Below are 72,089 nucleotides of genomic sequence, written 5' to 3'. Positions count from 1 at the left end.
GTGCAAGATTTAACTCCTTCTCATTTTTATTAGTTTCCAACCAGAAACTTCCTCCTGATATAAATCTCCTGGATATATTTCATTTTGTATCAGATTTGGGCACCCTACGCTAGCTCACAGATCAGCAGGAGGATAAAGTGGAGCATATTATGGGATGTGGGTTTCAAAAACCATCATGGCCAGTGCAATTTTCACAAATTCTCCTCCATTTGTACAAGGGCAATTGTTATTGATATTAATGATGTTACAGGCATTGTGCTTTAATCCAGTTAACCACAAACTGCTTGTGATACTCTTAGAAGTGTTGTACCCCAGGATGTATCTGATTTTGGCTAGATAGTAAAAATGCATTCTGGAATCATTTTTCCCCCTCTCCCCTAAGCAGGGCTGTTTAATTGGCTTTGAGTCCCGATTTTGACACATCTCAAAAACGGAGCCCAGCTTCGTCCTCACTTTTGTTGAAAGCTGGGTCATTTACTCATTATGGGGCGGTTTTTGGAAGAATTCATTTCCCAGAAGGATGTCCAACTATGCAGAGAACTCCTCTGCAGAATGCCTTGGATTGCTTGCAAAATGCCGCGGGAGGTGGCGGGTATTTATTTATTTATTTATTCATTTATTTATTTATTTGAACTTTTTGTGGATTTCGTGACAACTGCGAGCACATAGATCAGAATTTGTCAATCTGTTCTGCTTCACGAATATTTTGATTTCTTCATCCCATGAAGGCCAACGTTAATAGTAATAAAATATAATTAATGTCATAATGTCAAGAACTGTAGAAGTAGTAGAGCAGAACCGTAGAGTGTGTCATGATGCTAAAGAACACCAAAGAAGATGTTAATGGTGTTAAAGATGATTGTACCATACAGTTTTAGGACGGCGTCTTTTCTGCCTTCACTTCTGACCCCTTAATGAATTTTTAAAGACGTCCAATATGACAAGAGATCACATCAAGTTGTGAATAAAGTGTTGTTTTCCCTGTCAAAGCAGCTTCTAAATACATACTTTTATCATGACTACAATTGAGTATAGCTGGCCAGTATTCCCTCCTTAATTACAATTTATTATCATTGGCATGCTCCACTTGAGCTCACAATAATGTGCATATGCTTACTAGTTTTTATGAGACTGTAATGAATACAGATTCCTAATTTTAATGTCTTCAGCTGGGGAGATGAGTCTCTTTCACGTGGAGTTGGGTTTGTCTTTTTCTCTTCTCCCAGAGTAAATACGGAAAATGATTTTAATTTGTGAAAATGAAAAGGCGAGCGAGATTGAATTTGAGGTTATACAATTTACTACCTCGAGTGGAGCGAGCCACGCACTTTCTGAAAGTGATATTTTGGCGGGGGGGTAATTGCATCAAAAAAGAAAGCTTGCCAGCAATAACAGCATTACTATTTTAATAGAATTCTCAACTCTGTGTCAATTGGAAAGAAAACTAAGTTGTGACTGAGTTGGGCATGGGAGAGCAGGCAGAAGATAAAACAACGTCTGGCTTTTTTTTTTGTGCGGTGTCCCCAAGGAAGCAGAGGCAGCTGAGAGGTTGCGGTGGAGACAGGTTGCAACAGAAACGGTGCGGGGGGGTGGGTGGGGGGGAGTCAGAGACGTTTAAAGCGGCGGTCTCTTTCTCTTTGTGTGAAAGCCCCGCGGTGTGCAGAATCTGGAAGGTCCCTATCCAGGGAACTGGGAGTAAACAGGGCTTTGTGATTAAAAGAGGAAAATCCTGTGCTCTCTGCAACAAAGGGAACGGCAGCCACAAGGCCTGGGGAGAGCTCAGCTGCGGATTAGCACGGAGCTGAAAAATGAGACAGTCTGTGTGACAAAGCCAGATACAGATGAGCACGCTTCGCTGTGTATATATACCCCTGTCCCACATTAGAGAGAGATGATTTATGTTCCTTTTTTATCAGTTATTGACAGTAAGCTCCTGCCCCCGCCATGGTTGTTTTGAACTTAAAACCGATGAAAGGGGGGGAAGGTGATGCACAACGGTGGCAACGACAGAGAAGTGTCGTGCTCAGGAATTTCGTACCAAGCCATACGTGCGCATGCTTGTCAAGTGCCAGGCTTGTGACATACAGTGAGACGAACAAACCCTGTGGGTGACACGTTGCATGAAAGCGGAGCAGGTGACCTCCAAACAGCGGCTGACGGGACTGGTCACCATCACTTTGTATATTTGTTCTGTTGTGACAGCGCGTCTCTCAGAGCGTTTCTCCACCGCCACATCACCCACCCCTCACCCACTTGCATCTCACCATGACTCACCCCCACCCTCCTCATGCCCTCTCAAGAGGAAAGCGGAAAGGGGAAAGGCATATTAAGATGCTGGCTGCACCCCCCTTACCACGGTAGCCATCACAACGGGATGCTCCTCAGTGGGTAGGAATGGGGTGAGGAGTGTTGGGGGGTGAGGTGCAATCTTGGAGCCCGGTGGAGCACGGCGTGTGAGCACTGAGAGCCAAGCAGACACCAGGCCAGGGCGAGTTTTCCTCAGGGGAACATGTGAAAGAATCGTGCCCCCCCCCCCCACCCCTTATCACTCAAAGGAGCGATAACATCCCAAAACACTGCAATGTCCCGTGTCTTCTTTCTTCCATTAAAACACAAGAGGGGAGGGCATGGGGAGAGGCAGCCGCTGCCTGTGCTCTGGGTTCGCACGTCTTGCTAGGGGTGATGGAAAAACCTCATTCATGGTGGCGTTTTGATCCCTGATCTCTGTGCCACTGAGCCTCTCTGCTTGAATGTGGGCTCCGCACGCAGCCGTCGACCTTTATCTGCCTCGCATCTAAGTGCCCGCATTGTGAGGCAAGGCAAGCAAGTAGCGCACAGCAGCTTAATGGAGCTTCCCTTCAGCTTCGGCTGATGGCTGGTGCCCTCTGCGCTGCCAGGTCAACCACAGACCGAGATCACATCCAAAAAGGTTAGCTGTATAAACAAGCCTAATTGCACCGGACACCTCCACCTCCGCTGAGCTGCCAGGCTGCTCCCTCACCACCCCCCCTCCCGGCTGACGGGCCTCTGTTGCACTTTGATGTGAAAGCTCTTTCACTCCCAGCCTCCATCAGCAGGAGCCAAAGGGATCCACGGTCATAAAAGATGGGATTCATGTTGTGGCGAGGCATAGAAAACATAAAGGCTCCTGTTGGCTGACTTCTGATCAGCCATCGCTGTAGGGGGTACACCTTGACTTGTTTCCTGGGGCACTTGCTATCGATTGCTGATGTGCATACCACAAGGCCTGTTGGGTTCTTCTCTTGGCTGGCACTGACATTTCAGAGAATGTGAAAGTCCAGAATATAGTGTCAGGTTAAAATGGCAACCTGACTGAACGTCCTGTTCTGAAGATACCTATTGGTTAAGGAACATTCGGTCCAGATAAGAGAGTGCAGGAATGAGGTTCAGGGGCTTTGATCGCAGCAAGAGCTCAAAAGTGTGTGTTGAATTTAGAAAAGTGCCCTTTAGCCAAGCAGTCCATCTTTTTTTATAAAATTCAGACAGTCACTTGCCTCCTCACTGTCTGTGTATCAGTCAGCCAATCAATCAATCAATCAATCAATCATTCCAATCCCTTCAGAACTGGATTATTAACTGGAGTTCTGTGCAAAAGGCAATCACAAAGACATTATAACAAAAAAATGAGTAATTACAAGTTCTGGGTACAGTATTAGCAGAAACTGGGGCATGGTTACATTTTGGTATTTATGCTGATGGTGAAAATGGAGTGGAACATAATGATTAATGGATGCCCTTGAGGGCTGAATCAGGATCAGAGGATGTAGAGAGGTTCAGACCCACCCTGTCCCAGACCTATAGCTGCAGGGTGAGCGTGCTTGTGTATATGTGTATTGCCTTGTGAAGAAGCTGGCTGATACTTACTCACAAAACAGATTTTTTAACACAGGAATGGAGATTAAGAAAATACATACTTTACTAAAATTAAATGGTTTAAAACAGGAGCGGAACATTGTAAAAGGGACAGGAACCCATCACAATCTGCCTCTCTTATTTTCTAGTGGGTGTGGCTAACCAAATAGCCAATTAGCTAGTACATTACCTTCTATTTCCACACATTCTCATGCTTTTAAACAGGGATTAAACTGATGACAGAAAAGCTTCTCTACTGTAATGTGTTGTAAATGAACATAGTGAAAACACAGGGCACTAAAACAACAAATACACATTCATACAATACAAAAGAGGAAGGAAAAATGTATCAGTGGCAAGGATTGCATCTTCCTATGCATATTTGGTCGAATCTTAAAGGAGGCTGCACTACTGGCTAATGTGATGTTTTGGAACTCCTCCATGTCTATGTGTGTGCACATATTGCCTCCAAGCAACTTCATTCTATCGTTGAATGCCAAGAATAATGAGTTTGTAGGAAAACTCATCTGCAAATTATAATGTATGCAAATTTATGGTTCCAATGAGCTATTTGGAAGGGGGGCCATATGAAAACAGTCATTCTAAAGAAGTATGCCAACCTATAAAATAGTTTGAGGAAGCTGTGCAATTCCTGAGAAGATGTAAATGATCTTAATGAAAAGTAGCAATAATTCAGCTTCTGCTCTATTGTCTCCTTAAAGGGCGCCTAGGGCAGTTTTCAAAAAAGTGTAAAAAAAAATATTATACTTGTAATTGTACCCTACGGAAAGTGTTTAGGTGGACAATCTGAACAAGTGCCTGATTTTTTTCAGCGCTTAGTACATCCAAACGAACACATGCCCCTGGATTCATTTCCTCCCAAGACCACTCTTGTGCGAACATATTGTATGATTGGCAGCAAAACCCATATCCTTCTTGCAGGTTGATTTTGAAATGGACATGGGCATCGAATGCATTTTCACCTCATATGGCAATCTTCATAAATAGAGGATGCCCATCCAGTCTGTTTACAGGGCTTTGGAGCTCTGCAAGTCTGGCTCTTGTCCACCTTTGTAGTATTAAAAATCTGTAATAGTCTCAACATCATATGATTATAAGGCCGTAGACTGTGTTGGGCCATGGTTGTGTTGAGATTTGAGGATAATGTAAGCAAACACATCTGGAAATCTTATTTGTGTGTTTCTGTGATTTTCAGATAATGTCCTGGGAATTGTGCTGGGCAGTGTGTTTGCATCCATGGCATTGATCACCATGATAGCAACAATTGCAATTCACAACAGGAAACGGAAAAGGTATGTGGTCTCATCCACGCACATTAATGCAATCTTTCAATCTTCAATTCAGTTGGCTTTTTTGATTTTGGATAGAAGCTTGGGTAGGGCTTTAATATTTATGAAATACTGTTAGTATTTGTCAAGTGATGTTATATGTGACCTCCTTTCTTTAGGCTAGTTCCACAGTGCAAAGTCCATTTGTAGACATTTGTTACTGGTAACCTTTGCAAAACTGTAAGGCTGAATTTCAGTCTGAATTTTCAACACCAGACCAGACTTGGGGAAATGGGCCATTTCTTAGTGAGCACACACATACAGTCCACTGAACCCTTGGAAAAAACATGTCAGTAAGGATTCTCACCTGCTCTTTTCTTTAACCATCAATGACTCTGTGAAGCACAGAAAATATGAAATTTATGGTCTTGATCAAAGGAGTTATCTCTGAAGATCTGAATATGCTCATGCCCTGTAGATACGTACACATAATAATCCTGGGTCGGAAGGAAAAGCTGCTGGGTCCAGTAACAAACTGCCTGTTGTTTTATGGGCTCTCCACACTTCAAATGAGTTTCTTCATAATTCTCACGTGTAAGGGTAATAACGATGTCACTCACACTACCCCTCACTGGTCTTTGGGGCATTTCGCCAGCATTGAAGTGCACTCTAGAATTTCAGCCGTGAGGGGAAGTGAACACACCTGCCCCCCTTTAAAAGTGTTCCCTCATCTCTCATCTCCCCAGGAAAAGCAGCAGGAGAAAAACAGTGTCAAAGGTCTGCACCTGTAGAGAATGAACATGCGCTATAGGGCGACCCTTTCTTCGACCACACACAGACACATACACACACACACACGCAGGCATGTGCAGTTGCCATTACCCACGCTCACAAATGCATTTATATGCATGCACATACACACATGCACACTCGCTATCACCCACATGCACACACACAAATTGACACGCACAGGTAAACGTGCACACACACTCACCATCTCCCACAATAGCAGATATACATGCAAATACACAAAAGCTCAAAGGCAAACATGCTTATATACATGTGCACGTATGCATATATGTACATGCACATACTCGTATCAACAAATAGAACGCATACCCTCTCCAGGAGGCCCTGTCCACATTCAGGGCTTTACCTCCTGTCCTGTCTCTCTGTGCTGACTGATTCTGGAGCGGGCCTCCCTGCCCCAGACGGCAGGGTGTTTTCCAGCTATTGGGTGTCCCTGCAGGCCTGGGCAGGCTGCCGCGCCGCCTCACTGCAGGGGAGCGAAGCCATTAAGCTAGTGTGCAGCGTTATTATGTCTCCCCTGTGGACCGCATGACAGATCAAAGGCGAGGGAGAGAGAGTCCCACCTGGACCCTGATGGGATGGGGGGGGGGGGGTGACTAACGGCTCCCCATGTCCGCAGGAGAGGCAGAGGTCACGGGGGGTGGGGGCGACTTGTCTGTCTGCTGCACCCACCCTGTCACTGACTCACTGCCACCGCCATCCCTTCCCCCAGAGCAGGGTCCTGTTTTTAGACACTACTTTACTGTAGGTCAGTGTTTCAGGCCTCAGTCTTATAGACACTCTGAACAGGTGTATGCTGGCAAGCAGTAGTGCTAGAAAAATGAGGTAATTATGGTGAGCTATGATGTTGCGCATTTTTGAAAATATTTATCTTGCACCTTAAGTTCAGTAATTAATTTGTGTTTCATATCTTTCTTTTAGGAAGGCAGCACAGATCGAACTCAAAGGTAATCTTTGAACAGAGTTGACCCAACAGCCAACAGATTACCCAACTGTTTGATGTAGCCTTGTAGGCAATGTTACTGTGAGGACAAACGGTGAAATTTGATCATGTGTACCTAACTTCCTTTTGTGGAGTTAACCTTGAAATGACCCACAAAAAGTGCGGATCTTTGATTTCAAAAATCATGTAGACACAATAGGTATTATCAAGTCTCCAATATGAAGTCTGTATACAATGTAGTAACAATTACATAGTCCACTGACATCTAGATTTGCAAACTCATAATGGCTTGTATGCATCAATAAAGGAATGTTAATTTAGGCTTCCTTTATGCCTCGAGGCATTTAAGATAAAGAGGTAGGATTAATGTTATTGAATGATTTATTGTCATTTTTTGGATGAAGCTGCATAATGTGTCTTTTGCATAGAATTACTATGTAGACATCAGTTTTTGAAGCTGTATATCCTGAGTTCCTCTGCTAAGATCCGTCGCAGTCGCCACTTGTTTGGAGAGAGCCTTTTGCACTATAAAGGCACTTGCACAATGACCTAATATCACCCCCCAAACTGCCATGAACACCAGTATCAGGTCTGTGTGCTTTGTACATTTACATTTACATTTATTCATTTAGCAGACGCTTTTATCCAAAGCGACTTACATAGGTTACAGTTCTTTACAATGTTATCCATTTATACAGCTGGATATTTACTGAGATTTACTTTGTAGATCTGCCTGTAGCCTTTTCTCCTTATTCAATATCTGCATCAGTCAGTGTCAGCCAAAGTCAGGGGAGGAATTTTGATAGCCCACTGCCATGCTCACTAGGAAGGCTGCTACTTGGTCCTATAGTCAAAATGCAGTGTGGACACAATACTGCACTTTTTTATCTGTCTGTAAAGAGCAACATAGTTTGACACACGTGCAAAGTGGACAGTTTTAAATCTCCTGGAAGTTTAAAGAAGCAAGGTTTTCAAATGTTCATAGTTCATACCATTTAACTTTGGGTTGACAGGACAGTTTTTTTTCCCCACAATAAAGACTGAACAGCAAATGCACTGATAAGAAAATTCAAAGTGGTAAACTCTTAAAAGCTGAAAAGCAGAGTACACAGTCAAGATGGCTTCTTTATCTGTACTAGGATGAAATATTTGTGCTAGACAGAGGTTTCCTTTCAGTGCCTCAGAGATGTAAATCATTACTTCACACTGACAGTAATACAACTGTTTTTGTTAAGGTTTATCAAGTGTTTCTACAAATTTGGATTCTGCTGTATGCCACAGTTGCTATGTAGTACTCAGGCAATGGGCATCTGAGCCACATTTATTAACAGAAAACAGCAGGATGAAAATGTTTGTGGGCATAAAAACTTTTTCCCTTAGAGTTTTTGACATTTACAATGCTTATGACAAGATTATTTCCATTTCCAATGCACCATTAAACAGGGTAGAACATATGATATATGTATAGACATTTGTAGACTTGCTATGTTTTGGTGTTTTAATAATTTGGTTGCCATGGTATTTCAAGTGGCTCCAAGTTAGGTTGTTTACAACATTGTAATGCCCAGTGACATTAATAGTGAATGGACTGGCAAAGGGAGCTTTGAATTTCAAACTTTCAAATACAGCATTTCTTGCTGAGAAAAGGGTTACCTCCTTTCTGTTTACAGGTTCTATTACAGAATGGATCAGTGTTGATCTGTTGGGGGATATCGGTCGTGCAAGTACCTTATGGAGAACTTTCTGCATTCAGATCGTTCGCAGTGTTTTATGATTTAAGAAAAAAAAAATAAAGCTGATGTCGATAGCTAAATTTTCCAACATGGATGACAGAACAGAATGTTACTTCACGAATTACTTCATGAATTTAAGTGCATTTCATGCATCTACAAGTATTACAGGTTAAATTGACTGAAGATTAAATATCATAAAATAATTTGTCATAACACTCCAGCCAGCCAATTACCTTTGAATCTGTTTCATTCACTAGAAGCTTATGCCATGTAACGCAAATCTGATGCCAGGTAAAGCTCTACCACAGCGGTTTTTGTTTTAATTATATCCTTAGTTTACATGTTAAAGATAAATGAGTTGGATTATCTGCACTGATATGCATTATGTTTGTGAATTCAGATGCTGAATTTTAATGGCTTGTTGAGACAGTTGCTAAACAATTTATGTTGTATATTGCACTGAAGAAATACAATTGCTTTGCTGTATTATGAAATGAAGTATTCTGCTTTTTTGCACAGTCCCATGGAAGCTGGGAACCAATAAATGAAAGACAGGGAATAAAAAAGTTGACATGATAAAGTTGTTTTTCCACTCTGTCTTTTTCCATAACACTGTCATTATTTTTCTCTGGTGAATGCTAAACAGTGAGGGGAAAAGAATGACATGAACAAGAGTCATCCTCCCATGCTAGCTCCAAGTGGCCGCGCTCTGTGACTTGTGTGTGAGACATTCAGTTTGCACACAGATACACAAATACACACATGCAGATCTGACCCCGAAACCCACCGCAGGTGTGCGCCACTGCGGGCGGAAACGTATCTGGGAAGCGAAAAGCAAATCAGCGTGCGGACAATGTCAGCAGGGCTGTGGGTCGGCTCCAGCGATGCTCGGCTCCGGTTACCCACAGCCTGCGGTTTGTGCCTTTGAACTGGAGTAACTTTTCCTTTCGGAAACAAACTCCGGGGAGGTTGAGGGGGAGCAGGGGAATGGAGGAGCTCCGCTGATCTCTCAGAGCGATAGGTGGTTGCTGGTGGGAGGCCTCGGCGTGCGGTAATTGAAATAATCTGGTGTAAGTGAACCTTTGAAGTTACGCAATAGGGCAAGGGCACGGTCCATTCCTCCCAGCTGTGCAACACCGGATCTATTAGCATATCCTGGAGGAACGCATGTCTAATGCAGGAGGGCCCGCATTGCAGGGGATGCAGACATTAGCTGTGTCCTTTGTATACATCATGGTAACATCTGTAGATGCTGGGACATATCAAAAGAACACAGATTTCAGTTTCAGTGAATGAAAATGTAGAGGCATATATAAGAAATGCAGGTCTGCCTGGAGTAAGATGAGCCACAAAAAACACTTTCCTCCATATTTATTCATAACCCTAACTAAACAGGGTTGTGCATTAGTGTAACCTTGTGTTTTCTGGCATAAAATTAATTATTTGTGAACTGTTTGACCATCCTGTGCAATGCTGCTAAGATTCAACTATAAAATATTAAACTGTTTTGAAGCAGAAAAATAATCCAGTACATTTTTTATTAAATTCAGTTTTTGTTTAATCAGTGCTATGAAAAATATGTAGGCCACTATATATTTATATAGACACTTCTTTCAGACTTGTGCCAAGGGAAGCTTTGCATGTTTTTTTTTTTTTTGCTCAACATGACTCATGGGTTTTTTGGGGTAAAATATGCCCCGTCCACTGTACCTGTTCACCACACTAAATTTCTGTTGGTAAGTTATGCAACTTTTTATACAATGAAACAAAGTTGTAACAAATACATCTCAGATGTATTTTATTTTAAAAGACATTTTTTTCAGGAGATGAATGGCATTCGGACAACTTTCACTTAAGAACTTGAAAATGGAGCTCACATTGGCTTGGATTGTAAATGCTTACTTAACAAGTCACTTGTCCTGATTATAGGGAGGTGGTGATCTTTTCTAGCTGGACCATTTGTTGACATTGGTTTTAGGTTGTTCTTACCACATTTCTTTTAGGGAAGGAGCTCTCTTCCTTTGTTTTAAATGTAAGGGTTTGTTAGTCTTACCAACAGTGAAGGCTGTTCTTAGTATCTTCTCACATCACAGTGCCATCAGTTTTACCCAAGAAGGCAATGCAATATTTACCTTTGCACTGCCTGGTGAGTTTAATCAGCACTCAACTATGTAAAAGAAAGGATGTATGGTCTTTGCCATTAGATTTAAAAATTGACAGTAATGCTGCTGGAGAGATGCACCATTCCCTCTCTGAATTTGTCATATTGCTGGTTGTGACATCACAGGTGTAAAATGCAGTCATGTCAGTTGGGGGTGTTTGGACTGAAGGCAGTTTAGGGGATTCAGCTGACAGGACAGTGTATGGCAGCGGATCAGGTTGCCCTCTGCCCAGTGGCCTGCCTTCAGTCTCCACATAATTCAAACTGTTTTACACAATAGCATAGACTCATGCTCATATTGTAGCAAACAGCCTCAGGTTAAATGCAGCCCCATCTTTGGCTACAGCATTTCCCTTCCCTATAGGAGGCATTACAATGTGGGCTAAAAACACTTTCACTGGCTAACTTCACTTCTTTTGCAGCACACATGCAATATACACATTGCTGCCAACTCCATCATAAGGCCGGTGCAGCATGCAGCCCCTTATGTTGATAGCTCCACATGGTTAATATTGTGCTTGGTTGCTTGGCAACAGTGGATGGCTCAACTTACCCACAGGCCCATCTAAACTGTTTATTCCCTAAGATCACAGAATCATATAGCTGTGTTGGCACGATAAAACAATATGTTGCCAAAGCAATGTACATTTCCAAGAAAGTTAAATTTCATAGCATGCTGCAAACCAATGAACAAACAAAATGGTATAACTAACACTACAACATCACTGCCCTTAAATCTCTCATGATATGCAAAATTTAAAAGCTTCCATGTGTCAGCTGCTGCTTACAAGAAATGTAATCTACCGTAGAGTTGGACCTCTTAGAAGAGTCAGATACAGATTAATTGCTCAAGGATGAAGGGGACGTTTTGATCTCGCTGTGGGTGCTTGTCCTAAGCTGCAGTGTTTACATGTGCTTATCTTATAGCCCCTGTAATTAGTGGAATTCAACTCAAACACTGATTAATGCTCACTGTTTTGTGGCAACTTGTTTTTTTTTTTCCTAAAGGGAATTTCCAATCAAAATCATCTTTTTATCTCTTCATATACAGGGATTTCAAAGGTCCCATGAAGTGGCTTTGCTTAAATGTTTGTTTTATTAGTATTAAGTCAGAGGCAGCTGTGCAGGTGTACAATTTTTTTATGTCACCTTTGTTTTATGAACTTTATACATGCTTCCATTTGATCATTGTCTACACATTCACTGTGACCTTACATGTCCTTCAGTCTATGCATTAGGGCAGCTGCTTAAAAACTGAGTTACGACAGACAAAATTAAATTTGACATTGGCACTAGGCTCGACCATATGTCAAGAATTGGTTTACATAATTCTGCTAGTTCCTTGAATGCAAATCAGTGCTTTCCCTGAATTTGTCACCTGGACACCATGCTTGAAGTGGGAATCTCATTTTTCACAGGGGTCTATGTTTTTGTAACAGAGACTGCCTTGCGCAGAGAGTGACTGAAAAGCAGACCCTCCCTCCGATTTATTATGCCACAGTGGAGGCGAAGCGTGTGGCAAAACGTAGAGCATTGTGCCCGTTCCACAATGGCAGATGTTCACTTTGCCTCTGCTCCACGGCGCTTGAACCATTAAAACTCATATCAATCAGGCCGTTCTGTGGAGAGGGCTCCCAGTTCCACAGAGAGTCGTCCCAGGGCTGCCAATGAGAAAAACAATGCACACATAACATTTATCGAACACATGGCAAATGTTCCTGTAAACACGCAGGCATATACATTAAAATTCCACTCACAATAATGCAGCGAAAATATCAGTATGTGGGGTCCAAAAAAAAATGTGGAAAATGTGGAAAAAGCAAATGGATGATTAAATGATACCATCTTTTCCTCCATCCAGTTGGAAAGAGAAACAGTGTTTTCAAGCAGATAACCTTTAAACAACCTCTTTTTTTCCACAGATAAAATTTTATGAAGAAGGGTCAGCCTTTGCAGCACTCAGACCGAGAAACATTTCATGAATAAACATGCATATCTCCTTTGGATGGGTTTGCAAAGATCAAATTTGGTTCCCTCTGAGTTGTTTGCTTTTCTTTGGGAATCTTTGGGGAGGATGCTTGCCTTCGGGATATGCACAAGTTTTGCCCGTTGACCTGTATGGCTGGTTTTGGTTTAATATGCAAGTGCCTTTAGCTGCACTTGAAGTCAGCAGGCAGCCATGGCTCCCTAATTCAATTAAGCCGTATCAGGTTCCCTTATCCCTGATCTGGGGTGATAGCTTTGTAAGGCTGTTGTGTTGTGCTGTTTGCACCACCCTGCCAAGGAAAACATTCACTTTTGTTTTGCATAGCTTTCAAATGTTTCATCTGACTTTCTCAAACAGGTTGGTCTTTGAACATTGCATGCTCCAGCTAAGAGCTATCAAGCCCATTTTGGCGTGATATGCTCACATTGGGGTTGTTATTATCACCTTTAGTGCATTTAACTGCTCTTAAAGGGTGGCCGAGGTCATACAGAATTACAGGATTTGCATAAAACTAACATAATCCAAAAAGGTGTCCCGAATAAATGCACACAGGAGACTTGTGTACTACACATTTTTTTAAATAAATGTAGTTTTTGTCATTCATACAGAAAACTACTTTTATATTTAGACAAATATTCTGAGTTAATCCTGGGTGCCTAGCTCTTGCACAAATACAAAAGTTGATTTTAATGAGTCAAACAATAGTTTGTTGCTGGGATTGGTTGTAAAGCAGGGCTTACTAGAGGGAGGCAAACCCCCCTCCCTCAAAATCCACCCTAGAATCCTTCAAATCTGAAAGGACTTTGTTCCTGCTATCACAGATAATGCACCTGGGCTTTGAACTTGCTGCAGCAATTTTCTGTAATGGCCTGGCAGTAATAATGCTGCCAAAATCAGTCTGAAAAACTTCAAAGTTACATTTGACTGGGTACATAGTTTTTTTTTTTTTCTTGCTGTGTTTTATGATTTGTAACCTAAAGTGTGAAAGTTCTCTTTAAATTATGATATCATTTCCTTTAAGGACACCCGGAGACCTTCTCTGAGGTAACACACCCATGAAAGTTGGTGTGGTGCTTGCTCACTACATTAAACCAAACATTTTCTCATTTTCAAGCCTTTACCAAATTGTTACAGGGACGTTCCAGCAAACGTTAACAAGAGAAATTCTTTGTAGGAAATACATGAAGGAACTTTGAAGTGAATAAGGGATGCTTCATGTTGGGTTTACAGTATCACATTTATTTAGCAGGGAACTTCTCTCATCCTCCAATGCAGTGGCATACTGCACAGGAACAACAAACGTGGTTTACTTGAAAGAGGGAGTGGGGCATTAAGTCCCCCGTCCCTGTTTCATCTGAGCAAAGGACTGAAAATCCATGGTGTTGTCATAAAACAAGCTAGAGTCTAAACTTTACTTATTATATCTTGTGCTGAGAACTAATTACACTAGTTCCATTTCACTCAATTTCTTTACAATGCTAACAGCAGTAAAATATCCGAACAATCGACTTCAGCTTGTAGTACATTACGTACCTGCATAACACATTGCATTGTAAGTATTAAATAAATGATAAAGAAAATATATTGTTCAAAAAAGATATTGTTGTTTACCTGGTGGAAGAGATTTGCAGAGTTTCATACAGTACATTAACTTCTTCGACATGTAAGGAAGCTACATGGATGCTGATCATGGTCGAATTCAGCTTCTGCATTTTGCACATACATTGCACAGCATTCAAACTTCAAAATAACACAGAGGGGCTGAAGAAAAAGGTTTATAAAGGCTAACACTGGCTTGACAGTCCAATAGATTCTATGCAGGTTAACAAGATGTGTCTTCATCTTCACATCTTTGCTGTCTTTGCAATCTTTGTTTGAACTGTGCATGTGAACATGCCCTTAGTCTGCTGTGTTGGAGCTATGGGTGTTTTGGTGAGACAGACTTGGTGTCTTTTTAAGGACTAGCAGGACTTGCAGGTATTCTGCCACACATAAGACATGTCTTACAGCCAGTGCAGCCATTACAGTAGAAGGACACAATCTACATAACAACCATAGGGACAAATCATCCAAATGTCTTGCGAATACCGAACAGCTTGTACCGCCACAATGTGATTGTATGAACCCCAAAGCATCTTACAGTGACAATGTTTGATGTTTGGGGTATCAGTTTCTAAAGTGTCCAAGCGTACAAAGCTTCTGATCTGCAGGATGTTTGTGCACTTGTGCAGTAATGGCACAACTGTTACTTCCTAGGTATACTATTCTTTTAAACGAGAGAGCAGCATGACATCAGTAAACACATTGTCAAGTATTCACATATAGTGCAGTGTTTTTAGCAACTTTAAGAATTTTAATTTTACACACGCAATGACTCCCATCATTTGAGCTTTGCTATTGGAACAACAATTATGTCCTGATTACAGAGGCTGCTCAGAGAATTCCTGAGGTACCTTGCCCTGAGCATAGTATTACAGTGATATAATCAGAGATCCCTGCTGATCCTGGAATATCTTGTTCTTTTTCAGAACAAGCTGTTGTTATACTCAGTCAGATTAGGAGAAAAGTATAAGCTCACTGAGGGCACATGCACCTCAGACTATACTTAAATCACTCTCAGTTTAGGCTGGGCAATTAATAGTCCAACAATTGTAATTCTAAGATTATATTGTAATAATAAGTATATTCATTAAGTGCCATGAGTTTTTCAAACCATGTTTCCCATGATTGACAGTGCCCTCAACAGCTCCCCTAAATTAAGCACAATCATGGTCACCATAATGAGGAGCTCATTTTAATCTGTGGCAATTCAGCAACAGCAGTGTGTTTAGACTATGATGGTGCAGGGAACTTAATTTTAGTATTTAGCTGTGGTCAGCTTTGACAGATTTGAAACTGACTGTTGTAAGTCGGGGGTTAATGGTTCTGCCACTATCTTTTGCAATTCATTACCTGGCCCGTGATTCATTCTGCAGCTAATGATAGGTGAATGTATCCATAATTAATATCCACGGTCACATTTTACCTAGTGGAATGGGTAGATATGGCGAGGCCAATCTGCTATGGATCACTTAGTTGTCACAGCTGATTCTGAGAGATCCAGCTAGAGGGGGTGTCCTCATTCAGCCTATGCTTCCTCCACACTGTTACACTTTCAATGAAGAACCTGCACTGTATTTTGCCTTGTATTTCATTGTCCTTTTCAGAAGCAGAACAAAACTGCAAAATGCATAATTATGGCTTGATGTGGTCATTGGTGTCTGTGATTTGGTAAGTTATTCTTTTTATTTTTACTCAGTTCTCAGCTAAAAGCATTCCTGACATTTTTCTCAGTCTGGACTGGATTCATTAAATTGATTTAATTGTTTGTTTTCTGTTCCCAGTGCCAAACATAAGTGATGCATTAGTGGGTCTCAGTAACAAGACAGGTGGAGAGTTTATTTTGTGTTGGACCACATAAAACAAGACAATTAGGCCTCAGATTTATATATGTACACCAGTGTTCTATTCAATACCATGCTTGTTGTTCCTTAGCAACATGTGAAGAATCCTTTTTGTTTTGACCACCTAGTCTTTCCTGTTTTTGGTCCAGGGCCTTGGATAATCCTGCTTGGACGACTGCGGATCCCTGTCGGCTGATCTTCCTGCCTGTGGCACTAGACCACTTCAGATCATTCACAGTTCCAACTGCAACAAGACCCTGATGGTAGTGGGCAGTCAAGGATATAGCTCCTTCTGTCAGTCCTTACATCTTTGTACAAGCTCTCCTCTTAGCAACCTCTGGGCATCTGGCCTTTTTTCCACATTTCCGCATTTGCTACCTATTTACCATCTGTTTATTTTGTTAAGCAAGTCAGCAATATTATGATTATTATGATTGTCCTATGTGGCTATGTACAAATTCCAAGATCAGGCTGAAGTTGCTGAATGTTATGTAACAAAAAATGTAGCTCTGCATTACATTTGATGCAAAGTGCATTGTAGTGAGATGCTTCCCTACTGTCAAATGAAAAACTGCTCCCTCGCTCCCAAATCAGCTTGTTTCTGCTGATCTGTGATCAGTACTTGGTGTTCTGCATTAAGTATTCGTTTACTGATAACTAATCCAGCATCTGTACAGGGCAAGGGAGCAGTTTGGGACACGGGTCATGTTGAGAAGTGTTGACATGCTTTGCATGGTGTTTCAGATTAGTTCTAAATGAGTTGAAAACCTGAGCACTGTTCCCCATGGAAACACTAGCTGCCTCTGTGACCATTTTTGCTTATTAATATGAGCTGTGCTGCTGAAATGCAATGTGGGTTGCCTTTCATCTGCAAATATGTCACTGCTGTAAACAATGGCTGTACATGGACACGATATGCATCCTTTTCAATGTGTTTCTCATCAGGCGGCAAATGGGGTTGTGCTCTTCGTATGGCATAGTGCGGTTGGCGTTTGAGACTTTGCATTCTCTGCGAATGAAAGGAAACTCATCAGAGGATGTTTGTGGTGTTGTCTAAAAGGATCCCAAGGAGGCCTAGGAACCCAGGCTGTCCTCACCAAACCCCTGCCGCTGAAAACCACTGCTTGTTTGTGCTTTTGGATAACAACATCCCATCAGGGATGGTGCAAGAGAACCAAAGCTGATGGTTTTCAATGGGGAAGCAAAGTACACAGATGTTACAAATCGGAAAGGCTTCCCTTTAAAAAGTATTCACCTTAAAGCAGTATTTCAGGCAGGATAGGACTGTCTGGACCTCTGCTCTGCCCTGCACAAGTCCCCTGATATGGTCCTGATCAAGATAGCTGATCATGCCATCTGGGCGTTTCTCAGTTGTGGCTGTTTGTGCCAAAAAAGAGAATCAGTGCAAAACTGGCCCCATTGGGCACCCACGCTGTCGTCTAATTGTGTCTCTTTCATGCCAGCACAGATTTCTCACCACTGGAATCCAATAGGGTGGTCACACAGGTCAATGATAAATCAGCGTGGGCTCATCACATTGCCAGCTTTCACAAGCTAGCTCCTGTAGATGAAGCAACCAACCATTGACCTTGTGCAGTTAAATGACCCCAACCCCAAAACCAATCCCATGTGTGAAAGCAAAATGCAATTTCATTCCTGCCCAGGAACAGAGGTCTAAAGAAAGTGTGGTGAATCGCCTCCCGAGGCAACTTGAAGCTGTTGTGCCAGAATGTCAGTGAGGCAAAACAGGTGTGTTTACCAGTTTAATTTTGTCTAATTAGAGCATAACACCTAAATTGTATAACTGGCTCTTGAAGGCTATCCACATAAATGGATGGGGAAAAGAGATTAAAAACAAATAAACTACTCAGTTCAAAAGGTTGCTTTGCTCCTGTTGCACAGAGGGTTTTATAATTACAATTGTAATTTGAATGTTTTTACCTCACTGTTCAAATTGTAATTGGTTTAGTGAAACTAAAGGCACAATATCAGGTCCTGGAAGCAAACCATAATGTTATTAAAGTTGTCTGGTGGTATTTGCCGCGGTCGTCAACAGGAACATGGCAGAGCTCCCTTCGTTTCAGGACTCTGCTTGAGAGGATAAGAATGGGAGAAATGCCTGCTCATTCACTCCATTCGCCTTTGCGAGCATCAAAGAGAAATGTGTAAATGAGTTGCCTTTGGCTGCCTGGTCTGTCATTATAGAAACCAGTTCCTCTAAACATGTTAGCTTTGCCAGGGCCACCTAGGCGCCATGAGTTTGCATAGTTTCAAAGGTCTGACAGAGTCATTCACTGTGTGTCTTGCAAGAGCTTGTGCTGCTGTTGGCCCCCAAAACCCGAGTGGGTTGTATTTGCTTAAATACCAGTTTTTATGACATGTTTAAAAAGTCTGTCTGCTGTGGTGTTGAACATGTAAGTGGAAGTTTCTTAGTATAAAGCAACAAAAAATGTTTACTCTACAGCACACAATCTCTAAAGCAAGGTCTTTCCAAAACTGAATTGTACAAAGATTCTCAGCAATATGAACAGTAGCAATATTTGCTAATTCATTTTATTATCTGTCAGGAGTGATTATCATGCCAAGTCACATAGAAGATTATTTCAGATGCAATGGTTGTTAGGGGGTTTTAGAGGAAGATCAGGATGGTCTGATATACCTCTGGTAAAGTAAAGTTTGGTAGAGGGAGCAGTCAGGAAATCAGATTTGTCAGATATTGCCCACTTGATCTAACCAATCGTATCACACCTCTCACCCACTCAAAAAGCAGAATGACATGAAAAAAACATTTGGTTAAAATCTGGCATGGGCATACTAGCATATTGACTGATAAAAATGATAAAGAATACTAATAATTATTATTATCATAATAGATATCAATTAACATCTACCTGTATGCAATCTAAGATTGCGGTAGCTCAACATTGGCTCCATTTTGTGGTCACATTTGTTGGTCGATCAGAGAATTCAGTCAGCCTGACCAGTGGAACAAGTGGTCAAACTTCCCGACTGCATGTGCTAAACTGGATATGAATATTCCTCTTCTGGCTCATTGACTAAAGCGCTGTAATGTAATCTGTCAATACTAGACATTTTGGAACAAGGAGAGTAATGTTACGCTTTGGTTTGGTGGCCTGACAATAGGTGCTGGAAAGCATAGGAAAGAATGTTGTGGTGTTGACCTTCTGCTCCAGTGCCCTTAGGGTTCAGGTCAGCTTATGGCCAATCAGGATTGACATTGGGGCTTACACTCTACTGAAGGTGTTAGTACACTCTATAGCATTATACAACCTAAAAAAAACCCAATGGAACCTGTTTATGCCAAAACATAGCATGCCATTGCCCTGTATACACATGCCTGTCCCATGCACGTTTGAATAGGGCCCATGTCTTTGGGAATGGGATGGGTAAGAGGCAGAATGGCCTCTTAAATGAATAGAGAATGTTTTCAGGCCAAAATGATATATCTATGGACTCTACTGTCAAGCCCAGCACCATTAGCAGTTTTTGAGGGATAGTGGGTAAGGTAGTTTCATGAGACAATGAACCAAGGGAAAGTGCTTATTTGGACATTAAACACCTCTGCTTTGTATCTGCTTTGTAGAAACCATTAACTGGGTGCGCATTTGGTACATCAGGTTATACAGTCTCCCTGTTGTGAAGCACATTCTACAATGTAATGTTATTGTTTTTATCAGACACTTCAAATTAATGTTAATCTCCAATTAGATATAGATGGTTAAAGGATGGTTGTAAGGTAATCTGCTGATATGTATTCAGAGAACACTTCCTGGTGCTTTGAAAGACAGTGGTTTGTATTTGCAGTGGCTCTTTGCCTCGTCTTAAAAGAAAAGGAAGCCGGTTGACAATAAAGTAGCATTCCTAGGGGTGTCAACGCTTGCTAATTAGAGACCACAGAAGCAGAGGGAGATGGATGACTCATATGGCTGGGAAGGGGTGATTTAGAGAGTACAGGTGGGCTGCTGGAAGTTAACTTTTATTTTAGTCAAATTGAGGAGAGCTGTACAGGGCTGTGATTGAAGTTTGGAGGGGAAAATATTAGTGAGGTCAAGAGTCACTCGCCAGACATGACTTCAAATGAACTCTGCAGGGCAGGCATGGCAATCTGCCTCACATTGTACGGGGATACCGAGGAGGCAGATTTATGGCGATGTATGGTCTGAATGTACAGACAGCAGCAGATGGTGAGGTCACAACCATGTTGACTCACTTCAATCCCTCGGGCATGTTTGTTACGTGGATGCAAAATGCCTCTCAAACTCAGACCAACATCACTCTTTTCAGCATTGTTCTAAGTCTTGTGCAATGTGATTGCTTGCCCGATTACTAGTAAATTCTGCTGAATCAAAAAATATGTTGCAATAGGTCGCTTAATGCAGGAGTATTGAGTAAGATGGTGACTTACCCCACAGCAATTTAGCACTCAGTCATGAAGTTAGGGGAGGCTAAATTAACCATGGGACTTCATCTCATCCCTCCTGAAATATTAATGAAAGATCTGCATTGCACAACAAAATTCAGGCTTAAGGCTCTGGCCTTCTCCAAATTTGATTATTATAATTTACAATTGTATTTGTTATTGTGATTATTAAATACAGAATGATAAGTCAGTCATAAAGGAGTATGTTGAAACATGGGTGGACAAGCTTGAAGGCACTAGGTGGGCCAACAAAGTTAGATCTGTTACATTTTTGCTATAAAGGAAAATGTAAATGAAAACACACTTTTTTAATACAATAAAATATTAACATCCATTCCATTTACATAAATTAATCCAATGGGAGCTGGAGTTTCATCCCAGTCATCTTAAACTGAATTTCAGATCTTCAAACCAGCTAAAATGGAACTTTGACTAAGGGTGGGAATTTCTGATCTTCAGTCAACAAAAACAATGACTCACTATAATGTCTATGTTTGTTTCTTTGTACATGTATGCATTATGTATTCCTCAAACATAATTTTTAAGCACACACTTCAGAGTGGACAGTTTTTCCTTGGAGAAGCACATGAAACAAAAAAAACCCCTTCCCTTGGTTTGTGATCATCGGCTGGTTAGACTCTTGTTTTTCTAAGTTAGCCAATGATTGCTGTGTGGTTTTTTTGTGTTGATTTCCATAGTACTAGAGATTGTGTGGGTGAGAGTGCTTCTCTCAGCACAGAGACAGAGCAGATGGCCAGTCAAAAAATGAAATAAACAGGGGAAGCAGTGACACACCAGTGGGACACTACTACATGCACAGGGTTTCAGATACCAGACAGAGGGGTCACCTGGTTAAGGAGCATGCTGTTATAAAAGGCCGATTAACACATAGCCAGGCAAGGGTTGGTAGATCAGTACACACAAACTGAACCCAAGCATTTTGCATCTTTATAGAACACACTGAATGTGAAAACTTCATCTTTTACTTCCTAAAAGCAGTTACCAATCTATTGCATTGACTCTAATCTTCTTGGGCACTGAACATTTTGGACAAATGCATTTATAAACCTAGGAACATATACAAATTGAATGCATATATTTACGTTTTATTTAAGAGAACAGGAGGATCAAAGACAAAGAAGAGGGGTATAATAACGGCAGTATACCACAAAGAATGCTCCTCATGGACATGCTCAGACAAGTATGATACATGATGATAGTCACAACATAGTCGGCAGCAGGCTTGGTTTGTTGTAGATATTTTATTTTCTTCACTTCAATAACAAAAGTGAAGAAATATTGTAAGTATCAAAATACTTTGCGTACTGTTCATATACCTCTACATTAAATTTGATAAATTGATAAGATGTGGGTTATTTGTTAAAACTAAGAGCAAAGGTTTAATTAATTCTTAGAAAGTGTAAATCTCTAGATAGAAATGTGTGCAAGTTCGTTAAAACTGAAGTACACATTCCACTTGCAGTCTGCACACGTCAAAAGCAATCTATCACTTCACCAATCACACAGCAATCCGCAAAGGTCTGATCTGTTTGATTGCAATGTATGCTGACCAGAGCACACCAAGCACATTTAAATAAGAACAAATCAAATGTCATCAGGAACTATGACTATGACACAAGCTGCGGAAAATAGAAGTACGTTTTACCTCTCCTCATTCAGAGCAATGCTTTTTGGATCAGAGTAAGAAATCACTCCAAAGGTAATAAGCAAGGCTTCGTGAGACTCCTCCCAGCAAGCACATCCCAAGGCTGTGTCATGCCGTCTTTCAAAAGGCCATCTCTGTCTGTGTCCATTACTGTCAGTGAATGTTCTTAAGTCCCCTTTAGGTTTTGGCAGGATCTTCGCAATCACCGTGGTGGTTGATAAGAGAAAGGGACTGATATTATTAGACAAAATGCTTTAAGGGTGTAACATTTTTAGAGTGATGGTAAAGGTAATTGATTTCTTGTCTTCTTTTGTTAGAATGTCCCTTTTGGCGCCGGCCTCAATAAATTTTTTTTTGACATACTGCTTCCACAAGAGGACGCCATTCGGCACAAATGGAAATAATGGATGCGAACTAAAACTTCACATTATTCCATCACAAATCCGAGCCATTATAGCTCGACAATGCGTCAAAATATTACGACAAGGAAATCGTATTTTCCCTCTGATAAGTGAATACAAGTATAATTTTTATGACTGTGCGACAGTCGTATGAATGTGCGACATATGGGTCATTCTAAATAACGGATACTAACTTAAACAATTATACCATAGTACATTGTTGAGGTAAATTATGAGGAGGTAAATTATGAAAATCTATTGTTCCAGATCAATTACATCATTAATTGTGAACTAAATCAGAGGGATAGTTTATTCAACAACAAACTTGCACCTTCATCGGTAGCAGGTTGAAAAATCTGAATTACTCCCAGTATTGTTAACGGAACAAACCACTTAAATCTGAACACGGCGATGTGCACATTCCTCTTCCATTTGATAACCTCGTTTATTTTTTCCTCGGGCTCTCCGAAACAATTATGTATCTCAGCGGAAAGCAACAGTGGGAGGTTCAATCGCGACCTAAATGCCAAGCAATTCGCCTGTTATATGAAATCCAGTTTACTAATGCATTAATGACACTACAAAACAAGACGTAATGTGCCAAAACTGACCATATAAAAGTTAATTCATCACTGAATACTAACAGAGAGGAATAAGGCGCAAAGTAAATGCAGAGCAATAATGACATGCTCCCCGCCAGTTCTGTACTTCTCAGAAGATACATGAAGTAACAATGCAAGGTATAAAGATACTAGTTTATCGGTCAGTTATGTATATACAAAACCTTGTTTTTTGACACCGATTATATGCATAGCATCAAAAGAGGGTTTCTGGTGGCTCAGCCGAACCGATTCATTGTTACACACTCACGACAGGTCTATCTCTGCCACTATCTGACTGCAAACTACTCGCTCCAAGCTCAATTTTGCAGGTTGAAGCTATTGCCCCGATTTCCTGTCACATGATTCGAAATAGGATCCCTGCTTTCTACTATCTCTTGTGTCTGTGTGGTGCAGATCTGTCTTGAAGTTCAGACGCTCTTAGGGTTGTCTGTAACCGGGACCACCAGATAGCGACTTGACGTTTCAGTTCGGTTAGCAGTGTCCAAAACAAGTCACCTGTGAGCAATCTCTCTGGCTGCTCAGAAGAAGACCGTCCTACAGCCCTTCTTTCTTAAGTTGTGCGATGGATTCTTTGACAATCGCTACGCTGCTTGTAGCTGGGGTTCTCTCCGCAGTAAGCTCAACACAGTACGAGACGGGTAAGTTATTAAAATACTTTGACGCGGGTTTTGTTTGTCTTTTGTTTTAGTTTTAAAGCGGCGATGAATAATTTTACTGGTTTTTGCAGGATGTTTTTGGTGCAGACACCCTGAAAAATAGTACTGAGTTAAAGACATCGTTGGGCTACGCGTGTAGTATTGTCCCTTTTAAAATGTGCATGTTTTTCGTTAAGATACAACAAAATTGCAACAGAGTGATGGAATGTAGCTCAGAATATGAAAGGAATAGGCATGCAGTTGATGTTTCTGTTTGCCCGGTAATGTCAATTCTTATCTGATGAATACAGTAACCTCGAACGGGGAGCATAGTCCAAGTACTTATTTCCTTTAATGTGGAAAGAACTTCATGATATCGTTGTGTAATAGGCTATTTGCGTAGCTGTTTGATAATTAACAAGTAGTCAGTGTACTAATAAAATAGGCAGCTGGACCTCGAAATGAAGAGGCTACCTGTCAACTCACCTGACGGTGTTGTCCACAGTGTGGATTATTACGTAATAATTAAACCAATGAATGTATATTATACCACACTGTAATCTCAAATGCATTTTTAAATTAAGTTAATAAGTTTGCTGTGTTTCTTTCACCGCCCCATCGTGTTTACTGTGAACAAGCTCACGGCATATTTACCATGAGACAAAGCGTAGTTTCTAGTGCTCAACAGATGTCTTTTGTAAAAACCGCACAAGTCAATTTACACTCTAGCACAACACAACATAATAAATCGCCCATATCCGAATAACAAGATAAACGTCAAACCTTTCGTGGACATTCAGTCCCACGGTTTCAGACATCCGACATGTCATCTTCAATTTATCTTTTGTCCAGACTAAAGAAACACGGATAGCTCTGCGGGGAGCTCCTTCTCCAAATTACACATATGGAACCGTATTTCGTTTCAAAATGAGGCCTTTACAGAGAAGAAAGAAATTGTTCATTTAAATATTTAATAACGACCACACAAACCAAACTTCTCTTGGTGTAATTTGTGTTGTGTTTCATGTTTAAAAAGCAAATCCCCATGCTTTGCTTTTTAATTTTTTGTTTCTTAATTATAGCCTTTGATTCAAATTAGAGGTTTCGCCATCTGGGCAGTGCGTAAGTATTGCCATCTGTACCTATGTATTAACAATGTATTTAAAGCTACGGCATTCCGTTTTTTTAAACGTTGAGGAAAAGCCGTCTGTGTTAGCATATATAAACTTCTAAATATTTATAAGAAAACACGAGCAGAGTTTGTGTGTCTCTTACAGCTGCAGATGTATTTTCTCTTCTGGCTCCCGTTTTGTAAAAAAAAATAGCTGAAGACCAAGTATGTCTAATGAATCGTTCTTTTTTCATAATCCGTTTGCAGACACTCTCACGTTCTCTCTTTCGTGAGTCTTTTGTAAGTATTTTCAGCATATTAGTTTGTAAGTAGTTTCAGCATATTAGGCAATTCTGTAATGTTTCGCATGGGGGAAATTGACAATGACTTTGCTTGTATGGTGCAATGCTCCTTAAAGCCCACTTTCTTTTATTGTCTGCCTTTAAGCTCTGGCAGGGACACAAAGATGCCCTGTATTAAACACATGGCTGTCCTCAGATCAGCAGGAGGGTCTTATCTTTCACATTCATTCTATACTGCTCCAGCAATGAGTGTCTTGTGTTACTTTCTCTATGCCCATTAAGGAGTTGTGTTCACATGGGAAACTCTTATCAAATATGCACTATGCTGTCAGCTTAATGTAGATTTAGCTTTTGGCGGCATGCAGATAATACACTCTCACAATGATAAATGGTTAAAGTGATGTATTAAAAGTATGATCATGCCATACTAATGCTAGGGCATTAGAGACATTTGGGGGAAAAACTAAACTGATGAAGGAGGATTAGACAGAGGTCCAGGTTATGTTTTGTGACCTTAATTTAGAGACAAAGACCAGACAACAGTGTAGACAGCTCATTCCCTCCAGGCTCTGGTACTGGTCGCTCAGCAATCCATCCTGTCTGTCCCCTAATTCTGTCTGTCATCAGATCCGATGGAGAGACAACTTATTGTAGATCGGATTCTAATTAGGGCTTATCTTGTTAAGGCAACACTTAAGTGTGAGTATGCACATGTTTGGGTGGGAAGGAGCGGAGGGGGGGTTTCCTCGTTGCATATTTCCTGGATCTCTTTCTTTGCTGGAACAAGCCGATAATGAACTAAAGCTAACGACTCTAATCCGTCTTTTGCTTGCCGTTGTCAGAGTTTGATGGATCGTTAGCGCTGGATTAATGAGCGCCGCTGACTTTTGTGGCCCGTTGGGTCGGTGCGCTCTATCGATCCCCCTCCGTCACCTGACGTGGCTTGGGGCCGTCTGCTTGTGATGACACCGAGTCGGGGGTACCGAGGGCAGATGCATGGGGCGAACACCTCTGCGCTTCTTTTATTCCTTTCCTGTCAAATTTGTGTGAGCTGTGCTGCTGACTCGATAGAGGCTTCGGAGGATTTCTGAGTGCCCACATGTCACCTGTTCTCCCAGCCTTTGCATTTGCCGCCAGATTTTGCTCCTGCAACACTTGACACACATTGCCAAAATATCTAAGAAATGGAAGGCACTCTGAGTCAAAGCCATCACAATTACACATAATCCAGTTATGGTGCAAGCCTTTAATGTTGTGCTGAATATTTGCGATCATGAGCAAGTCAGAGAGTAATCTTCTTAGAATTTGGTGTGGGTGCATGCCTTGTTTGTTGAATGGATCAGAGATGGCCGTAACATTTGACAATGTGCCTTTTTCCCGGAATTCCTTGTGAATGAGGGACCCACTCGCCCGGGCTATTACGCACGTTCCCATTCAGAGCCGGTGGAATGTTGTGGGATTCGTCTTTTAAAAAGGAGGCGAGCGGAACAACGGCTGTTTATTCATCACATTTAGACCAAGGGGCACTTTGTTTCCTCCTGTGGTGCAGAACACGGTTTGTAAACACTTTCTGAGATGTTGTGCAGAAATGGCGGATAGAGTTGGGAACCGAAACTTGGTTCCAAATTAGAACCGAATCCAAAATGCAGAGTACCATAAAATTGAATTTTGGTTCTGCTTATCGGTTCCTAAACGTGATAACCCTTTATTATTGCAAATAAAAGCTACATATCTACCAAGACTTGTCTACGTGACTACGTCACACATCAACGCAACAGCGTGTCCATTTGTTTAGCCCTTTCGCATGTACGGTCACACCGGTGTGATTAGCCATTTAGGGTGTATGCTAAAACCGGTGCGATTAGAACACTAGAAAATTTTAGCTAATTTTAGCTTTGAGGAAACAGCGATTTAATGTTAAAAATATAGCAAATGATAACTGAAAACTATGAGAAGCTTAATAACGCTGATGAAAACATAACGAACCATGTAACATAGCACGCACGCTACATAGCATAAAAATAAGTTACGTGTGAAAGGGTTAAATACGAACTAGCATACATGACTAATGTCACAACAGTGTGAAAGATGGACCGCGGTAAATACCCAAAAGTGTGGCTTCACTTTAGAAAAGAGAAGGATGACAAGGCAAAGTGCAATGCATGTGGGAAGCTAATTAGCTGCAAGTCAGATTGGCCATCAAATCTGATCAAACATTTAAGGCAGCACGGCGTCGATCTGAAAGACTGTACAGTGTTGCAATAAGTAAGAATAAGCGGAATCGGAATCGATAAATTTCAAATGATACCCAACCCTAAGTATAATCCCTTTTACATTTGCTTGTTTTGACGGTTAAAATTACCTCTGGACAAGGTGTTTATTTGTTGATAGTGGGGATAGTGTGTGATGTACTTGACTAGTAAAATATAGGACAAATAAAGATGCATGTGCTTGTCACCAGAACACTAAAATAGTCTCTCCAAAACAACTGGTAGTTAGTTTAATTAGCTGATTTAGATAGATAAAGATCAATTATTTAAGATTTTTTTTAATGCACATGTCTGTGGATCATACGTTTTCATTGTATGTATTTAGTAAATACTAGTAAATAGTAAATACTATTTAGAATGTTCAGTTAACACTTAGCAAAAATATCTTTGTTCTTTTATCTAAACATTTGACCTTTTTCTCTTTTTTTTACCATTTTGGAATCGAAACGGGGAGTCGATAAGAATCGGAATTGATAAGCAGAATCGGAATTGGAATCAATAACATTCAAACGATACCCAACCCTAGTGGTGGATGATCCCGGGCTCATGAAGAGCGCATGCGTGTTTCTGTTACGTGGACGGAAATGCGTGTATGTTGAGGTCGCCCTTTCCCAGGGCAGCGCAGGTCACGGTTCACTGCAGGGATAGAACTGCCAGATTAGCTGAGTGATGTCACCGATTACTCCTATAGAGCTGAGACGGAGGAATCTCCAGAATCCAGCCATGCTGCAGTTTGTCCTTCCTCTGAGCAAGGTTCAGACAAAGAATATACAGACACGGGCTTGAAGTGAGAAAAAAAACATGATTCGAGCTGTTTTGCTTGTCATCTGCATCTTTTTCATTGCGGTGGTGAAGATGTTTGAATAAATAGCAAGGGATTTTGTTTCAGAGGAGGACAAAGGGCAGCTGATGACATTTTGAGAAGATGAATGTCTTTAGGATCTTTGATAAAAAGAAGGATCTTTCAAAAAAGGCTTATGAAACAGGATGTCAGGATTAGAATGCACTTACTCCATTCATGGAAGTTACATGATACAGCAATGGGCCTTAAAAGAACCCCATTCACATTTATTAGTTGGAAAAGGTCCATTTGTCATGACACCCCAAGCATATGCCCAGGCCCCAACAATATTTAGTTAGTTACTAAGATATTTAACGGTCTTTTAAATAGGTGTTTTCTTCAATCAGAGCTCCACAAAACACCTGTTAAGTGAGTAATATTGCTCTTGGCTGTGGAAAATAGCTAATGTTTTCACAGAATATGTGCATCTTAGCATGACAGTCATGTTTTCCATGTTATATCTTTGAAAAGGAATAGGTCCTAACATTAACTGTGCCCAATCTAATATTTCTGGAACAAAGCAACATATTGCATGAAGCCTGTTCTTAGGATTGTTAATGTGACAATAATGAAAGCGGAAGGAGCGAATATCACTATATCACTCTGGAGCTGTATATGGATCTTATATTGGTGCTGTGCGTGTCTATGCTGCTGTTTCACTGCTGTGTTTTTGTGTATCTGTGTATCTGTATGACTGCTGTGTGTGAGTACATGTGCATGCATGCCTATGTGTTTGTGAATATATAAACCTGTTTGTGTGTAAGAACATAAATGTGTGTATGCATGTGAAGGCAGGTGTCTGCACATGCTTGCCTGCATGTGTGTGCATGCGTGCTTGCTCATGCATGTATGTGCATGGGTCGGCAGCTGTCCGCATCAAAGCAGCAAAGGATGGTGCCTCTCCCCCCATCTTCAGTGGCTGTCACGCTGAAGCACTTCAGTGTAGGGGAACGGCAGGTTCTTACGGGGTTCCAAAGTGATTTCTCTCTCTGCACTTGAAGCTCTGCCATGAGCCCCACCTCTCTTGAGCATCCCCAGAAGATCAGAGCTGGCAGTGAAATATGGAGAGTAAATGCAGTTGGTCCAAGGAAGCCTGTGCAGCATGCTGACAGGGAAGCTCGGGCCGTCCCGCTCATGCTCACACCCCTATCATTGCACCACTCTCACAGCTAGGGTTCAGAGGCCATTTGCCCTCAGACTTTTCCTCTCGTTATTCTACAGATCGCGTTGTCTAGGGTTGGCTTGTTTTGTGGCTTGTCAGAAAATGAAGTGGGAGTCACAGGGCATCCGGAGGCTTCGTGTTCATATTTGCAGGTGTATCTGGCAGGCTTTAGTCGCTTGCGTTGACCCACGGGCAGGTGCATTGGCACTGCCCATGTCTGTGAATTTGTCCAACCCAGTCTATCTCCAGCTGAACCACCCTCTTTTCTAGTGACGGCTCATACCCAGTGATCTCCCCCACCTGTGAAAGGGAGCACAGTACAACCCAAATAGAGGTCGCACGACGTTGGCGGGGAGGATGGGTTGTCTGGATGACGATATTAGGGGCAGGCATGTGTTAATGCACTTGTGTGCCGGGGGGAGAGTGGAAGATGAGAGGTGTACACACTTTATCTGTGTGCATGTGCATGTTTTTAACTGCTTTCTGTGTTCATGTGCATATTTGTAACTGCTTTGAATGAATTTACATAAACGGGGATTGTGTGGAAATGTCCACATTTTGTCTGGGTATAACATGCTTCAATGTGCTTCTAACAGTCTGAGAATCAGTCAGCAAAGGCAGTGGTAATCTCTGACTCCTCTGATCACAGCAGCTGGGTACTGCCTCCCAGCTGGCCTCTCTGTTTTATCCAGACAGCAGGTTAAAGAGGATCCCTAGAGAGGTCTGCCAATAAAATGAACCCTACCAGTTACCGTCTATGCTGTTGTGGGGATGGGGGCAGGGTTTACAATGAAACCACAGCTGTGTACTGGGGTGTTGAAGTTAAGTGAGCATTGATTTTTATTCAGGTCTAGCCAATCCAAGTGAAAGTCCTTCATTTGCCAAATAGCCTGTATTGATTGCTAGCCAAAAACAGGGTTTGCTCGCTCTGCTTCAGACAAATGTAACATCAGTGATATTTATTCAAAAACCAGTCTGGGTGGACTAGTGCAAACCTGTTTCCTGATACAAGGTAAACAGAGGTTCAAAGCTGACCTGGATCAGTTTGCATCCAGTGCGGATGGTGTTGACAGCACACCTATGTCTCCCCTGGTCGTGTAAGATGTTTGGCCGGGCCGGTGGTCCGACAGAGGCAGGTTCTGCTGCAGAGAGCTGAAACGGGGCCAGAGCCACTCCCGCTGCCAGGCATAATCAGTTTTGCGCTGCCTCACATATGGAGCAGGCATAAATCTTTAACGCAACGTCGGAAGATGTTAACATCCGCAGAACACACACCCATATGGCTCCTGACACCCCCGGCGGCAGTGGCAATTTTTTGCATTCGGTGCTGAAGGGAAGCGACCCACACCGCCCCCAATACCCCCCCCCCCCCCCACCCCCCCTTGTCTCTAAGGCTGGACCCCTCTCTGCTTCATGCAGCACATCTGCGTCAATGCAATCCAGGACACCAGCTGGGACCGACAGGCGGGAGAATCAGCCAGAGGAACAGAAACAGCTCCTGCCCTTTAGCGGCCTTCACGGCACCATACGCGCCAGGATTCCTGATGGCCACCCAACCTTGAAGAATATCCATATTTGCTTGGCAGGAAACCGGGAGAATTCGACCCTTAATTCAAAAAAAAAAAAAAAAAACCTTGGTGTACGTTGTGTGGCTTTCCACGGCAATTTGTATTGGCCGAGGACTAAGGCTAGAGGCCAGAGACTTCCTCTTGACCTCTGCTTGGCCGGGGTGGTTCATGACAGAGGGCTCTGGGACACACCCGCGGGCGGGGCCCTCCACAGAGAGCCGCAGACCGACGATACTTTGTCGTATGCCTATGATCATAGTTATTATGACGAGGGTTATTCCACCCCAACACATTCTTCCATGTCTTAAAGGGTCAGATTTGTTTGAGGCAGTGCACTCCATAATGTATACAAATGACCACCTGCCTGGGCAATCAGCAGTTCAGATGTAAAACGTTCGTCTAATGTCTGACACGCAGCAGTGCAAGCGGGGCAGTGCCGTCAGATGAGATAATTGGACATGACAAACAAATGGTTATGTAAAGTGTGTGTTGTAAAAAGTGTGCTAAACAAGGTAGTGTCAGGTTCACTGTGTCTGTCCAATGTGATCTTGTGAGGCGGTTTCTGACAACGTGAAATTAAGCTGTCAGGCTGTTATACAGTAAGACATATCTATCAAGATTCAGCAGTCCTCTGCAGTATGTTTACGAAACACAGCTCAAGCTAAGGAGAAGAACTGTCTTTTGGTGCACTTCTCAAAAGGCACTTCCTGTGCAGTGGGTTATGTCTAAGTTTGTACCTCATCCAGATGTGATGCCAATTCTGTTGATGCGAAATGGAAAAGGCATTGCCAGGAAATGACAGAGGCCATCAGCTATGGTGTATTATGATGTCCCGCACACACTACCCTCCAATACACTAGATTTGCCATTTTTTTTGTCTGAAGAAAAATTGATAGGTAATAAAATCAACCTTTCACCACGACCTTCAGGTTGTCAAAATGTGTTACTCTAGTCTATGGTTGTGTTCCAGTTCCCTGTCACTCTGTGTTGCACAGCAGTCAGGTATGCGTGGGATGGCCAGTGTCGTGATTTGCTGGGATTTAAGCTGTCCGGAAACAAATTCCGCACCTCGGATGGAGCACATGAGCCCGGGGCCCAAAAACCAGTGCTGTACATATTAAATAGTCAAAGCTCCCTTGACCCCATCATCCAAAAAAGGGAGTTCTTTCAATGCCACCAGCAAAATGTTGGGACATTTTCTGCATGCTGAATTATTTCAGTGCTGAAACCGCTGCAGAGGCCCTGGCGGCAGAGCGGACTGATAGTCATGGAAAAATTCCCAGTGTAGGGACGTCTGGAAGAGCATGCTGCCAGATATCAGCCTGTCAGTGGACATGGCTTTTCAATGGCGTTTGAAGAAGAGGATGAAGAAGAGGGGAAAAAAAGTTTCCCTCCCTTTGTCTCCAGCTGTTCCCGTCTCGCACCGTCTCTCCGCGTCTCGCTCCATCTCTCTGCTTCAGCAGCGCTGCCTGGCCTACTTCTTTACCTTGACATTTAAGATCGGTCGGGAAATGTGCGCAAGCAATTTTAGAGTGGCATTCTCTTGGACCACTTGCCGCCTCATTGTCATAGCTGTATGTTAAGCTGAACACACCCCGGAGCGAGGTGATGCAGAGCACAAGCTGGAGTAGCTCGGTGCAGTAATAGGAAAAAACAAAGGGCCCTGTGTAGTCTTTGATTCCTATCAACACAAAGAATTATTTTCACAATAATTGGATTTTAGAATAGTTTGGAGAATATAATATAATTTGAGAATGTATGTGAGGCCCTGAGGAAAGTATGAAGTGCATACAAAAATTGCATTGGCACAGAATAATGGATTTTTGCTTGAGCTGCAGGATACATTATGCGTCATACATCTTAAGAGCTCCATCTTAATCCTCTGTAAGATGGAGAGCACGCATTGATATTCAAATGTTATGTTCGCGTTCAAACTATGCTTTATTTAGCTAAATCTGGCTGGCTTTTAGAAGGGATTGCTTATTTTTCAGGTGGCGTCTTTTTGCAAAATGAAATATTAAATATGCCCTGCCATCATTTTCAAATCTGGGAGAAATATATAAAGTCCAAGAATATAACCTGACCAATTTTAAATCATTTGAGCAAACATATAGTTATGTGGTTTTGCATGTAGCTCCAGATTTTAAGAGCCATAACCAATAACATAATGTCAGGATATCGAATTGCTACTGTGTGGGACATGACCTGTCTTGTGAACTTTTTGTGTGACAGTTGTGCTCCGTCCTGGGGCTGCGTGCTTTCTGCAGGCGCAGTGGAAAAAAGGACAAGTTCTCAAAATAAAGGGAAGCAATTCTGCCTCAGCTCCTCGGGCTTGATACCAATCCAAAGGCACTTTGTGGCTGAGGAAGCAAATTGTCGCCTTTCCTTTTTCCGACTGGTTCAAACCCCTACTGCTTCTGAAACAGGATGGACCGGGGTGGGGTGGGTTGGGTTTGGGGGTGAGGGTGGGGGGTGCTTGGAGTCTGTCCTGACTCCCCTTGCTCAGATTCCAGCTGATTTATTTGGAATGTCGAATGAAAACATTGAGAAAACATTTTGGGTTTGATTTTTAGACTTCTGGGGTGTATTTCAGACTTTTTTCAGGTTTGCATTGATGGCTATTTGCATGGACCTTTCTGTTTGTTGCAAGGACTAATTTCTTCATGCCTTATAGGCAAACATCATCAGCAGTCTGCTTATGTGTAATTTCAGTGTGCAACCAGATAAGGGCATTGATATGAGTTTTGAGTAGCACTGAGTAGTTATGGATGCCCAGAACAACCAAAACATATTGGCAGGTGTCATCCCCTGATGTGGTTTGCACAGATAGTACAATTTCTCCCAGCAATTTTGACAGCAATGAGTTGTTTTACATATTATTTAGTAATCAGACATTCTGTTCGCTGGTATGGTATTAAAAACCCTCCCAGATGACTCTACACTGATACTGCATTACAGCAACGTGACCCCTGGATTCAGTCAGCTCCACCAAGCCATCTCAAGTGAAGAAGGTCACTTTCTTTCAACATGGTGGCAAATTTATCTGGGGAGGTTAAAGGGAGGAAACCCTGAGCAGCCACACAATGAGCAGTTTAGAAATGAAGCTGAATGCGTTGTGTTTGCAAATGGCAACCCTCTGATGGGAATGCATTTCCTCCGTAGCCACTGAAGAAGTTGAGGGGTCCAGTGTGGTCAAAGCACAGTAGTTGAAAACATACTGGGCAGCACACAGATAAGCGATACTCAAAGAGACATGAATCTCAATCAAATATTCAGAAAACAGTTGACTCTCATCGTGGCACATCCTCTGCAAAAGCCATTCAGAATCTTTGAATCCTTTTCAAAGGAGGTTCATTCTTTTTGTTAAACTCTTTATTCTTTCTTCAGTGGCAGTGCCTACAGCGAAATTATCCTTTTCTATGAAAGTTCACCAGCTGTATACAGTTCATTTGAAAAACTGCATTTATTTTTTTTAATGGAACACATAGGTTTGCTTGGAAAACAGAGGCCACGGAAATGTGTTAAATGTTTAATCTTCTGTCTTTGAAGAGTTATCAGAACAAATGGTAGATACTTACATCATTATGGAGTGTTGCTGGGCCTGTTCAAGATTTCAAAGTAGCTACCTCAGTGGTATGAACATCACAGTAATAGGCCTGCTAGAGTTCTTTAAAAAATCAAATTCAGGCCTAATGTGAACCAGCATTGTAATATAGACCTTACTGCAGATCTGTGGGAGTTTTACACTAGCCTTGATTAACCATGGCCATGGAATGATCCACGCAGTTGGCTTTTCACCTCAACGAAAGATGGGAATTGGTCCATGGCTTTTATGTGTGTTGGAATTACCCCTTACTCATTGTCACAGATAAAGATCCACTGATCATTCCTCAAAAAATACAACAGTGACACATCATATTGTTATTCTAATGGTTAGCAGTGAATTTCACATTCCATAGAATGCATGTTGCCATTCTGTGCTCTTGTTCTCTTGTTTTAGTGCTTTGCCTACAGTTTTGTGGAATGTAACACACCTCAGACCTATCCCGGCTCAATGGCTTGTAACTTAACCTAATGGGGGGTGCTGATTTTGTTGTGTGTCTTGTATTCGTGGATAATGCGTCAGAACAAACGGTGCATAGAGGCGGCTTACGTGGCGGTTAATGGAGAGCAGTCACACGCTGCCGGTGCCATGTAACCAGATCTTCCCGCCATTCAATGGACCTTTGTAATGGATCTGGTTCTCATGGACAGCACAGAATTAACTAGACCCGTCTGTTTGTCTGCAGCCTCCTCTTCCCATAGCTCTACCAGGGCATTTAAAACCCTCTTAGAATTTCACAGGCAGAGGTTGCTTGCCATTGGGAGACTGCAAAATATCAGTCAGTTAGGTTGTCTGTGTCTCTTTGTTATTGTTACTTGTTTTTTGGGGTCACCCTCACTTTTGAGTCTCAGTGGTGTAGAAGGTTATCCGAGGTCCATTATCCTCTTGCCCTTTCAGTGTTCAGCAGTGTTAACTGCTTCAAACTGCATCAAAATTACGATTAGTAGGTGATCACAGAAACACTGAGCTGTAGCTGGATAACCATCTTTAAAGTACAAATGACTGTGTTTTGTTTTTTTTTTTTTGTCGTCGTTTTCTTATTTTTGTAAAATGTTTCAAAGGGCCACGTCAGATAAGCAGAATTTTGTAAGGCATGAGATAATGGCTGAATGACCCACTGCACCAATGACAACAATGATGGGGAAAAAAAACTTTTCCAGATGATATCGGATTAAATGTATGCGAAATCTGATGAAGCCGTGGAATTTGGAGGGTTGGCAGATATGCCCATCTGTAGTTTACAGAGATAGACAAAACAAGCATGTGGGGCTGGGCTTGCTTCATGAGCACAGGCGTTCCACTTTGCAAGTCCTGAAATGTGGATGCCGATTTGCACACCACACATTTGCCTACATTAATTCCGCTGTAGGGAAAGAACAACCTCGAATTTTGGTGGCTGCTTAGGCATAGTGATGCATTGTCTGTTCTTTCCAAACACCCTCACTGCATTTCTGCAATGGAATGAATACAAGATCAGCCCTTGTTTTTTTTTTTTCCTTAATCAAAATTAATGGCCTGAAGCATCACTTGGGTATTTGATAGAAAACCAGTTACATTTCCTAAAAACCACCAAACGTCATTTTTAATCTCGCCAGCAGAGCAATTATGTGAAGCGAGAGAATGCCTCAAAGTCCTGCATTGGCTGCATAGAGTGGGACTGCTGGAGTCGTCTCCCATGGTGGCATCTGTCATTGAGATTCTGGGAAATTTTCCAATCATCTGGACCCGTGGTGTTGAAACAGTCCCTCGAGAGTTTTTTCTTCTTCTTCCATCTCGTTTATGTTTAAATAAAACAGAAAAAAAAATCTAAACTCATAAATGAAAAGAACCAATTAAAAACTGTAGGCAGGAAGGATCCACAGGAACAGTTTTTGTTTTCCGCCTTCTGTACTTAGTGGGACACATCATGCTTTCTTCAAAAGAACCTTGTTAGATTCCCCATCAGTGTGAAGACCGTTTTTACGAATTCTAGGATTGTTTTCAAAAAGGTTCCATGAGACTTCATCTATAGAAGTTATCAGATGCTGGACACAGAAAAATTTAATTCTATTTTACATTTAATGCACCTTCAAAGGACCTTCATAAAACATACATGCTGACGTGTATATTTATAAGCTATAGAGATTATTTATGACAAAGAGTGATATAACAGATTGTGTTTTGCAGTTTTTCATTGTTTTAAATAGCATGAGGTTTATCACTCTGGGTTAGCTGTCATTGCAAAATCATTGCAATTTCTTATGATTGATTTATTGCTTAGAGTAATAATGCAATTAAAGCTTTATATATTCTACATTAAGGCCATAGGCCATTGATATAAAGTGTGTTGAAAACTTTTATAGCACTGCTTGCATGGAAAGAAACGGTTCAATACACTTGTCTAATTGATTCCAGTCCCAGGAAGAGTATTGACTTGACAGGTCCCTGTACATATTTTTGTCCTCTGGGCCCCACAGCATTATTTAAACTTCTCACAGTCCTATAATCATTCTCCCCCTGGAATCAGAAAGCCAACCATTGCATACACATGCTCCAAAGAGCACTGAACCCCTGCCTAAAAGCTCTTACAATTAACATTCCTAACATGCCAATAAACCATAGCAAAAACAGAGGGATCTAAAACAGGTGTGTGTGTGTGTGTGCATGAGTGCATGGGTGTGTACGTGTGTGTGTGCAGCAAGCCCTCTCTCAACTCACCTCTTTCAGGTGCCTCCTAAGCAAATGATTGACTTTGATCCAGGCCTATCCTGATTTGAATTGAGTGGAATATCTGTGCTCTTTCCCTGTGAACAGTTTAGGGAATAGTGGCTGAGTTCACATTTAGGCAATACTGAATTTGACCGGTTGCTATGCTTCACATTTTAGCTTCATACCTGTTTGTCAAAGAAATGGTGGTGAGTGTAATTTTGTAATCTGTAGTGGCAAAACAAAAGTTAAATCTAGTCTAAGTAATACAACTTCTCATATGATAGTACAAGAATAGTTACTTACATACATTCATGGATTCTTTACATTGTCAAGTATACAGTGTGGATTTTCAGCTCAGATCTTTTTTTCCTGTTTTTGTTTAATTGTTGACCTAATACAGAGATTTGCATACCAGACTTCGGTGTATTACACACTTTCCCTTTATGTTCCTGGATATTTATTGGACCAAGGGTACAAGCAGTGACCTACCTGGGATTTGAACATAACCCCCTCTGGCCACAAGCCCAGTGCCCTAACCTCTCCTACATACCACTGCCCTGTAATTCGTTACATTTCTCTGACTTGTAAGGATCCAGTGGAGAACTTCAAAGTCACCTGTGTAGACACTGGAAGATTGAACAGGGCTCTTTGATGCTGTCCTCAAATTGCTGCCTTTAACGGCAAGTTAAAGACTGGGCGATACAAGGCCGCCAGGACCAAAATAACCAAATGACACAAAGCTGGTGGGTGCACATCCGTCAATAAATTACAGTTGATGGTGGGCGAAAATAGCCAGCACACTGGCTCAGGCCTGAACTTTGGAACAATGGAGCCCTGTGTTTGATGTTCCCGGCATCAGATGCATCTCAAAACATAAATGTGGTTTTGCTTATTAAAATGACTTAGCCCCCACCCCCACCCCACTTTCATTCTTAAGTGCTGAAAAATAAAAGGGAAGAATGCAGTGGGCACGCATCGATTAATGCATGCTTTGTCATTGCGAATATTTATCAGATCTGTAAGCGGTAGTTATTGTAGGGATCATTTTACATGGTCGCACTTTGCCAAAACACCCACATGCAGTGCTTCAGCACCCATTAGACACAGTGAGCCACTATGTCATATATCAAAACCCATATGTCTTCTAGTTGTCATGTCTTGATAGTGCTTTACACCATCCTAAGGACCCATATGCACTTCCATCCAGTAGATACATTAGTGTTGCTTATTTTTTTCCCCCTTCTTTCAGTTGTTTGTTTGCTTTTCCTGTATAAGGGCCCAGCAGGCAGTTGAAATCATACTACAAAGGGCCTCTGGGATGGATATGGAAATCTGAAGTCAGCCATTGTGTTGTGTTGGCCTTATCTCTTTTCGTTGTTGTTAATTTTATGAGTGCTAGCTTTACAGCCTTTCCATCACAAAAGGAAATGTAAATGAACCCAACTGTTACTCCTCTGGCGAAAGCCCCATTGCCGAGACAATTACAGCAACTTGAAAGGAAGCAGAGTGTTCAGGGATCCTAAACTGTTTTTTTTCCCTGTTCTCTGTCTGTGTACCAGTTCAATTTATGGGGAGGTTTATGATTTCTGGTGGATCTGTCCCAAACCCTCTAATTGTGTACCTTGGAAGCAGCGACTTCATTGAAGTCTCCAGATGAAGTAACGGACACACCCCTTTTTGGATCGGCTTGTTTACTTTACGGTCAGAATTGGTTTAATGTGAGTTTGCAGGGGATTTCCTTTTTATTTGTTTAACCTGATGACCCGGACTACTTAAAGACCTGAAAAACAGCAGATTAATAACACCGCATAGATTGAATTCTGGAAGGAGATAAGGCCGAATGGTCCTTTGCTGCAAGTGCAGGTCATCTGAACATCTGCCAGTTTAGAAGGAGCCAACATGGACAAAACCCCTTGGAAGTTATACCTCCCAAAACTGTATAGGGAAAGCAGAATTTAAGTCAGACATTTTCATGTGAAGTGTGCTTTCCAAACTGACATGTGCCTCAGTACCTCAGCTGTCCATTTCAACTAAAAAAAATGCAAATCCGGCTATTTGAAACTTGTTGCTCTGCCAGGATCTGTCTTCTCCTTGTTGAAGTCTCTCTCAAACAGTCAAACTGTCCAGCCCTTTTAAAGTTGTGCACAAATATTATTCCACCTCTGTACATCCCCAAAGAGTATTCCCTGAAAGCCATATGTCTTTTTTATGCCATTTTAAGATCTTTATTTAATGAATTTGACTGCATCATTCAAGACCCACTGTAACTTTAGTCCAGATAGCAGCTTGAGGCAATTTTTTTTTGTTCTTTAAACCTTTTTAAAAGGTAAAACATCAAAAGCATTTTGAACTTTTGGCAGTGTGTGCTCACTCACACTTGGCAGTGTGGATGACTTTAGTCTCTTCCCATTAAAGGGAACAAAAAGAAAGGATGGAGGGTGCATTAGACCCTGGCATGAGGGTGAAATGAGAAGCAGCCATGTTTTATAGGCACTACTGAACTGTTTGGCAAAGATTCCGTCAGGCTTGTGGCAAACTGGAGAGGTGGGGGTTGGCTATTTTTAAACTCAGATGGCGTTCTGCACCTTTACTGTTCTTTCGGTTGGACTGCCACAATCATACAAATGCAAGCGCGGAAAAAAAGGGGTACAGGAGAAAGGAGACAGCACGGGTATCCTCAGAGCTCGGGTCCACTAATGGCTGGCTCAGACCTGACACTGGAAAACCTTCTAACCTCATAACCTCAGACTCGTGTGCAATTTGCAGTGTCCAGCATCTTACAACCAGCTCAAATTGTAACGTCAGTTGTAGGAGTGTGAATGAAGAGCACCTGTGCCTGCACAGGGAGTTACCTGTACATTCTTAGGCTGAGCTTAGAGCTGTAGATTAATTACACCTGAGCATGATGAGACAGCGGGAGAAGCATTAACAGGTTGACTGCTATATGCTGTGTCAAGTGCCACCATGGTGTGCGTGCCCTCATCAGTTTTACAGCTAATTCCAGTAATTTACTCTAAATACCCGATGGGCCATTGACAACCACAAACAAGATCAAAGGGGATAGAGCTAGTTGCAGTTCCAGGGTGAAAACAGAACTGCTCGGACCTAGTACTCAAGGTGTAGTGTCACCAACTGCCTTTTTACAAGGAAAGTAATGATTGGCATGACACCTGAAGAGTTGGATTTGAATATTAAAATGCAGTAAGTTAGTTATAGGGCAATCACATAACCTCCTACCAGAGGCAAGCATAAAAATGAAAGTGTTAAATTTGCTTGTTAAAGTCTTTATTATTGGCTCGCGAGTAGCTGAGTGGATAAAGGCGCTTGTTCTGAGTGCAAGCTGAGCCCTATAGCACAAGACATTGCAAGATCAAGCCTGGGCTATGTTGTTATGTGACAATGACCTGTAGTTCACAGGTCAGGGCACCACACCTAACCTTTTCATTCTAGGTTTTGGTTTGGTATGGCAGCTAGGTTTGCCTCCTCACATTGCTAACTACCTTACAAGTAGTCATTGTATTTACAAATCCAAGGCAGAGGTTGAAGAGCCTGCACAATCATTGATTGATGTGAAAAAAGAAGTTGGATTTATTTAATTTGTCTTTTAACAAAATAAAAAAAAACAATATTTCATAATCTGACATATTATCATTACTTAAGACCACAAAGGCGGCCCTGTGAAAACATATTATTTGAGTAAATGGCTGAATGGTTTTGTATTTACTTTACATGTATATGTATAATGCATGTAAATTCTAATTGTAAAATTATAATATATAATATAATGTAATGTAATACATAATAAAAAATATAATAATTGGTAAAACATGCATCAGTTGTGAGTTTGATGTGATTGGAAAACCTCCCTGATTTGTTACTCCCTGAGAAGTTTTTATTCAATTTTACCTTTGTCTTAGAGCACCAGTGTTCTCACAGTAGAAAAAAAAATATAGCATTCCACCTTCTGGATATACTTCTGGTGTCCATTCCCTGCTATTCGCCAGGGTTCACTGCTTGCTGTGTGCATTCAGTATGATTTAAACATAAGAAACCAGGATCAAATGATGGGACCCTGGCTGGTTCTGCTTTAAACATGTTTCCTTGCAAATTGAGCCTGACGCTGAATGTCCGTCAAGCTCCTACTAGGTCATTGTATCAATACCAAATTCTGTTCTTTGCCCAAAATGCCTGGCCAAGCACCTTGTTTCAGATCCTGGTAACCAGCAAGTGCTGAAAGTGCAGTAGTGCACTCCAGTACTGCTCAAGGCAGAAGCCTTTTGTGTGTTTGTTTGTGTTGATTCTCCAGGAGTCACATGACTACAGGCCTGCTCTCCCTTCCTGCAAAAGACGATCATTTGAAGCCGTAACGTGGAAGCAATTAGCCGTAATCCCTGCAAGTATAATTAGAGGGGGATTAAGTCGTGGTGAATAATCCACTTCTTGCCCTTTTTAATGTTCCTGTTTCTGGTGGTGTGGCATCCTGAAAACATGGAATCGGAGCAAGTACGGTCCTGGGATGGGTGCTTTTTTTTTTTTTTTTTTTTTTTTTTTGCTATTTTTGGGTCCTGGGTGCATCACAGAGCTCTGGTCTTTCATGCGGCGGCGGATCTGTTTTCAATCAGGGCCTCTGATCAAACCACAATAAAGCCATCACATCGTGACGGAGTGGAGTGGTCGGAGGCCGCGTTATTGCAAACAGAACGCTAGAACACCTCGGCCTCACTGAGATGGCGAGGGGGGTTGTGCACCGCTTCCCAGAAGCGGGCATCCTGAGACCCTGCTAGCTTTTTAATTAATCTTCATTATCGTTGTCATTATCTCATTTTCCCCTTCATCCACAACTTCCAACCGCCACCGCCACAAGCAGTCGTTTTTTTTTTTTTTGTTCTGGGACCCGCATCTGTTTTCAGCAGCAGTAAAGCACAGGCTTCACTGGAACCCTCGCCCATTTTAAATATTTTACTTTTTTATTATCGACTTCCTCTGTTCGGCGAGCCCTCTTGGCCAGCTTTGCCACAACAGCAAGATGAGTGCCAGCAGCTTGAGTCTGTGTAAGCCATAATAGAATGTTTTTTATAGTACTTAAAGATGAGTAAACATTCACAAAATTGTGGAGCTCTCTTTAATCTGTGGCACTGAAGCAGCAGGGACAGAACATTGAATCTGAGCTTCTGCAAGGAGGCCATGCTTAAAGGGCACCTTGTATTGTTCTGTAAAACCCAGCAAGCATGTTTGATAGGCATTTATTGGCAGGGGTTTGTAAATCGGCCTTGTATTGGCCATTTATTTGGCGAGCATTCAACACTGTCCCAAACCAAATATTTCACTGGTAGTTTTCTCAATTCTTACTGACTTTCACCATAAAATTTAAATTTCTTATAGATATCTCTGTGAGGAGATAATTGCAAGGTAAACTTCTGATATTTTTGCAGAAAGTATTCATGGTTGCCCTTGCCGGACTTGTATTGCAGGGTTTTGTCACAGCACAGAGGAGTATAAGGTTACCCGCAATTGAGATTAGACCGGAATACCCTGTGATTGCTCAGGGAGCTGCCTAAGTCACAGAAGCGTTGTGACTGCTCTCAAAGCCCCTGATTAAGCATTTTCATGTGATGCATGACTGCCCTTCAATTGTCCTGCATGTAAGCATGGGCATGACACGACCAGCATATATGCATTATGTGAAATGACTGCGTTTCAGACGACGACACAAGGTTATAGTCTGCGAGTCCTCAGATGCGTTTCATTCTGTGCTGCTATAATGCCGAATTGCCACTCCGCGAAGCCACATTTGACTTAATGTATTAACACTCCCTGACTTGCTGCTGCGTTGAGGTGGAATTAAATCGCTAAAGAGGGGAGCCGTTTAGAGAAAATGGAGTGCCATCATAATCATGGAAATTCAATACCGTCGCCTTACCGGGAGCGTGCTTGTCAAGGTGGAGATGAATCAGAGAAAAGAATGAGAGAATAAGGTCGGCTAAATGGCTTTAATTAAAATCTTGAAGGAGTTGCTGAGATGAATTGTTGGTGGCAAATCTAGCAGTCCTGGTAGAGAGAGAGACATCATACTAAAGCCAAACTTTTGGTGTTATCTGATTTATATGTTAATTAGGGCTGGTTCTCATGGACCCGGGGCCAAAAAAGAATATGCTGAAGGTACTTCTTCCAGAAAATATGTCAAAAGAAACACTGAAAATCGTACAGGCACTTTTCTTAATTAGATTGGACTGTGGGTTCCTTTGAGCCTACTTTTGTTTCATTTCTGCTTTCTCTCTCTTTGGACATGACAGAGACAAGGGAAACATGAGTCTCAAGCCCATGGTACTATCGCCCAAACCAAACAAACAATGCCAGCAGATAATTAGTATTATTTTTAGTTTTGTCCAATAACTTTTTCTTATCAGCACAGTTTCATGGAAGGAAGGCCAAGGGTCTTCCATACAGAACATAGGGATCTTTTAATTGGGAGGGGCTAATTGTCTGGCATCTCACATCTCATGTAAAGCCCTGGAGTAAACATGATGCTGTCTTAAAAGGCCAAGCACTGGTTCCCAATCCAAGCAGTCTGTTCCACAGGTTTCAAGCTGACTTGCTGTTAAGAGACTCCACTTAGGTATGAGACTGGCTGGGCTGTTGGGTAAAGTTTAAGGGGCTTTTCATTCAGAGGAAAGGGGCTTAGGTCCAAAGCTCACCATGTATGATGGGAATAGCCCAGCAAGAATGGGATGGACACAGCCCAAAGGAATTGCATATATAACTCCCAATGAGATGTGTGTGAAACCTCTGTCTGCTATGCATGGTTTTACACAGGTGTTTGACACTGCCTAAACAATACAAGTAATTTGGTGAGGCAAGGCAGAGCACAGAGGTGGTTGTATTTTCAGTATGTTGAAGGATATTGAAATCACTAAGCATGATAATGCATACGCATTTGATACTTGAATTTTTTTGCCATTAATACAGGGTTAAAAGAAATTTACTGAGGTTGTGTTTTAGTCAAACTATCCTTACTTCTTTGGAGGCTTCTGCCAGGTGTAGGCCTTTTTGCTGGACATTGCAAGTTGAGTATCCTGTTTTTTCAGTCAGGTAGTTCTGCTTTGTGAAAGATGATCTCGGAGAAAGGGAGTCGCTTTCATGAAGAGCATATCTGCTGTGCCCCTGTCAAAAGCGAACAATGTAAATCTGCGGGCTTCGGTTGTCAGTTGTTTTTGACATTTGAAACGCCATCACTTTTTTCCTGGGGAATGTAATGAGACGTTGGAATCCTCATGAGACAAACTGTTTTTAATTTAGCATACAATATGTTGCATTGCAGTTGGGGGATCAGCAGGCCAAAATTCCCTCCCCACCCTCCAAAGTCTATCTCTTCCTGATTAAGTTTTGAGATCCTTTAAAGGGGAGGCAGCTGAACTGCTCTAGGATATACTGTTACCCGGCGATCAAACCTGTAATCAGATTGTGGGAGATAGAAGGCAGACTTGCTGGAATAAGGGGAAACCTCTGCTGAGCTGAGGGCTCTGTCAGGGGCTCAAAGCCATTCCGCTCCCCGATCTCAAAAACCAGAATACCTCCCACTGAGTCATCAGGACGAAAGCATGAGCACTCTTAAAGCACTGCTTCGAATCATTTTATTCAGTTTTATTTTGATTTAGCAAATAGATGCTTTATTTTTCTGTTTTGGTTGAGAAATCGCGTGGATAAGCTGTCTGTGAACTATGAATTGCAGTCCATATGGTTATCATTGATCTCTGCTGAAAATGCAAACCATCCCCTTTTTTGTTTTTGTTTTTTTTTTTCAGTTCTTGTGAAAGTGAACTATTGGAGGACAGTAACTGAAGCAATACTGATTCCTCCCTCTGTCACATACACAGCATTGCATTAAATGCAAACACTGGCAGACAGACAGTATAAACAGATATAGGTTTTTGCTTAAAGCCTTGTGGTCACAGATTTATATAGAGTTCTAAGAAATCCTAGCTCACTCCACCACATATCCTCAGATGCCATTGCACGTCGGTTTGACCAGCTGTTTTTGTCCTTTTCTCAGAACACTTAGGTGTACCCCATGGAACTGTTCCTGGGATTAATTAATTCATGCACTTGATTAGAGTCATCGCAAATGCTGGGATCTGTCTGTCATGTTGTGATTAAAGAGTGATTCTTTTTTTTCTCCCCAGAGTGTTACACGGCCAATGGAAAGGACTACAGAGGCCGGCAGAACCAGACCCGCCTTCAAGGAGGAAAGCCGTGCCTTTTCTGGAATGAAACCTTCCAGCACCCTTACAATACTCTTAAGTACCCCAATGGAGAGGGAGGGCTGGGCAGGCACAACTACTGCAGGTGAGATACTACAGGCACTCTGCCTTAGTCTTTTGAGAGTTTCAGGGGTTGTATAATAAGTTTGGAACTAATGACCCACTCACAGGCAATTATGTAAATTATGACATTGATTTAGGTGGTCATCATTCTTAACTTGATACCATATAAATATCTGTGATTAATTATAAGGTACTGTATTCTAGACAAAATGTATGGTCCGTCTTTAGTCGTTACTTACTCCGATAGTTAGAAATGTTTTTTTTTTTTCAGTGCATAAAATACTTCAAAAGCTTAACTCTAAATGTCAAGCATTTTAGTAGCATTTGTCAGCATTTGGTGTGTTACTTGAAAGCTTGGAGTGTCTTTTGGCTTAGGTTTGATAACTCTATTTCCCCTCAGATGCACACTTTCCAGTGATTCCCTCTTGGATAAGAGAAGCTATATGAAAGGAAAAGGGCAGAGTATGATCCGTATCTCCTGACCACTGAGCGACTCATGATGAGAAACCAGCTATGCGTGAACGCTTTCCTGCAGCCAAAGTCTTCCGTGTCCCAGTTCCTATTAAACCCCAAGATATGTCTGGCCACCACACTTGCCATGGGGATCTGCCTTGGTATTGCACTACTATCCCCCACATTCCTCAGCTGCAGTGACACAGATTTGAAGACGTATTTTGAGAGCAGTTTTAAGCGCCAGGAGTCAGAGTTACTGCCAAAGTAATGATATAAATACATTAATAACCAAAATGTTCATTATTACTCCTCCGCAAAGTTAGTCCCCCTAACATAAATTGCTGAAGTGTCAGTCATAAATTTTAAGAACAGCACTTTGAAGCTGCATTCTGTTTGGATGGCTAGCCTGTTAAAACTGATAAAATAAAGTAGGCTTGACCAGGGAGTGCAATGAAAACAGAATGGTAATTTACTGGAATAGACAAGAAAAAGACAGCCCATTGGAATGTAGAGGGGGCCTGTTATCAAAATCTTGAGATTATCATAGAAAATATTTTTAACAGTTTAGTGCTTACAGTGCCTCTATACTCAGTTTTTTTAGCCACAGAAACCTAACTAATCTTAATAGGTAGCAAAATTAAGAGTATCCTTTACTCAAGCAAATTCTGTCTTAACCACTTGGACCACCAAACATAATGCACACAGGCTATAATGAATTTAAGCAAGTTTGTTTTTGTTTCGTACACAGTGTTGTGAGCATGATGGTTGCTGACATAAAATAAAAGTGAAAAAATATAGAAGATTATGTTACTCAAGGCTGAGCACAAATCTCAGTGCAGAATGATTGAATCTGGACCTCAGTTGCTTATTAACTTAAATATGATAACCTTGCCACTTTCTGTGTGACCGGGATGTACAGCTGAGGTTTGGTATTTGTATATACCTCACGCTCACTGTTATCTTGTTGCCTCCTCGTTGGTGCTCTCCAAGCTGTACGGGGGGGGTGAAGGATGGAGGTCCCCCTCACTGCCTTTGTGTCCATGTGCGATCCACAGAATTAACGGTATGGAGGAATGAAAGAGGGCCTGGGCTGCTGTGGACAATGAGATTAGGCAGAGTGGTATCTTAACACAGTGGAACACAACCGTGTTGACCTTCCGCATGGGAAGGTCAGGAGCCAGGGCCTGTGTTTGTTGGTTTATGGTCTGGGACCACTTTGCTGAGAGTTCCCACCACAAGGCGTGTTGCTCATACTGGCCCCGGTTAGCTGCTCTCCCATGACCAGCTACAATATTCCGCCTCTCTAACCTAGAGGCCAATCACTGTTAATTAAGCTGATGGATTTGTTTTAAGGGAAACTCTTGTCCAGTTAAGCCACAGTGCTGGCATTTTTAATCATTTGTGTTTGTTCATATAGACTAATAATTATATCTGAGGTCAGGAGAAGTATCATGCTGAAAAGGCCCTTAAGAAAACAATACCCAGAGAAATCATTTGATTGGACATACCGAGTGTAAATGTATTTAAATTTATTCATTTATGAGTACTTTCTGGCTGTGTCCAGCACAATTCCTGGGGCTGTTTTCAAATACTTAATGACTTTTTACCCAGAAAATGTGAAACTAATTTCAAGTCCCAGTTAGACACGTACATTAAATGATAATTATGAGGTACTGCTGATAATTGTCCAAGGATAAATGATCAGTTGGTGCCTTTTAATGTGTAATGGCTCATGCATTCCAGGGCTTGAACCGTAAAAGTTTTGAAACAGTCAATCAGAGTACACTCTGATGAGGCTTGGTTTGATTAGTTGGTGGGTATTCCTAGCATTAGAAGGACCATTTTCTAATTCAAATGCCTGAGCAGAGATTTCTGATCGAGGGTAAGGTGGCGATTGAAGCACAGGTGGATGTCTTTCAGGCCAAAAATCAGCAGTGTCTTTACAGTCGTTTACAGCAGAGTCCTGATGTGAGTGTTGGAGAAGGTTTGTGGGGGGGGGTTGGTGGTCATAAACCTCTCCACATCTCATTGTTGACTTTCCACACGCTGCCTTACTTGAAAGGGAAGACTGGCAGTATGCAGAGAGGCCTAATAGCCTTCATATTTTATCTTTATTGCACGCCATAAAATACTCAAGTGAAAGCATTGAGAGATCGGGCTGAGGAAACAGTCACATTAATCCCCAAAATCAGCCAAGGCATATGTGAGGGTAAGAGCCCTAAACTCCCCATTAAAGTGCATTGTCTTCCTCAATCCTCACCCACCTCATCTTAAATATGTCCTGTCATTTAAATAGGTTACCATATTGCTACTGCATGAGATATGAGCTACATTTTAAATGACAAACCACAGAAATGCTATAAAGATGGTAACTGAAAACTGAAAATTGAGATTGTTTTTTCTTTTCCAGGACTAAAGGTGACATGGTTCTGAGTATGTCTGGTGTTCAATGAAAGAGAGAGGATTTACCATAGATGGTTTTACCATCGATGGATTTGATAGCTTTGATTGATAGATGGATGCACTGTAGGCTTTTGCATTCTTCAGACATCCGAGTGAGTACTGGTGATATATGCAGGTCATTTGCCTTGCTGTAATTACATGGACCTGTTGTCAGATCCAAATGTAAATTCAAGCGAATGGTGAAAAATGGGAATGTTTTTAGGTACTGGCAGTAAGGACACCGTAGGTGATTTATTTGGTTTGTCATTTGGGGGAAAAATATGTGCATTTAAGCAGTTCCTCTGATCAATTTCAAACCCATTTGTGAGTAATGGCCAGATTTGTAAAGTCACTTTTGTTTATTTTGAAACGCAACAGTATTTATCAAACTTATTGTGTCCGGTGTGTCTCATCTATCAAAATGTGGTATAATTAATTGTATCATAGAGTAATTTCAAATTGTTTTGATTCAAATTTGAAAAATTTCAACTGAAATTGGAATAGGCAGTGCCTACTTTTGGGCCTAACATGAAAAGCATCCAGAGAGCTGGACTAATGTTCTTCTAAAGTGTATCCCAAACTAGAAACTTCTTTTTAGATATCATTCATCATTGCCCTTTATCTTCATTCCATTTATTCAATAATTCAAGCTTTGCTCTTTTCATCCTTTAATCTTGATATGTCCATAGAAGAGGGCCTAATATATATACAGTTATAGTGATTTTCATGTTTTTTCCAGTCACTGAAAATCTCATAGTGTTCTCAGTTGACCTCAAAGTCCATGCTTTAGGGTCATTTTAGCCACAAGTATGTCTTTTCCTGTCTTTTCCTCCGCAATGAGAAGTCATGAAACTAGTATACAAATGTTTGGAAAGAAGCATTATGCAGCCAACTTTTTCCTGTGTACATTTTAGTGTTTCAGAATCTGGGCTTTTATAGTTCCTCTGTGCCAGAAAGTTTAAAGTTAATCATAAATTTTATGATTGGAGCACTCTGAAAATGGCTTATTTAAGATGTTTTTGAAAAAAGGCCAGCTGTAGACAGCTGTTTTTTCCCTTCTCAGACACAAGCTTGCACAAGGTCTGCTGTTCCTCAAATAGACAAGGAGGGCCGATGTTGAATTTTGAGCTTGTCAGTGTACAGGCTTGAGGGTCTGCAAGATGAAAGTGGTTACAACCAGTCAGCGCCAAAAACGCAACCACTCCCACAATGTACATATTGCAGATCTGGCACAGCAGTCTGTGTGGAAGTATAGCAATCTCTGTAGCCCCATTACTGTCTCTTCTCTCTCACACACCTCCAGAGATGGCTTCAATTTCTCACAGTTAAGCTCCTCCGCTGACCTTTCATTAATGGACAAAAAATGATGGATTTTTCTTTTCCTCTAGCGCTCCAGTTAAATCTCTACTAATCTGAAGCTGCCCCATGTCATCCCCCAAAATGAAGTGTCTCCAGATACCCAAAGGCAGAAACCATTTCTCCTTTCATCTGGGCATACCTTTTCACTTTGCCATTATGGAGTGTTCTGCTGGTTACAGTAGCACATGAAAGCAAAGCCTTTTCACCGCTGAAACCTGTCATTCATGGGCTAGAGGCGAAAGAGGACCATTTAGTGATCAAAGCATTCGCTCTATTAGATTGGAGTCATTCAATTTCCATTCTCTTTTTTTTTTTCCTCCCGGGGATAATTATCACTGAAATGAGGAGATGAACAAGCGGAGGGGCTCAAGGTGTTCACCCCATGACTACACGTATCGAATGTGGCAGCGTTATGGAGTCTGTGTTTGTGCCATGTTTTTTTGTTTTTTTTGATACAAGCATGTTGAGCAACACTTTGATATCACTACTAATCCTAGCATATACACATACATTCAGCTTGCCTGATGTTGATTGAATGAAAGGAGGAAAGCTTAATGGAGGGTTCTTTGTTATTTAAACTGCAGATCTCTTTCCACTGTCTCTAGACTGTGATTTGCATTATTTTGCTTTGTGAGCATCATTTTTGCTTTGTGAGCATTTTATTTTTATTTTCAAGTATTAAACCCATTTGAATTGCACCTTTACAGTTAGTAGTTAGGTAGTAGTAGTTAGTATTTGTACACAAAGACTGTATCTAGTCTGGAGATACAAATGTAGTCAGAGGAGGACCAGGTAACTCTTGTTGGGATAGAAAAAAGACTGAAATGTTCGCACTTATCTTCATTCATGGCGGGATTAAGTTTCACCCCACAAAAAAGGCCATTTTGAAAAAGACATCTGGATCAATAACCCTTTCTATTTAAAAAGAGAGAGGGAGAGAATCTGGAAAGTGTTTTTGAAAGGAGAAGAAAAGAGATGGAAACACCCATCAAATTCTTCTCGACAAAAGGAGAAATTGGATATCAGTGGCCACAGGGAATTTTGAGGTGCTACATTATATTACAGCACAGAGGGTAGAGAAAAACGGATGTAATGAATTCCAGTAGGCTTTTAATAAGTGACTGGTAGTCTGTACAAAGGAAGGTCTTCTTGGCAGTTTTCATGGTTCACCTCTTGTCAGTCCTCATACAGGCATTACTGACTCAAAACGGGAAGAACTTTTGTAGACTACCAGCAAGGGTTAAATGCACTCAAAGAGCTCAGATGCATCCTTCTTTGTTCGATTGCTGAGGGGAATCTGGTAGAACATTCATCAAAGTACCTCCCAGCTTGATGCTGCTGGTCTTTCACTTTTGGTGGACATGACTGGCTGGGCCACTGAGGCCTTTGGAGTGGGGCTAGTTCTGCGACAGAAATTATCTTTAATCTTCGCTTTTGTCTCCTCTGTGGATAACGTCCTGATGTTTTCTCTCCCTTGACTCCACCCCTCACTCCCACCGCCTTTCCCCCTCCCTCAGGAACCCTGATGGTGATGTCCGACCTTGGTGCTACATCACAGATCATGATGATGGGATCTACTGGAAGTACTGTGACATTCCCACTTGTCAGAGTAAGTACACCTACTTTCTTCCACAGCTTCAAAACACTGTCCTCAGTCTAGTCCCACTCTTGCTCTTTTTAGATCTGCAGGTGTTTCTTCTTCTGATTGTCGTTCTGTGAATTATGACACTCTTATATGCCCTAGCTGGTATGTCATGGAGCTATTATCCAGGGGGAAAAGGTCTATTGCAATTGCAATTACCGTTCCTGATGTGTCTGGACGTGTTAGAGCTACACACTAGCTGTCAGGGATGTTATTTTCATGAAAGATGATGCTTGTGCGTTTGTATGTCTCTGTGTGTTTGCATATGTGTGTGTGTGTGTGTGTGTGTGTGTGTGTGTGTGTGTGTGTGTGTATGTGTGTACGTGTGTGTGCATGTCTGCTTCTTTATGCATGTGTGCACACATTTACAATAGTGCCTTCAAGTACCTTCCACCCTGAAATGTCATGTTACATCCCTGAACATGTTTTCTGCTTTAGTGACACATAATTGCACTCTGGCCTGGTTAGGACTTGGATGGGGAGCCCACTTTTTGTAATATGATAAGTGGCCCAGCCTAGGATACCTTCACTGAATATAACCTGAATTCCATTCAGCTAAAGGAACACCCATAAGATTAGCTTCCACCTGAAGATGCCTGCTTTGTCACATTTGATTAAATTGGTTCTATTCCAGGCCTTTGTGAAGTATAATAGTACATATTTGTGGGGACTCTTGTTTGACCAGTTTTGGTCACATATTGCTATGATTCAGCCCTACAGTTGAAGAGTCATGTAGGCAGAACCTTGGTGGAATCAGAAATGCCAAAGGGACTGTGCAGGAGCACTCTTTCATACTTGCACTGGAGTGCACAGGAAGCTGAGAGGTCAATCCTGCCGCACCCTAAGATGTCCTTGACCTGTCTGTGTGACATGCATGCCCCCTACAGGACTGCGCTGGCGATGGGCAGCAGCAGGACAGCCGGTGCCAGGCCACACCCATCGTTAATGTGTGATGTGGTGTCTTGCACCACCTGGCGGCCCAGTTGCCAGCCAGATTGCTAATGAGGGCCCCGTTGACAGGCGGCCAGGGCCTCCGCGGGTAATTGGAGTTACAAGTGACCTACTTCACACAAGTGCCCTTTTCATATCGGCGCTGGGTCCCCCATGTTTGTCTGAATTACAAGGTTAGCCCTCCCCCGAGGGCAACACTGCGGGACTCCGTGTCTCCGTTGGGTTAAGCCAACTCCTTACCAGCGGCGAATTGAGGCCATCCATTGTTAGGAACCTGACTGCCATGCGCATGCTGTTGTTGTTGTCTGGTCCCATACTGTGCCCCCGCTGCCTTCAACCCATCTCGGCGCCATGTGTCCCACTTCTGATGGTACATGCGACACCCACACCCCATACAATATATCATACACCCCTGTTTTGTTTCTGCAGTTTTGACATGCACTTTGTTATAGCCCAGATTGCTCTTAGCGGGGTTTCTGTAATCCCAAGGCTTTCTGACTGTTTACATAAGCATACATGTCATTCTTTTTTTTTAAAGTATGACCTGCCTTATTGTTGACACGAGCCTCTTTGCCTGGATTGATGCCTGTTTTTTATTCATTTCACTGGAAGCAATTGCCAAGTGCAGAATGGCCTTGCCCCTTTGATTTAGTGTTTGCGACAGGAGCGGCATTCACAGCACTCCCAGTCTGGTAATGAAGGCCACATTTTGTTTGTTTTCGGCCTGGTGCGCCATCTCCAAGGCTTCCCCCAGCATTCGTCAACCTTCCACTGTCATCTTAGGTCATGCTAGAGCACCCTCTATCACAGGGCAGGGTCAGATCATGAAAGAGACATTGGGTCAGGGAAATCGCATGCGTTCAGCCTCATCTGAGTCCAGTTTGGTGTTTAAAAATGCACAGCGTAATTAAACTTTGACAACTCTTGGGCCCCTTTGTTTGTTTGTAGCTTTCCCGCGGCGTCTGGACCTTCCTCTCTCATGCGCTCAGATAGGCGGCAATCGTTTCCAACAGTTCAGCCTTCTGTGCTCTCCTGGTAATGCCCAACTCTTCCTCTGTTCCTGCTGTGGTCCTGTGACCATGTAGCCAGCCCTCAGTGGGCTTGTGTCTGTAAGGGAGGGTCCTTGCTCTCTGCCTCCTTGTGGTGTTTTCTCTCACTTTAGTCCCCATCTCAGCAGCAGCCTGACTAAGGGTTTCTGGCAGCTCTGCCATTATGTGGCCTGCCTCTGTGAAGCCATGTCCGCTCCCCATGCATCTCATCACAAACGTTTTATTTGTATGTAAAAACGCACCTGTTAATCACCCCTTCCTCCCAGCACTGCACGGCACAAAGTCTGCAGGCCAGATATCCTGGTGCTCACATGTACCCTCCATTGTTGAAGCAGATGATGCCTCACTTGGACGTGCTGCAAATGCGTGGTGGGAGACGCTATTACTGTGCTGCTGCAAGAGAGTTTGCCGGGTGATTTATTGGGATGCAGTCCCTCTCTCTTTGTCTCTTTTAGAGGGTGCTGGATTGTCTCCCCCCACTAGACATTGGTGGGTAATGGGGTGTGAAGAATGCGTCGGATAAATCACTGTACGCTCTCAGCCAAAATTACTGCACAGCCTCGTCAACACATAGCGCAGAATTGTCGACAGGATCGCCCTAGATCGCGAGTATCCTGGCACATGTTTCTTTTGGCTTATTCGTCTTCGTTAGCTCTCTGTTTGTGTCCAGATCTGCGTCAGCTCACAACAACAAAAGCCCTGTAACATCCCTTGAGCTTCAGCGTCCCAGCCGAAGACAAAACAATTTGATCCACCTGAGCAGATTGCGTGTGCCTCCGGTCGCTGGGCGCGGAGGATACCTCTGAGTGAACTTGAAAAGGAAACTCCAGGGAGAACAAAAACAGGAGAGTCAGTGGGCACGGAGGCCTAGGGGCGAGCGAGGTTCTGTCTCTCTGCGAAACGACGTAGGAAAAACCCGCCACACCAGTTTAGAGCATTCCATCTCGGTAGAGTCTTTCCAGGTCGCCGAGCAGCTAAATTGCAGTTCTCGAACTGTATATTTACGGAGATGGAAAACAGAAAAAAATACAGGCAGGCCTCCAGTGCATTCCAAACTAAAAAGGTAAACGGGGGCCTTTCATTGTGGAGCACAGATCACCTGCTGCTTTGAGGGAATCTCGTCAATAACTTAACACCACCCCAGGGTGTCAGAAAAGCTGCAATCTTTCTTGAGATCCAGTCATGACCAGTGAACCCCCATTGACAAGCCCCCTTAGTAATCTACCTGCCCATCATTGTGTAGACAATGTGTTTTTTTAATACCCACACTGATTTTTAAAAGTTGAAAGCATGCTTGTAGTATGTTGAATTTTTTTCATTGTTCCTCTAATAAACTATTTTGGCCTTAATGTCCAACCAGTTGTTGGTCATATATAACGAAAATGACAACCGCTTCTGAACTTCTCAAAGTTGTTCCATTAAACATTTAATGGATTGCATTCTTTTTGAAGCTGATCCTGTGTTGAGAGTAAAAAAGTGTGTGTATGACATGCATCTGGGACCATCCAGCCCTCTGTGGAGATCCATGTTTTTTTCAGCAGAGGACATTCTATAGGCCTTAGTGTTCCTGTTTCACAAGTCTTTGGCTTCTAGATGTTCTAGAGACAAAATCTTCATTCTACATCTCAGGAGAAACAGTATCTGGTACTGTGGTTAAAGCACCAGACTCTCAATCTGAGGATGGAGGATTTTGCTGTGTGTGTATATATATATATATATATATATATACATACATGCAAACATTTATTTATTGTTGGGATGAGAAAGACCGAACAGTTGTTTTATAGAATGTATACATTTGACACACAAAGTTGTCAGAGATATAGTAAGCTATGTCAGAGTGTCCCATTATGACTTCACATGATTTCATTTGGCCAGTGATTTTTTTCTTTTTATTTTGCTTCCCAGAGGATAGATCTGTCACACATCTGTCTTTTGACTGTCCAGATAAGAGAATAAAACTAATCACTGAAACAATAGATGGTGTGACATTGTAATTGTGCTGCAAGTGGTGTTGTTGGTCCTCTGTTTTGACAAGGAGCCTCTACCAATATCCTCTTGATAGACACCCTTTAAATGCAAATATTAAAAACCATTCCTGGGTCAGAGACAATTTATCTGATGCGCAAGAAGATGAGAACTGCTTAAATGAACACTCTGTCACAACTTACGTTAATGAACTGGGACTCAAACAGTCAAGGCTGATTCTAGATTGAAGGACAAGGGAAGTCTCCAGACAGACTCATTTCCATTACCGCTGTGTATGTGGACAAGATAAGGCATCTTTGGAAGAAATTCAATTAGGGGGTATCAGCTGAACGTGCCGGACCCAGTTCCACAGAGAGTAGGTCACCTCATGGCTCAGAAAGTTCGCCTCCTCCGCTCTGAACCGAAACGGTTCCCTATGACATCGGAGAACCGCCAGCGTCGGGGGGGCCATCGTGACCATCCGAGTAAAGGTAATCAGGGACCCAATGTTCGGCCCCCACCTCCCTCTTCTCAACAGAGGCATTGTCATTTGTAACTGAGCCCTTTCATAGGGACAGGAGAGTGGGAAACACCAATCACTGCACTCTCCCCATGCAAAGCTTTCAGGTCTCACTTTGAGAGTTCTGGGAGTACTGTTCTGTCTAAAACAAGACAGGGCCTTGGAACATTCACCTTATGTTGAATACGGTCCTGATCTGTCGCAAGGGCTCCGTATAGATTGTCATGATGGTCAGTGTCTTCATCTTCCTTGACAATGCAGACTGTAGGATGATTTCTGCCAGAGGCTGCTTTAATAACCGGTTTTGTAGGACAGGTTTAGGGGCCCTTTTGGTAGGGAAGAGCAGAGCCTCTGAATATGATCCCTTTAGCAAGCTTCACTCACCTGTCAGAGGCCCCACCCTACCCAGGTGATCTGAGCTGGGTTCTGTCAGACCTCTGGTGACCCTTAACTGTAGGCCCCGGGGGGAGAAATTCCTGCTCCTGTTTACACACAGGTACAGACGGGCAATAAGAATCTCTCAAGGGGGGCAACACCAGAAAGAGGCCGAGATTCCTGTCATGTGCATGCTGTTTATTGTAAGCAACACCCTTGCAACATCCGAGTGCATAGGCCGACAAATACTGCCATTTTCAAAATTGCCATCAGCGAGTGTCTTGGTGTCCGGGTGTGTTTCATTTGGCAGGATCATTACAGTCACATTGCATCGGAATTCTGCCACACAGCCCCTCCTTGCACAACCACATTTCTTCCTTCAAATGATGCGGATGACTGTGACAGGCACATACCACTGTGTAGTGAAAATAATAGAAGCTAGCATTCATCCCCTCCCTGGTGTGGAAGCACCTCCATTCTTTACTTAATGATCTGAAACTTTTAGCCAGTATATGGAATGTTCTACTTATAAGCACAAGAAAGAACACTTAATTCTCAAAAGAGCAGTGCATTGTAACAGAGTAGCTCAAAAGTGCCTTAAGCTGCAGAGGCAGGTTCTTGCACCCATATAGGAAGACCCCATCCATGCAGCTGTGGTGGACGAGGTCAGCTAAGCCAATTATCTGTTAATGGACAGACCGCTGTCCTCCCGCAGAGCTGTCTGGGCTTGCCACATGTCCCCTCAGCACCACATTTCTACATCATCAGTGTGAGCAGGGTCCACCATGCACTTCCTGCATCGTTCAGCTATGCTGGAAGTGGTTAGGCCCGAACGGGGAAACGCAGAGTAGGGTAAACATCCCCAGCCATCAGGTCGCTGAGGAATGAGGCAGCGGTGGGATCTCTGCGGTCGCGAGGAGCTGTTTGCTCAGTGTGTCATACTCGCCAAAAGGAGCCTCTCGCTGACTAAGTCCCCTCCATTGTGAAGGAACATGCTGGAGGGACTGTTGACAAAACCTCATTGGAGGCCTGCAGTATACGTGTGTAAACAAATGACCTTGCGCCTCAAGCACCGCTACCTCCTCAATAATGCTGCAAGTTTGGGCATCTGTCGAACAAAACACAACTGCGACAAACAAGGTTTCTGTGATAATCAAAGCTGTATTCCTCTGCGTTAGCGAACACATAGTGATGAAATGTGAGACTGCTGCTGAACACCCTGGCATGTTGTTCTGAGAGGAAAAAGAATGTAAATGTGTAGGTCTTCGCTTTGAGAGTCGGTGATGATGGATGAAAGTAAGTGCTTTAAGAAGCTCTAAACCCCACTGGGATGAAAGTCCGAAAGTGGCTTTTCATCTCATATAACCTGGGCAGTAGTTTTCCCTGACCTGGCCGGGACAGATGGGAACATCGTTCTCCTGACTTGAAGGACATTTTTCATGGCTTTTGTTGTAAGCATGACTCAGAGAGCTTCTAATTATTCATTTAAAGCAAATTTTCCCCCTCCTTTAATTAGGCAGTTAGTCATTCCATGAGAGCCTCAGGCACAAGCATTGATCTAGTCAGACTTGATCGTGTTGTAACATGGTCCCAGCAAGGCACAGACGGCTCAATTCTCCTTTGAAATTTTACCCTGCAAGATGAGTGGACATCTCTGAAGTCTGGCCCGGCTGTTTTTTTTTCTTTCTTTTTTTGTCTCAAAATGGCAATAAAGGCTAGTAATTTATATTAAAATATGAAGAAAGAATGTGGTTCAGTTCAACAAAGTAAAAATTATCGAATCTCATAATCTCATTTTTTGGTTGCTGTTTTAAAGCACTGTGTCAAATGTGCTAGGTCACCCTATTTCAAACCATTAATTATTTAAGCCTTTTATTTAACATTCACATTTTAAAAAATGCAAATGTAAAACATTTTCCTGTTTAGTAATTTAGTCCTGAATGATAATCACACCAGAGTACCCTTAAAAACTAATTTAAATTAATATTTACTTTGAATGGGGTGTGCAGTGCGTCTTGCCACACGCAATGCCACACAAACATTCACACCCTTACAGCATACACATTTTTAATTTAAGAGGGCTCTTACAGTGACTGAACTCACAATAACGGATGCAGCGAAACAGCTGTTAGAATGCTGTGTAAATGGACAAGTGCAAAATATCTTTTGATTTTCACATAGTTGAGGCTGTGGATCACAAATAAAACAAATATAGGCATATAAAGTGACACCCGCTTTTACACGAAATATAAAACCACTGCAAGGGGAATTATGACATCTAAATATTTTAGTGACATTTTCACATTTCACTTTCCGCCCTTAATGATTCTGAACACAGTACTGGTAAGTGTTATACCCTGCACAGTTGAAAAGTATATCTATATTGATGTGCTGCATCAGGCTGACCATTACAAGAACCAAAGGGATTATCCCTGTAAAAGTGTCACTGTGGGCACATGAAGACAAATTCCCAGTATAGTGCTGTCGTCTGTTGGATGTTTTCCTACAATAGGTCATTGTTTGTGGATGCGGATAGTGTCTTAAATGAGCTTAACATTTTTTTATGATGTTGGAATTCAGTTTTAAAGGCTTTTGTGTGACTTAAGCACTCCAGCATCTGACAAAGAGCTGATGATGCAGTGATTATATGCAGATGAACCTGGGCCGTAAGAAGGCTCCACGCTGGGCTTTGAACCCACACAACGATGTCGCGGCACAAATTTTGTTTACTAATCTGTGTGAGATTTATTCTGCTGGCATCACAGCTTGTTAGCTGACCTTTTTTGTTCTCCTCTAATTAATTCTGACTTCCGACAGGGGAGATAAACACAGAGAATGACCAGCAAGCTTCCTTGTTTTTTTCTTCTATTCTGAGAAGTTTTATGATGTTGCCGGTATTCTGAAGAGACATTTTTTTTCTATGCATGAATGAACCCAGGGTTCATTATCAGTAGGCAGCTATTTTGCCGAGAGGGACACATATTGTTTTGGAAGATCCGGAAGGCAGACTGCCTTATTAACCATGACAAGTCATCCTCTCTCTCTCTTTCTCTCCCTCTCTCTCTCTTTCCACCCCCCACCCCTCCTCTTTCCCCCCTTCTCTCCCCTTTCAACTAAAAATGGCCCTGGCAGTGCAGCCTGGGCGTGGCACGGAGAAGCCGCCTGTTTAGCGCAAATGTATTTCGAAAGAGAAACGCCCACAGTCCTCCACAAAACTCTCTCCAGATGTCATCACAATTTATGTCTGTAATTACCTTTTTTAATAATACAGAGAGGAGGCCTACGGCAGACATGCTTGGCCGCTAACACTGCCAAGTGCACTTGCCAAGGCCGCGGCGTTTGATGTTGTTTTGTTTGTTATCCCGACTCTTTTTTTTTTTTCTTTTCCTTCTTCCTAACCCCCCTCACTCCCCTTCTGATTTGTATTGTAGGTCTCTGAGCATTATTTTGTTTGTTGTCTCTCCTGAAGCATCTTGGCCACTCATAGGCTTGAAGACTAGGGCTGTTGTACCCAGGGAGGGTACCTGCTGCTGTGGGTCACAGCTTGAACCAGCGGGTTGCACATCTGTGCCCTCTCTTCCACTTCGAACCACAGTGACATCGTCAGGCCCTGAGCTATGGCCAATGCAGACTAGTGTATTCTCCTACCTCCTGTCAGGGTGCCCCCCACTCCAGCTTGTTAAAAGTGAACTCATGTTTCTTTAGACTCGTTGATGTTTAATTCCAGGGAAGGATTTTTTTTAAGTGGCAGAAAATACACTTTTCCCACCTGTACAGCAGATGTGTTTAATGAATGCTACACATTTCACAGCTTTTTTTCTGATAAGTGCAACATTTGCAAACAAAGAAAAAATTCACGGCCACTCCTGTTACAGCCTTACCACTTGCCTCCTGTGAGTTCTAAAGTAGACCTCCAGAACAATGGGGGACGAGGGCAGATAAATTGACAGCAGTATGAAGTCCACCTGTCAAGAAAACGAGAAGGCCTGCCGCCTTTCATCTCCACAGAGCCCTACTTTGACAGCGCTCAGAAAATGTTATTGAAGAGATACCTGCATGGCTGGGAGCTGGGGAAGGATTTGAGAGGTGGTTTTCTGCTGTTCTATTCCGGGTGTTTGTCCATTTCGGTCTCAGACAAAATTTACCCACTGTATAATATCTGGGGGTGGAGCAGTCCCACCAAAACCAGTCAGCACATCTGCTTTTACATTAAAATAAGCCACACACTCAAGATATCCAGATCCAGATATTCCTCATTAGTGTCATATTTTGTATCTTCTGCACACCATTTTATTTTACAGAAAGCCTCACCGCAGCAAACGGTCATCACCTCTGGAAAAACTGTAGTCCATTAATCCCTCATAAAGCTCTTGCTTTTTGACATTTTGCCATGAAAGTGATGACTATCATGATTTATGATTAGGAGGGGTGGATTGTCACATACAGTTGCTTCCAGTATGATGAATGTCATAATTGAGATCATTTGAATGTATATGCTTCTTATAAATCTGCATCACTGTCATGTGAGAATAACCCCCAACGATTGGCTCATGCGTCTGTCTTTCTACAGCGCTTTCCAGGATGTTGCAGGGCTGGCCTTTTGAACCCAGTTGCGATTGCAGGCAGGCCTCACCCTGCCAATGTCTCATCCTTGCACAAACACACTCTAGTCAGCGGCATCTGGTATTTATGCAAAGAAGCTGTCGTATCAGGCAAGAGTTTACATTGGCAAAAAGCGCTGAGCACATGTGTGGTCTTCGTCATACTCGGCAGAGATCATCTAAACAAAACGGCGAGTACGGTTCACATCCAGCGTGCAGCGTTGAGCTTGTGCAAGTGCCGACATGACAGCCACTTGCGTTGGCTTGAGCTCTCCCGAACGTTCGCGCACTGTCTCGCTGAGACCGCCGTCTCAGGAGTCTGCACTCCAGCATTCTTTTAGAATTGAGGATGCACGATTGATGTGTCTCATTCATGGGAAGGTTTTTGAAGCTGCTGAAACCTGAACATGTTTTTTTTTTTCAACGGTAAATTAGCAGGCACTCTTCACACCTCCTCTGCAAGCTATGATGGATTGCTTTTAACGGGGAGTGAACTAATTGAATTAGCATTTTCGGTGTCAGGTTTCTGCCGTCTTCCGTGAAAACTACTGTTGGCAGTTCGGGCAGTCTTGATCGATCCCAGCCTTTCAGTCGCGCATCTCCGACCCCCCCACCACTGCTGCAAAAATGCAAATTTGCAAAAATAGCTGGAGGTGGTATGCAACGGCAAAGAATAGAAAGTAGGTGTGACTCTTATTTTATTCATGTGATTCAGGTACACTGAAGTAGGAAAACAAAATCAAGGTAATGTGGATGGAAGTCACATCAAACTGTTGCTTGGAATTCAGTGTGAACACACTTGAAAGTCCCCTTGTATTTTTCCATTCAAGGACAAAGGTTGTGGGGGAGGGGGGATGTTTCTTTCATTATTCTATGTTCATTCACACTCTCTGTTGAGTGCACTCTGCCAGATCCACTGAGGTAAAAACGCCACGACTCTACAAGGGCCCCTCCGGTCTGTTGCATCACACTGCAAATGATTTTTAACACCGCAAATGTCAGAGCATTGGATGCATCCTCCTTTTCAGGCACCACCCAGCAAGCCGACCCACACAAACCCAAAGCCAACCAGAAGTTCATAGTAGAGTTAACGCTTATTTCACATGGGCAGTTTTTAATTTCCCAATGCATTCCACCTGGTGCCACAGCCATACAGTGAAAGCCCCAGCATGTTTCGGTTGTCTTCCCTAGACATGCCCGGCTGGGCAATAGAGAGTGTCTGCCCTAGCTCATTAATATTTGTCTTACCGCTAGCGATGGTGCGGGAGCTCATGGGCATCGTGCCCACAGAACCCATCTGTTTCCCCTCCAGTAGGGAGGGGGTGAGGAGGTGTGCTCGACTACTGCTGCATGCCGAAGGCTACTGCTGCTGTCTGCACCGGGGCGTTGAGATCTATCCCCATCCACACGACTCTCGTGAGAGGGGAACTCACCCAAACAATGCGCATTTTTTACATTCCAACACTCTTTCTCAGTTCCTTCCAAACACATAAATGCCTGCCCCCCCCCCCCCCCCCCATCACAGTCTCCCCCTCCACTAGGACCTCCTTTTGTCTGGTGACAATTAACAAAAATTTCAACTGAGGCCAGAACATTCCGCCGTTGTGACGCCAGGCCTGGGTCGTAGATCTGCTCTTGCGTTGTAGCAGATCCCGTTCTGACAGTGTGTGTCACTAACATGATGGGGCGCTGGAGGAAGGCTGCCCAAAGCTACCCACAATGCCCTCTCAGAGGAGGGCTAGAGCCAGAGGGTTGATAGAAGATCCAAACGCTGTCTTCGATGGGACGGTTTGAGAGGGCTCCATACCCGTACCTCCCATACCAAGATTAAACAGCGCCTCTTTCATTCACTGCCATTGGACCTCGTTTTCAGCTTGTTCCTCCTCTTGTCCCCTTCTCAACAGTGCCTGGAAACCTCGGCTGCTTCAAAGACAGCGGTGATCCCCCAACACTGACCGGAAGCAGCGAGACTAACAATAAACTCACCATCCCAGGCTGCATAAATTTCTGCCGGAAACAGAGATACAAGGTAAACCCGCTCTCCCCGCTCGGTACGTAGGCTGCCCAGATCTGCTCGCAGATGGCTGTGATGCACAGCCACTTTTAATGTTTGTCTCCCCTCTAATTTTCACTGACCACAATGCACATTTCAAACCCTTGCCCCACATAATTTGTTTTTAATCATAAGCGGAATGATTTGCACAGTGATTCACATGTACTATAAAAGGGTGTTTTTAAAAAGTAAGCTTGCTACATGTTTTCCTAAGCTGTATTCATCTGATAGATATCTAATGACATGATGATTTCAAGGGGACTGCCACTGTGGTTGTAAAGATGCTTTCCAAAATTGTATTCAGTATTCAAAATAATGCTTTGCCTTGCAGTAAATCCCTTAAGTCTCTAGTGTCTGTAGAATTCATCTAGCATGGTGGTGCACTGAAGTGGATTTGACAACATTTGATTTAAAGGTCAAGATATATTTCAGCTCTTACAGCAGGCCCCCGGAGTCTGTTGTCTTTTTCATTTAAGTCATAAAAAACCTCTTGGATTTCACAATAGAAGATGAAAGGGTGAATATTTACCACACATAGTATATTTCTGTGGAATGGCTGAGGGCAATTTCAGAGAGGAAATTCACGTCCGTTGTATTTTCAGCTGATATCTGTGGTGTGTAAACAGTACTTAACGACTATCCTCTAATTATCGTTGACAATGAGGAATTTGTGACCAAAGCAACTTTCTCAACCATGAAAACCCTGAAAACCTTTGATGGTTTTCTGCAAAAATAATCTTAAAAATGTCTGAAGTGACTTCAAGCCAAAGAATTAACAAGAGACCCAGTCGTGCAGACAGATATTTCCATCACAAAAGTAGATAAATAGGACAGGTGGAATAACCTAGATATTTCCAGACTGAAGAGCATAATCTTTCAGTGCTTTTGAGTCATCAATCATTCATTCGCATTTAACCTTTACCTTAATAAACTATTTTTGAAGTAAACTGACAAGTTGAATTTTCTCAAGAGCAATTAATTGGAGTAGCTCAGAGTGTTTATTTACATCTACAGCCTGTAATAACATCCCACCATAAGAAATAAGGTTGAGTTAAGAAGAGGCCGAGGGGGTGTAACTATTCCTTTGGTGTACTGACAGGGAAAAAGAGTCAAGGTGAATCAGAGTGCAAGGAGTTCATTCCAAGCTGTATGTCTTGCCCATTCTTTCATGACATCGCTGATGTTTTTTTCTGCTGAAGCTTGCAGGGATGGAGTCCGGATACGCCTGCTTCTGCGGCAACGACCTGGACTACCGTCGCCACGGGGAGGCGGCCAGTACCGAGTGCAACCATGTGTGCTTTGGGGACCACACCCAGCCCTGTGGTGGTGATGGCCGTGTCATCATCTTTGACAGTGAGTGGGAACACCCCACACCCCCCCCCCCACCCCCTCTCCCCTGCCCCCCAGATGCCCGTGCACCACCAGAGCTATGCTCAGGCTGCACAGTCTTCATCTCCTCTGACAACGCGCCGCCACGCTCAGCTCTGACATTAATCTCTCCTGATTCTCCACCTGACCTGGAGATATCGGCTCCCACAAATTCCAAACACTCCTGACACTTCGCCCTCAGAAGTTATTTAAAGAATTTTTTATCTCTGCCGTTTGTCACCGTAAACGTCCAATCTGATCACTGTGTGTCCCGTGCTATGAATGCAGACTCTCTCTTTCTCTGGTGCATTGTTTACATTGTAGGACTTGTGAGACACAGCTATAAAGTAATTAAAGACCAACTTCCCTGCAGAAGAGAGCCAAGAGGAGAGTATAATTGTCTCTGGTTTACCCAGTGGGCATTTCCTAGCTGTACTCTCATTGTCATGTTTTTATTGTTTGTTTTTCTCCAGCACGGGTGGGGGCCTGCGGAGGGAACTACACCGCCCCGTCTGAGGTTGTGTATTCCCCGGATTTCCCAGACAACTATGGGGCGGGGCGTGTCTGCTATTGGACCATCCAGGTGCCGGGAGCCTCGGTCATGCTTTTCAACTTCACCTTCTTCGAAATCGTGGACCAGACAGACATGGTGGAGTTGCTGGATGGCTACACCAACCAGGTGGTGGCCCGCTTCGATGGCCGGAACCCACCCCGGGACATGGTCAACGTCACCCTCGACTTTGTCATCCTCTACTTTTACTCTGACAGGACCAATCAGGCCCAGGGCTTCGCTGTCCGGTACAAAGGTAGGATGGCCCCTCTTTTCAACAGTTACAACAGCTCATGTCATGTCTCATGACAGCTCATGTCATATTCATTGGATTTGCTTTAAAAGTTATGATCTTGGGCACTTCCCTACCACCTACACGCTAATAATAATGATAATAAGTAATAATAATAGTAATAATAACAATAATAACAATAATAAAGACACAGAACTACCTGAGAATACAAAGTCTCAGATATTCATTTATTTGTACTTGGTTATGTTATTTCAGTAACAGAACTTCTTTGCAGCACTAGAATTAAAAATCCTTCTTCATGAATGATTCAGTTGTCCCCTCCATACTGCCGCCCAGAAAACAACACAAAATGCATCCTCACACTTCCGTCCCAAACTCAGATTAGTGTGAACAGGCAGATATTGACCTCCCGTTGCACTGTTGGTAATGTTGCACTGGAACAGGGAAAATAAACTTTGCAGAGGTTGGGTAATGACTACTCTCTCTCAACTCATGTGAAATTGTTGACACATTTGCCTGCATCTGATTCTTTGGTAAGAGATGAAAGGCATACCAAGTGCTGTAGCCACTTTTCACTTCATGAGCTTGTCCGATGTTTTGGGGCCTAACAGCATTTTGAGGTTTGCATATTTCATGCTTGAATTGGAATCCACACCTGAGCAGTCCCCGAACTTGATGGTTCCTCCAAAGTTCAAGAGGTCTCTATAGAATCAATGTTAACACAGCCAGTGGTTTTTACTCTTATCTGCAACAGTACGATATGAAACCCTTATTCCTGTAAGCTACATTTTGTGAAGTAAAGCCAAGTATTTAAATGTGTGGATATGTAAATATGCCATGGGACTATTTGAAGTGTTGAATAATGAGGAAGCTGTGAAAGGGGTTCCTCATATTTTATGTCTTAAATTACCAAGGTATAACACAAAAATGTTTCTGGTTGCAACTGACATATTTGTTTGCCTGCCTGCATAAATCTCTGATGAAATCATCAGTGACAGTCATATCTGTGGTTGGTTGCAACTGAAATATTTAACATGCTTTTACAGAACTGCCAGAACTCGTACTGTAATCACACCATTTACAGCTCCCTAATGGGACTCTGAGGAACGTTCTGTTCTAGTTTTATGTTCACATGCAATGCATCACCGTTAGGCCTCTTTGTTGACTTTCCTTTTACATGTACATGGAAACAGCATGCCATAGTATCAAAATATGCAAAAATACATTTCATTTTTTCTGTATTGCGAGACTGTGATAACCACCCACCAGCCTCTCTATTACTTCCACTTTATGCTTTGAGAAGCTCTCACTCAAATGTCTCCAAAGTTTTTGGAATGTAAAACTAGCCATTCATGCCACAAGGAGGCTTGGCCATGGCTTAATTGGACTCTCAGGACGGTGATGATTGGTTGGTTCTGCAAGTGTCTTATGTCAACAGGGCTAGGTCTCCTCAGACCAGAAGTTTATTCCTCCTATTACATTTGGTTCATGAGTTCTGTGTCTTATTCATAAGCACAAAGTCTGAAAGCTTTGCAGTTCATTTTGGGCAAAGCAGGTCACTTAAAGAACTCCATTTCCACTGAAATTTGCTTGGGGGAGAGGTTCTTCCTTGATGGTTTTTCAAGGCCGCCCCGGACGCAAACACCAGATGGCATGATGTGTTCATGTGATGCAGAATTGCACAACGGTGTTTTCAGTGCAGATAAACGCTTTCAGATGACACGTTTGGAAAACGCTGTACTGCCAGTATGAAAATTCTGGGTTTTATTTGGAAATGCAGAACATCTGCAAGTGCCCCATCTAGGTTATATATTCAATTAACTTTTCAAAAAACAAATTCATTCCATCAAAGCATAAATTTATTTCATCTTCGTCCATGACTCTGCCTCCCCTCGCAGTCTAACCATGAACTGAATTAATAAATAAAGTCAGGGTTCATTTTGAACTTGCTACAGCGCTAACCAACCTGTTCCTGACAAATCCCCCAACGTTTTTACCATCATTGATTTTTTGAAGTGAGTCTGAGATGAGTTCTGCCTGTCCATTCAGACCATGATGGCCTCCATCTCCCAGGGCTCAAATAGGATAGAGAACACACTGCATAAGCAGCATGCTGTTATCACTGACCTCATTTATGCATTTGTTTGTTCCCACTGCAGCTCTGAAGGGCCCAGGGCCGCGGCTGGTGGAGGAGGCAGCAGCAGCGGAGGATGAGGACGAGGAAGAGGATGAGGAGGAGGAGGGCGCTAGCACGGTGGAGCCGCAGTACGAGGGTGTCACGGAGAAGTCCAACGGCAGCCTGGACGGCCGCTCCTCCCAGATCCTCTATGTCATCACCTCCAGCCCCGGCAAGCCGGACCACAACATGCCAGGTCAGTGGCCTGGCCACAGCGGGACCTGCGGCCCCAGCGCTAGTACGTGTTTTGGCGTCGAGCTGCGCCTTTGTCGCCACTCCGGCGTCTTTCTCGGGCCGTTTGTGGCTTCTGTAGGCCTGCTTTGGGTTGCCAGGCCCACCCACGCTGAGGTCTAGCGCCTCCTTTCTGTCACCTCCCCTTCACCTTGGGTTCCTTTCATGATCATGGGTGTGGTCATGCGGCCGGGGACATTGTGGGGCGTGTGAGGGAGTTCTGTTTGTCTGAGCCTAATATTAGCTCTCTCCCTCTCACACAGTTTGGACCATTTACGCGCTTGCTGCTCTGCTGACACTCACCGTCATCGCCATGGTTGCCAAATTACTTCTGCATATCACAGTGAAGTAAGTGTGCAGGAATTTTTTTATGTAACAAAAGTAACAGGTTTTGAGAAGAGATTTTGGGTTCAGAAGCTACAAGCCTGTGTATGAATGAATGGTTGTTACTACAATTATATCTCCATGTCCTGATAAAACCTGGTATTACATATGCAATGACTTTACTAAGGCACGGGCACCTATAATTGTTCTAGGAGAGAATGTAATCCAGGGGAAGTGTTTAGTTGGACATACCGGACCTTCATAAATCTTGTAACAGCCACATACTTGGTGTGTGCTTGGTGTAGTACACCTAGTTGAAAATATTCCCTTGGGTTCAAATATCTATTGTCAAGACAACTTAATTCAAAGTAACACATTCCTAAATCAGAATTATGTATTAATTTACGCTTGTTCAGGGAATAGTATCAGGCACATAGTAACCTCACTCTTTCCTTTTGTACCTCTTTCTTTTTCTCTCACTTTCTATTCCTCTTCTGTTTTTCTTGTTCTTGTTTTTTTTCTATTTGTTTCCGATTCACTGTCTCTGTTTATCTCTCTGTCACTCTCTCTATCTATCAGATCCCCAACCATACCCTCCATCAGTGGCTCTGAGGCCTGTAGTCAGAGCCCAGCTTCAGAGCCCTGGATCATCTTCTACCGGCCGTCCACCATATCTTTCTTCAAGAAGAAGCTAAAGAACCACCACGGTGACCTCAGCCCCCTGGTGGGAAACTAGGCAGCGCAGTGGTTTCCTCTGCAGGAAGCAAGATAAAGATCACGCTGGCCCACCACTTTAGACTTTTTGGGGGGGGGGGAGCTAAAAGCGAGTTTTAAAAAATGACTGAACAACTAACCGGCATTGAGCAAGTTTGCCTGGGGCCTGACCAAGACACCGACCAATGTGTTGCGTGGGAGGGGCAGAGTTGTGAGAAGGACAACGCAGGGAAGACATTTTCAGGGCCAATGTTTCCATTTCCCGCATTTTGTTCGACCCCATCGGCACCACGGTGCCTTAGACTGCGGCTGGAACCAGACTCACGAAAGGCACGCTGCCGGACAGAGGTTCTACTGGAGCTTTCAAGGGAGCGGGCTTTCCTTTGTTTATAAAGAAAAAAAAAAAAAAAAAAAACAAAGAAAAAAAACTCTTTGTAATATGGATGCATACAAGATAAGAGACACAACTCACAAAGTAGGATGTGTGAAACAAAGAAAGATGCCTTTGGCAGACACGTCATAGATGTGTTGTGGAGAGGCTTTGTGTGCTGGCCAGGGGAAAGAGGAGGTCATCCCCATCAAACCTTGCACAAAACAGTTTTACACACCTCTCCAAAGGCTGGGCTGGACAATCATCTGACAATGACAGGCACGTGTCACCCTGTTAAGAATGACAAGAAGGGGACCTTTTTGAATAGTTTTCCTTGTGTAGGTCAGCTCTTGTTTTCTGTGCAGGCTGCCTTTCTCCTGAGGTGAAACACCTGTTCAGATGAATATAAACAAATAAAAGAATGCGATTCTGATCTCGCCGGAGCTCAGAAGGAATAACCAAATTTGAAAAGAGTAGCACGGGTGAAAGATTGCATCTTTATCGGAGGATCGGAGGCAGCCAGTGCCAGAGGGAGGGTGATGCACTTAAACAATTGCCATTCAACCTCCACCCCACCTCCAGCAAGATTTCTTCAAAATGTCTGTTTTCTTGTCTGCTAGGGGCTCCGATCTTTCTGGTTAGACTGTGTTCAAGTGCCTTAAGGATCACTAAAAAAGACAACTGGTCTTTCTGTTTGTTTTAATAGGAAAAATGTCCTTTTGTCTGCTAATTTATTTCATTTTGATTCCTATCTGTGTGACACTGCTTAACATTAGCAGAAAACATATCAACATAACTGTGACCAGTCACCAGTAAATTTTTCCTGTATGTTACTGGTCTTACCCCAGACAACACTAGTCATAGAACTTACTAGTTAATTTTTTTGTGTGCATATCCTTGCTATGTTAGTACAGGCAAAATCTATACTTTATACTGTAGGAGTGATAAGAAAACTCTGTCTCTGCATTTCATGAACTGGCAAAACAGTCATGAATGAACATGCACAAGACCCAAATGTATTGCATAAAGCATTAAATGCTGAGACACAGCCATAAGGGCGTCAGAGGCCCCTGATTTATCGCACGTTCACAAGTTCAAAGTTGTGTGTTCTCGAGCTGCTCCTTCACTGCGGCTTTAGGGTGTCAGAGCACTTTCTCATCACCAGCAACCTGATTTTCCTGATTTTGAAGCTTGCCAGAGCCAAGCTCACTTAGCGTCACGCAAATGCCAACATTAGGCTCCGAGCTTTGTGACAGACAGCATAAGAATTGACTGACTTGTCAAGGCTGGGCCATTCGATTAATTAAGAGGTTCATATCAGTAAGAGCTTACCTGCTTGATACAAGGCAATGGAGCTCTAAGGTGTCAATTTTGCTGCGTTTATGAGAAAAACCGGTGGGTTCACGTCTTAGAATGCATTTGTGAATAGTGCTGCTTCTCAAACCACCCATTTTCTGATATGGCAGTGGCGTAAATTAGAACAGCTTGGAGCCTAAGGGCATGGGGGGAGCATACTAGGGAGTCATATGACTGGTGATGATGCAAAATGAAATGATCAGGCCAAATATAACAAAGAAATTTGTAAGCAATCATATTGGTGAGTATACTTCGTAGGTATGTATTTGTTTTCAAATTGTTAGGCAGCTTAAAAAAGATCAAAGAAAACACATGTACTTAAATAGCATTACATGTCTATTAGCAGTACTTATCCAGTTTGCATGTGTCTTGTGGAATGAAATCATAAATACCCCCTAGAAAGCAAAGCAATATTACATGCAAAGTTGAGGCAAGAAGAATAAGCATGAAGCATACAGCCCAAGATAGCATATATGCACTTGCAACAAAAACATCCATTTTTATGCAAAGAGAAGCATTTGAAATAATCCACTGCCTTATATGCAGATTAATTTGACAGGCATCAAGATCTATTTGTATGATGTAATGTATTACTTTGGCAGTCTGATCATTTGTAATACAGTGTATATGTTGGTTAATTATTGCAAATCAACAATAAAATGAGTGCTTTAAGTTTGACATTTACTGTAAACCATGCATACTTAGCAGTCTTTTTCAGGTGAGGATGAAAAAAAGAGCAGTAGCAATGCAGGCAGTTTAAATCTAACCAGGCCATCTGTTTGGATAGTGTAGTGACTAGTGTGAACTCCCATATTCAATCCCTTGCTTAACCCTAACTAAATGCCATGGTACTCCAATTAATTGAAATTTGGCGTTTCCTGCGCAAATGGACCTCATCAGATATTCAGGCTGTGCAAACACCAAGATAAGAAACTATAAGATTGGGAGAGTATGAGATCGTAAAATATTGTTTTCATGAAATTGTACATAAAATAGTGAAATTTTAATTTATACAGTAAATTATTGTTATTTTGGATGTGAATGGGATATAATCTATCTTTTGTATAAGTGAAGTGCATTTGTAGTTTTATTTAACGTGTCCTGTAAATAAATATGCATGTTTCTTACATTGGTGTCATAGTTCATTTGTTTCATGTTTCCAGCATATACATGTACTATACTATAATAGGAATATAGACATGAACACACTAGTTATCTATCTATCATACATGTAATGTATTACATTCTCCTTTTTTCTTCTTTTTTATTCTTCAGAAATGCTTATCAGATAACCATAAATCGCTCCCAGATTTGCTGTAGATGCACAAAAAAGGGTAATTTGAATAACTCCATGTGTAGCCTAGTACCTCCCCTTGTGCTGAGGTCAGCCTGGTAACCTGCAGACTGGGGCTGAGCAGAAGCAATGGCCATATGGTCAGGATTTCAATTGAAACAACATGGA

The 72,089-nt window shown here is 42.5% G+C and overlaps 2 protein-coding genes across 4 annotated transcripts in view; both read left to right on the top strand.

The window, feature by feature from the left end:
- susd2 (sushi domain containing 2) overlaps window positions 1-8,634 on the top strand; it is an 18,315-nt gene extending 9,681 nt beyond the window's left edge. The window contains exons 14-15 of one of the 2 annotated variants that reach the window (XM_036526722.1): window positions 5,090-5,186; window positions 6,898-8,634. In XM_036526722.1, the coding sequence (XP_036382615.1) occupies window positions 5,090-5,186; window positions 6,898-6,940 (140 nt within the window). In that variant the 3' untranslated portion in view covers window positions 6,941-8,634. Of the gene's footprint in view, window positions 1-5,089; window positions 5,187-6,893 lie in introns of both variants that reach the window. The other variant, XM_036526723.1, reaches the window with a different exon arrangement.
- Window positions 8,635-23,764: 15,130 nt separating this feature from the next.
- Window positions 23,765-71,565, top strand: kremen1 (kringle containing transmembrane protein 1). Of its 2 annotated transcripts, none has more exons than XM_036525892.1 (9): window positions 23,765-24,008; window positions 45,732-45,894; window positions 51,644-51,735; window positions 63,137-63,261; window positions 64,485-64,638; window positions 65,127-65,459; window positions 67,616-67,828; window positions 68,127-68,211; window positions 68,767-71,565. In XM_036525892.1, the coding sequence occupies exons 1-9, from the start codon at window positions 23,933-23,935 to the stop codon at window positions 68,921-68,923; spliced, it is 1,398 nt and encodes a 465-aa protein (XP_036381785.1). In that variant the 5' UTR covers window positions 23,765-23,932; the 3' UTR covers window positions 68,924-71,565. The 2 variants fall into 2 exon arrangements, with proteins under 2 accessions (XP_036381785.1, XP_036381783.1); XM_036525890.1 differs by having other exon boundaries at window positions 67,616-67,870.
- Window positions 71,566-72,089: the final 524 nt, after the last annotated feature.

This window comes from Megalops cyprinoides, chromosome 4 (assembly GCF_013368585.1).
Source record: "Megalops cyprinoides isolate fMegCyp1 chromosome 4, fMegCyp1.pri, whole genome shotgun sequence".
Taxonomy (NCBI): domain Eukaryota; kingdom Metazoa; phylum Chordata; class Actinopteri; order Elopiformes; family Megalopidae; genus Megalops; species Megalops cyprinoides.
The sequence above is the reverse complement of the archived record's forward strand: the minus strand, read 5'-3'. Positions and strand labels throughout refer to the sequence as shown.

Excerpts from the sequence above, each read along its gene's own strand:
- kremen1 (XM_036525890.1), top strand. The coding sequence starts at position 23,933 with ATGGATTCTTTGACAATCGCTACGCTGCTTGTAGCTGGGGTTCTCTCC. Across the intron at positions 45,895-51,643 it reads GGCAGGCACAACTACTGCAG|GAACCCTGATGGTGATGTCC; the intron begins GTGAGATACTAC and ends CCCCTCCCTCAG. Across the intron at positions 67,871-68,126 it reads GACCTGCGGCCCCAGCGCTA|TTTGGACCATTTACGCGCTT; the intron begins GTACGTGTTTTG and ends CCTCTCACACAG.